The sequence below is a fragment of the Alosa pseudoharengus genome, unplaced genomic scaffold (genome assembly GCF_046254945.1).
Source record: "Alosa pseudoharengus isolate Yale_2024_CS ecotype anadromous, Long Island Sound unplaced genomic scaffold, YU_APseudo_1.1 YU_APseudo_1.1_scf_3, whole genome shotgun sequence".
Lineage (NCBI taxonomy): Eukaryota > Metazoa > Chordata > Actinopteri > Clupeiformes > Clupeidae > Alosa > Alosa pseudoharengus.
The window spans coordinates 2,112,253-2,162,771 of NW_027468718.1; the positions used below are offsets into that span (position 1 = coordinate 2,112,253).

Sequence of the window (50,519 nt, forward strand, 5' to 3'; positions counted from 1 at the left end):
TGCTAACCATATGACTTAGCTAACTTAGCTAATCATTTTTAGCAGTTTTGTAAAAAATGCTAACTAGCATGCTAACATGTTAGCATGCTAACTATGCTAACCATGTGACTTAGCTAACTTAGCTAATCATTTTTAGCAGTTTTGTAAAAAATGCTAACTAGCATGCTAACATGTTAGCATGCTAACATGCTAGCATGCTAACTATGCTAACCATGCTAACTAGCTACAGTGGGTAGGAGTCATAGTTGATGACAAGTAACAGTTACAATGGCTGAACAGTTAAAAAGTTCAGTAGTTTAAAGGGTTAAATTGTTTAACAGTGAAATATTGTAGTGAGGACTTTTATTTTGAAACGGTTTTTGGCAGAGGAAGCAGTTGGACAGGATGTGTAGTCTTAATAGGGCCAGTTTGTATGCTTAAAGCCTGAGACTGGCAGTTGAAACAGGTGGCCCGAACACCTGCCGTAGGATTCTAATTGCTTAACGGCCGTATTGTGATGTCATAATCATAATGTTAAGTCAATGGGGAAATTTTGATTCGTTTTTAATTAATAGTTTAAAAAGTATAAAAGTTACAAAGTTGAAAAATACAAAGCTCACATGTCCTAAGTAAGACCTACGTAACATAGTTTGAATGAAGTTTCTACGTTAAACGGTTGAAGCTGCATTAAGTGCGTTAGAAGAAGAATAATAATAACTAGAAAAGCATTTCCTGAAGGAAATACAGTGCATGAAAATGCAAAAAATATATACTATATAAACTATATTGGTTGCTAGGTAGATGAGGTTTAATATAGTTGGAATGACTGAACAGTTAAATAGGTGGATAGTTTATACAGTTAAATGATTTGCTTGGTAGATAAGGTTTAATATAGTTGGAATGATTGAACGGTTAAATAGGTGGATAATACTTAACTTAGTTAACTTAGCTAATGTTTTCATTTTTAGTAGTTATGCTAACTAGCATGTTAGCAATGCTAACATGCTAACTATGTTAACCATGTTACTTAGCTAACTTAGCTAATCATTTTTAGCAGTTTTGTAAAAAATGCTAACTAGCATGCTAACATGCTAGCATGCTAACTATGCTAACCATGTGACTTAGCTAACTGAGCTAATCATTTTTAGCAGTTTTGTAAAAAATGCTAACTAGCATGCTAACATGCTAGCATGCTAACTATGCTAACCATATTACTTAGCTAACATAGCTAATCATTTTTAGCAGTTTTGCTAAAAATGCTAACTAGCATGCTAACATGCTAGCATGCTAACTATGCTAACCATGTGACTTAGCTAACTTAGCTAATCGTTTTTAGCAGTTTTGTTAAAAATGCTAACTAGCATGCTAACATGCTAGCATGCTAACTATGCTAACCAAGTTACTTAGCTAACTTAGCTAACTAGCTACAGTGGGTAGGAGTCATAGTTGATGACAAGTAACAGTTACAATGGCTGAACAGTTAAAAAGTTCAGTAGTTTAAAGATGAACTGAACTGAAAGAATCAACATTGATAATGTGTTGATTATGACAATTAAAAATAAATGACACTAAAAAAATAATTTAAAAAAATCAATACGTAGCCTTTTTTAAGCAACACCAAAATTGCGTTTGTTAGTATTAGAACGCTGCCAGGTTCAATGACGTCACTGGCATGGTAGGACCTGAGAAGTTCTATAGGCAACAGCTGCAGCATATTATGTATACACGAAAATTTGTAATTTTAATGGCATGGGTTACAAATTTGAGCCTGTGAGGGACAGGCCTGTAGTGTCTTGACTACCACTAGATGGGTTTCAGGCTCCAGCTCAACCTTCAGTAGGATCATTTGGGTGAAAATGACTGTGGGCGCTGCCGGAGCATGGACACTGGAATCTATCTGTTGCAAAGCAGTGGCGAAACGTAGGGAAAATGTTCAAGGAAGCCAAAGTGACGGGAAAAATGTGTTTATTTATGTATGTGTTTATTTCGGGGGGTATACATTTTGTGCAATGTACAACATAGATACATTTTGTGCGGCACAACATAGGCTACTGTAGACCTAGCCTAGGTCATGTAGAAAACTGGACGAGGGGCGCTTGAGACAGCAACACGCACGCTGTCTCTCTGTCTCCCTCCATCCCTCACACACATACATTGCCTACTGTACATCCTCCACACAACTGCATACTCACTCACCACCACTACATTAGGCCTATGCGAAGGCTACGTGCATATACAAATAAGCTATATAACACGCATTGTCACGTCAATGTAGGCTAACGCAGTATGGACTACTGGCACTAGTAACAGCAACTCACACGGGCTCTCTCTCTCCCTCCCTTGAAACTGTTAAAAACTTCGTTACCCCAAGTTGACCCCAGATACACGGAGGATACACGAGTTTGCCGTTTATTTTAGGCTAACGTTAGTGGAGAGTTTGCAGATTTTTACCTTGTGGATGTTGATATTGCACGAGTCTCTTGGATAGCAGTACTGCGAGTTAAACTCCCTCGCATCAACAATCTGTCCTGAGACGGTGAACAACTGGCTTCAGGGTGAGTAGAAAGGGACATTGGATTCTGTTTACAGACCCGCTGTGGTTTAGTTACCAGCTAGTAAAAGCATTATTATCGATCTGTGATATCGTCGGAGTCATGGTTTACTCTCTATGGTCGGAGTGCTAGCTTGTGGAGTTTGACATAAGAGTGTTTCCAAGGTGTTAGCTGCTAGCCCTTTCCTAGGTTGGATCGTATGGTAGCCTATCTAACACTGGACCTCACCTGAGGCTACTTTGAGATATTATTCCAAAGGAGACAGATAGGCTACTGCACTTAAAACTTTAAACGATTGAACGAACCTTCCCAGACTTTGTAATTGCGACCAGTGACTGCATTGAATGAACGAAGCCGAAGTTGAAACTTAGGCTCCATGGCACATAGACTGTGGGCTCGCCTTTCTATGAATTGAAAAAGACTACAAGCTGTTCCACCGAGTTTGCGATAAAGTAAGCAAGAAAAGGGTTTTTTAAGTCAGGATATGGCAAGTCAATGGCATTTATTCGTCCAAAGTTACAGACCAGTTTCCATAGTGCACATCTTATCAATAGTTTGAATGTCGTGTGTGTTTCTGCTCATTGACAAAATAGCGTTCAGTATGATTCATGCCAAATTAATTTCCCCTGTTAAAGTGTTCGCCTTTGTTTCACTAGTTTGGTTTCATTTTGTATGAGATTTTGTGATGTAGGCTAGCCTATGATAAATGGCTTATGGCCAATATGTAACTCAGCTAGGCCTAATGTTAGTTTCCTCAGCCATGTCAGCTAGCCTCAGACTCATTATCTGCTATGGCTGCTAGTGCTAGTGCAGAGTAGCTTACCATGCCAGTGACGTAGCCGATTGTTGAAATCCAACATGGCGGCGCCCGTGTAACAACAACACCACTTTCAACGTACAATTTTATCCCTTTTAATAAATTCAGCCATTTTAATCATTGTACCAATGAGAAGAAATAAAATACATCTGTTATATCACCTTTACTTCAAATTCCAGTTCAGTTCATCTTTAAAGGGTTAAATTGTTTAACAGTGAAATATTGTAGTGAGGACTTTTATTTTGAAACAGTTTCTGGCAGAGGAAGCAGTTGAACAGGATGTGTAGTCTTAATAGGGCCAGTTTGTATGCTTAAAGCCTGAGAATGGCAGTTGGGCCAGCTGGCCTGAACACCTGCCATAAGATTCTAATTGCTGTGATGTCATAAAGGGCAATGTTAAGTCAATGGGAAAATGTTGATAGTTTTTAATTAATAGTTTAAAAAGTATAAAAGTTACAAAGTTGAAAAATACAAAGCCCACATGTCCTAATTAAGACCTACGCGTCAATGTTTGAATGAAGTTTCTACGTTAAACGGTTGAAGCTGCATTAAGTGCGTTAGAAGAAGAATAATAATAAAATGCCTTGGAATAACAGTACAGTGCATTTTCATGCACTGTAACTAGAAAAGCATTTCCTGAAGGAAATACAGTGCATGAAAATGCAAAAATAGCATGCTAATAATGTTAAAATGCTAACAATGTTAACCATGAGACTTAGCTTACCTAGCTAATCATTTTTAGTAGTTTTGCAAAAAATGCTAACTAGCATGCTAACATGCTAGCATGCTAACTATGTGACTTAGCTAACTTAGCTAATCATTTTTAGGAGTTTTGCAAAAAATGCTAACTAGCATGCTAACATGCTAGCATGCTAACTATGCTAACCATGTGACTTAGCTAACTTAGCTAATCATTTTTAGTAGTTTTGCAAAAAATGCTAACTAGCATGTTAACATGCTAGCATGCTAACTATGCTAACCATGTGACTTAGCTAACTTAGCTAATCATTTTTAACAGTTTTGCAAAAAATGCTAACTAGCATGCTAACATGCTAGCATGTTAACTATGCTAACCATGTGACTTAGCTAACTTATCTAATCATTTTTAGCAGTTTTGCAAAAAATGCTAACTAGCATGCTAACATGCTAGCATGCTAACTATGCTAACCATGTGACTTAGCTAACTTAGCTAATCATTTTTAGCAGTTTTGTAAAAAATGCTAACTAGCATGCTAACATGCTAGCATGCTAACTATGCTAACCATGTGACTTAGCTAACTTAGCTAATCATTTTTAGCAATTTTGTAAAAAATGCTAACTAGCATGCTAACATGCTAGCATGCTAACTATGCTAACCATGTGACTTAGCTAACTTAGCTAATCATTTTTAGCAATTTTGTAAAAAATGCTAACTAGCATGCTAACATGCTAGCATGCTAACTATGCTAACCATGTGACTTAGCTAACTTAGCTAATCATTTTTAGCAGTTTTGCAAAAAATGCTAACTAGCATGTTAACATGCTAACATGCTAACTATGCTAACCATGCTAACTAGCTACAGTGGGTAGGAGTCATAGTTGATGACAAGTAACAGTTACAATGGCTGAACAGTTAAAAAGTTCAGTAGTTTAAAGGGTTAAATTGTTTAACAGTGAAATATTGTAGTGAGGACTTTTATTTTGAAACAGTTTTTGGCAGAGGAAGCAGTTGAACAGGATGTGTAGTCTTAATAGGGCCAGTTTGTATGCTTAAAGCCTGAGACTGGCAGTTGAAACAGGTGGCCCGAACACCTGCCATAGGATTCTAATTGCTTAACGGCCGTATTGTGATGTCATAATCATAATGTTAAGTCAATGGGGAAATTTTGATTAGTTTTTAATTAATAGTTTAAAAAGTATAAAAGTTACAAAGTTGAAAAATACAAAGCTCACATGTCCTAAGTAAGACCTACGTAACATAGTTTGAATGAAGTTTCTACGTTAAACGGTTGAAGCTGCATTAAGTGCGTTAGAAGAAGAATAATAATAACTAGAAAAGCATTTCCTGAAGGAAATACAGTGCATGAAAATGCAAAAATATGATGAGTTCATATGGTTAAATTATTTGCTTGGTAGATAAGGTTTACTATAGTTGGAATGACTGAACAGTTAAATAGGTTGATAATTGAAATGGTTAAATTATTTAGGCAGATAGTTGACGATAACTAACAGTTGGAATGGCTCCAATTTTTGCTAGTAGTTATGCTATCTATGTTAACAAAGATAATAATGTTAACCAAGTTACTATGCTAACTAACATGCTAACAATGTTAAAATGTTAACTATGCTAACCATATGACTTAGCTAACTTCGCTAATCATTTTTAGTAGTTATGCTAACATGTTAGCATGCTAACTATGCTAACCATGTGACTTAGCTAACTTAGCTGATCATTTTTAGCAGTTTTGTAAAAAATGCTAACTAGCATGCTAACATGTTAGCATGCTAACTATGCTAACCACATGACTTAGCTAACTTAGCTAATCATTTTTAGCAGTTTTACTAAAAATGCTAACTAGCATGCTAACATGCTAGCATGCTAACTATGCTAACCATGTGACTTAGCTAACTTAGCTAATCATTTTTAGCAGTTTTGTAAAAAATGCTAACTAGCATGCTAACATGCTAACTATGCTAACCATGTGACTTAGCTAACTTAGCTAATCATTTTTAGCAGTTTTGTAAAAAATGCTAACTAGCATGCTAACATGCTAGCATGCTAACTATGCTAACCATGTGACTTAGCTAACTTAGCTAATCATTTTTAGCAGTTTTACAAAAAATGCTAACTAGCATGCTAACATGCTAGCATGCTAACTATGCTAACCATGTGACTTAGCTAACTTAGCTAATCATTTTTTAGCAGTTTTATAAAAAATGCTAATTAGCATGCTAACATGCTAACTATGCTAACCATGTGACTTAGCTAACTTAGCTAATCATTTTTAGCAGTTTTGTAAAAAATGCTAACTAGCATGCTAACATGCTAGCATGCTAACATGCTAGCATGCTAACTATGCTAACCATGCTAACTAGCTACAGTGGGTAGGAGTCATAGTTGATGACAAGTAACAGTTACAATGGCTGAACAGTTAAAAAGTTCAGTAGTTTAAAGGGTTAAATTGTTTAACAGTGAAATATTGTAGTGAGGACTTTTATTTTGAAACAGTTTTTGGCAGAGGAAGCAGTTGGACAGGATGTGTAGTCTTAATAGGGCCAGTTTGTATGCTTAAAGCCTGAGACTGGCAGTTGAAACAGGTGGCCCGAACACCTGCCATAGGATTCTAATTGCTTAACGGCTCTATTGTGATGTCATAATCATAATGTTAAGTCAATGGGGAAATTTTGATAGTTTTTAATTAATAGTTTAAAAAGTATAAAAGTTACAAAGTTGAAAAATACATAGCCCAATTGTCCTAACTAAGACCTACGTAACAAAGTTTGAATGAAGTTTCTACGTTTAACGGTTGAAGCTGCATTAAACGCGTTAGAAGAAGAAAAATAAGAACTAGAAAAGCATTTCCTGAAGGAAATACAGTGCATGAAAATGCAAAAAATATATACTATATAAACTATATTGGTTGCTAGGTAGATGAGGTTTAATATAGTTGGAATGACTGAACAGTTAAATAGGTGGATAGTTTATACAGTTAAATGATTTGCTTGGTAGATAAGGTTTAATATAGTTTGAATGATTGAACGGTTAAATAGGTGGATAATACTTAACTTAGTTAACTTAGCTAATGTTTTCATTTTTAGTAGTTATGCTAACTAGCATGTTAGCAATGCTAACATGCTAACTATGTTAACCATGTTACTTAGCTAACTTAGCTAATCATTTTTAGCAGTTTTGCTAAAAACGCTAACTAGCATGCTAACATGCTAGCATGCTAACTATGCTAACCATGTGACTTAGCTAACTTAGCTAATCATTTTTAGCAGTTTTGTAAAAAATGCTAACTAGCATGCTAACATGCTAGCATGCTAACTATGCTAACCATGTGACTTAGCTAACTGAGCTAATCATTTTTAGCAGTTTTGTAAAAAATGCTAACTAGCATGTTAGCATGCTAACTATGCTAACCATATTACTTAGCTAACATAGCTAATCATTTTTAGCAGTTTTGCTAAAAATGCTAACTAGCATGCTAACATGTTAGCATGCTAACTATGCTAACCATGTGACTTAGCTAACTTAGCTAATCATTTTTAGCAGTTTTGCTAAAAATGCTAACTAGCATGCTAACATGCTAGCATGCTAATTATGCTAACCATGTGACTTAGCTAACTTAGCTAATCATTTTTAGCAGTTTTGCTAAAAATGCTAACTAGCATGCTAACATGCTAGCATGCTAACTATGCTAACCAAGTTACTTAGCTAACTTAGCTAACTAGCTACAGTGGGTAGGAGTCATAGTTGATGACAAGTAACAGTTACAATGGCTGAACAGTTAAAAAGTTCAGGAGTTTAAAGGGTTATATTGTTTAACAGTGAAATATTGTAGTGAGGACTTTTATTTTGAAACAGTTTTTGGCAGAGGAAGCAGTTGAACAGGATGTGTAGTCTTAATAGGGCCAGTTTGTATGCTTAAAGCCTGAGAATGGCAGTTGGGCCAGCTGGCCTGAACACCTGCCATAAGATTCTAATTGCTGTGATGTCATAAAGGGCAATGTTAAGTCAATGGGAAAATTTTGATAGTTTTTAATTAATAGTTTAAAAAGTATAAAAGTTACAAAGTTGAAAAATACAAAGCCCACATGTCCTAATTAAGACCTACGCGTCAATGTTTGAATGAAGTGTCTACGTTGAACGGTTGAAGCTGCATTAACTGCGTTAGAAGAAGAGGAATAATAAGAACTTACTATGCTAACTAGCATGTTAACAATGTTCAAATGTTAACTATGCTAACCATATGACTTAGCTAACTTCACTAATCATTTTTAGTAGTTATGCTAACATGCTAGCATGCTAACTATGCTAACCATGTGACTTAGCTAACTCAGCTAATCATTTTTAGCAGTTTTGCAAAAATGCTAACTAGCATGCTAACATGCTAGCATGCTAACTATGCTAACCATGTGACTTAGCTAACTTAGCTAATCATTTTTAGCAGTTTTGCAAAAAATGCTAACTAGCATGCTAACATGCTAGCATGCTAACTATGCTAACCATGTGACTTAGCTAACTTAGCTAATCATTTTTTGCAGTTTTACAAAAAATGCTAACTAGCATGCTAACATGCTAGCATGCTAACTATGCTAACCATTTGACTTAGCTAACTTAGCTAATCATTTTTAGCAGTTTTGCAAAAAATGCTAACTAGCATGCTAACATGTTAGCATGCTAACTATACTAACCATGTGACTTAGCTAACTTAGCCAATCATTTTTAGCAGTTTTGTAAAAAATGCTAACTAGCATGCTAACATGCTAGCATGCTAACTATGCTAACCATGTGACTTAGCTAACTTAGCTAATCATTTTTAGCAGTTTTGTAAAAAATGCTAACTAGCATGCTAACATGCTAGCATGCTAACTATGCTAACCATGTGACTTAGCTAACTTAGCTAATCATTTTTAGCAGTTTTACAAAAAATGCTAACTAGCATGCTAACATGTTAGCATGCTAACATGCTAACTATGCTAACCATGCTAACTAGCTACAGTGGGTAGGAGTCATAGTTGATGACAAGTAACAGTTACAATGGCTGAACAGTTAAAAAGTTCAGTAGTTTAAAGGGTTAAATTGTTTAACAGTGAAATATTGTAGTGAGGACTTTTATTTTGAAACAGTTTTTGGCAGAGGAAGCAGTTGAACAGGATGTGTAGTCTTAATAGGGCCAGTTTGTATGCTTAAAGCCTGAGACTGGCAGTTGAAACAGGTGGCCCGAACACCTGCCATAGGATTCTAATTGCTTAACGGCCGTATTGTGATGTCATAATCATAATGTTAAGTCAATGGGGAAATTTTGATTAGTTTTTAATTAATAGTTTAAAAAGTATAAAAGTTACAAAGTTGAAAAATACAAAGCTCACATGTCCTAAGTAAGACCTACGTAACATAGTTTGAATGAAGTTTCTACGTTAAACGGTTGAAGCTGCATTAAGTGCGTTAGAAGAAGAATAATAATAACTAGAAAAGCATTTCCTGAAGGAAATACAGTGCATGAAAATGCAAAAATAGCATGCTAATAATGTTAAAATGCTAACAATGTTAACCATGAGACTTAGCTTACCTAGCTAATCATTTTTAGTAGTTTTGCAAAAAATGCTAACTAGCATGTTAACATGCTAGCATGCTAACTATGTGACTTAGCTAACTTAGCTAATCATTTTTAGGAGTTTTACAAAAAATGCTAACTAGCATGCTAACATGCTAACTATGCTAACCATGTGACTTAGCTAACTTAGCTAATCATTTTTAGTAGTTTTGCAAAAAATGCTAACTAGCATGCTAACATGCTAGCATGCTAACTATGCTAACTATGTGACTTAGCTAACTTAGCTAATCATTTTTAACAGTTTTGCAAAAAATGCTAACTAGCATGCTAACATGCTAGCATGTTAACTATGCTAACCATGTGACTTAGCTAACTTATCTAATCATTTTTAGCAGTTTTGCAAAAAATGCTAACTAGCATGCTAACATGCTAGCATGCTAACTATGCTAACCATGTGACTTAGCTAACTTAGCTAATCATTTTTAGCAGTTTTGTAAAAAATGCTAACTAGCATGCTAACATGCTAGCATGCTAACTATGCTAACCATGTGACTTAGCTAACTTAGCTAATCATTTTTAGCAATTTTGTAAAAAATGCTAACTAGCATGCTAACATGCTAGCATGCTAACTATGCTAACCATGTGACTTAGCTAACTTAGCTAATCATTTTTAGCAGTTTTGAAAAAAATGCTAACTAGCATGCTAACATGCTAGCATGCTAACATGCTAACTATGTTAACCATGCTAACTAGCTACAGTGGGTAGGAGTCATAGTTGATGACAAGTAACAGTTACAATGGCTGAACAGTTAAAAAGTTCAGTAGTTTAAAGGGTTAAATTGTTTAACAGTGAAATATTGTAGTGAGGACTTTTATTTTGAAACAGTTTTTGGCAGAGGAAGCAGTTGAACAGGATGTGTAGTCTTAATAGGGCCAGTTTGTATGCTTAAAGCCTGAGACTGGCAGTTGAAACAGGTGGCCCGAACACCTGCCATAGGATTCTAATTGCTTAACGGCCGTATTGTGATGTCATAATCATAATGTTAAGTCAATGGGGAAATTTTGATTAGTTTTTAATTAATAGTTTAAAAAGTATAAAAGTTACAAAGTTGAAAAATACAAAGCTCACATGTCCTAAGTAAGACCTACGTAACATAGTTTGAATGAAGTTTCTACGTTAAACGGTTGAAGCTGCATTAAGTGCGTTAGAAGAAGAATAATAATAATAACTAGAAAAGCATTTCCTGAAGGAAATACAGTGCATGAAAATGCAAAAAATATGATGTAAAATATCATACAGAGTAAAAACAAACTATATTGGTTGCTAGGTAGATGAGGTTTAATATAGTTGGAGTGACTGAACAGTTAAATAGGTGGATAGTTTATATGGTTAAATGATTTGCTTGGTAAATAAGGTTTAATATAGTTGGAATGATTGAACAGTTAAATAGGTGGATAATACTTAACTTAGTTAACTTAGCTAATGTTTTCATTTTTAGTAGTTATGCTAACTAGCATGTTAGCAATGCTAACATGCTAACTATGTTAACCATGTGACTTAGCTAACCTAGCTAATCATTTTTAGCAGTTTTACTTACTATGCTAACTAGCATGCTAACATGTTAGCATGCTAACTATGCTAACCATGTGACTTAGCTAACTTAGCTAATCATTTTTAGCAGTTTTGCAAAAAATTTTAATTAGCATGCTAACATGCTAGCATGTTAACTATGCTAACCATGTGACCGCTAACTTAGCTAATCATTTTTAGCAGTTTTGTAAAAAATGCTAACTAGCATGCTAACATATTAGCATGCTAACTATGCTAACCATGTGACTTAGCTAATCATTTTTAGCAGTTTTGTAAAAAATGCTAACTAGCATGCTAACATGCTAGCATGCTAACTATGCTAACCATGTGACTTAGCTAACTTAGCTAATCATTTTTAGCAGTTTTGTAAAAAATGCTAACTAGCATGCTAACATGCTAGCATGCTAACTATGCTAACCATGTGACTTAGCTAACTTAGCTAATCATTTTTAGCAGTTTTGTAAAAAATGCTAACTAGCATGCTAACATGTTAGCATGCTAACTATGCTAACCATGTGACTTAGCTAACTTAGCTAATCATTTTTAGCAGTTTTGTAAAAAATGCTAACTAGCATGCTAACATGCTAGCATGCTAACTATGCTAACTATGCTAACCATGTGACTTAGCTAACTTAGCTAATCATTTTTAGCAGTTTTGCAAAAAATGCTAACTAGCATGCTAACATGCTAGCATGCTAACTATGCTAACCATGTGACTTAGCTAACTTAGCTAATCATTTTTAGCAGTTTTGTAAAAAATGCTAACTAGCATGCTAACATGCTAGCATGCTAACTATGCTAACCATGCTAACTAGCTACAGTGGGTAGGAGTCATAGTTGATGACAAGTAACAGTTACAATGGCTGAACAGTTAAAAAGTTCAGTAGTTTAAAGGGTTAAATTGTTTAACAGTGAAATATTGTAGTGAGGACTTTTATTTTGAAACAGTTTTTGGCAGAGGAAGCAGTTGAACAGGATGTGTAGTCTTAATAGGGCCAGTTTGTATGCTTAAAGCCTGAGACTGGCAGTTGAAACAGGTGGCCCGAACACCTGCCATAGGATTCTAATTGCTTAACGGCCGTATTGTGATGTCATAATCATAATGTTAAGTCAATGGGGAAATTTTGATTAGTTTTTAATTAATAGTTTAAAAAGTATAAAAGTTACAAAGTTGAAAAATACAAAGCTCACATGTCCTAAGTAAGACCTACGTAACATAGTTTGAATGAAGTTTCTACGTTAAACGGTTGAAGCTGCATTAAGTGCGTTAGAAGAAGAATAATAATAATAATAATAAAATGCCTTGGAATAACAGTACAGTGCATTTTCATGCACTGTAATAATAAAATGCCTTGGAATAACAGTACAGTGCATTTTCATGCACTGTAATAATAATAAAATGCCTTGGAATAACAGTACAGTGCATTTTCATGCACTGTAATAATAATAAAATGCCTTGGAATAACAGTACAGTGCATTTTCATGCACTGTAATAAGAAGCCTAGGAAGAACAGTACAGTGCATTTTCATGCACTGTAATAAGAAATTTTGGAAGAACAGTATAGTGCATTTTCATGCACTATAATAAAATGCCTTGGAATAACAGTACAGTGCATTTTCATGCACTGTAATAATAATAAAATGCCTTGGAATAACAGTACAGTGCATTTTCATGCACTGTAATAATAATAAAATGCCTTGGAATAACAGTACAGTGCATTTTCATGCACTGTAATAAAATGCCTTGGAATAACAGTACAGTGCATTTTCATGCACTGTAATAAGAAGAAGCCTAGGAAGAACAGTACAGTGCATTTTCATGCACTGTAATAATAATAAAATGCCTTGGAATAACAGTACAGTGCATTTTCATGCACTGTAATAAGAAGCCTAGGAAGAACAGTACAGTGCATTTTCATGCACTGTAATAAAATGCCTAGGAAGAACAGTACAGTGCATTTTCATGCACTGTAATAATAATAAAATGCCTTGGAATAACAGTACAGTGCATTTTCATGCACTGTAATAATAATAATAATAAAATGCCTTGGAATAACAGTACAGTGCATTTTCATGCACTGTAATAAGAAGAAGCCTAGGAAGAACAGTACAGTGCATTTTCATGCACTGTAATAAGAAGCCTAGGAAGAACAGTACAGTGCATTTTCATGCACTGTAATAAGAAGCCTAGGAAGAACAGTACAGTGCATTTTCATGCACTGTAATAAAATGCCTTGGAATAACAGTACAGTGCATTTTCATGCACTGTAATAATAAAATGCCTTGGAATAACAGTACAGTGCATTTTCATGCACTGTAATAAGAAATTTTGGAAGAACAGTATAGTGCATTTTCATGCACTATAATGATAACAGTACAGTTATTTAGTCTTGTTGTCATAGGTTACAATCTAGGGGGGAGGAGTGTAGTAGTTCATACAGTGTACGGTAATGATGGCAGTACTAGAGTAAATACGGTAATGGTATTGGCCACTATCGGGCATTTCTGTATCAGAACGGAACTACGAAGTAAACTGCACTTACCGTGGCTCCGTGTCTCCGTGTGCTATTATTCATGCACAGATACTACAGGCTACATAGCAAACAAACAACAAAAGAAGAGCATTGTCATGACCTTGTCACTGTTAACTCTGCAGAACCAAACTCTTGCAATACTGCCAAGAGGGGGAAGGGGTCTGTTGGCCTGTTAACATCCGCCCATGGACAACAGATGCAAAATAGCCATTTTGGCTAATTCTGGCGCATTTACATTTTTATGTTCATTAATGTGCACTGTCCATGTCTAAATAAACCTTAAATAAAATAAATAAAGGGGGGAGGCTAAATCATTTCCTAAAATCCAAAGCACAGCAATAGAACTGAATTATTACATGTTTTTTTGTGTGTGATTGATTACAGGATATAACGGAATGCTTTATTACATGTTATTTTGTGATTGATTACAGGATTTTTGGTTCCAGAGTTTGCCAAGGACTCAACTGAAAAGATGCTTCAAGTTGAACTACAAACCACAAGTGCCTCCATCACCAGTAAGTATGAATAAGTTGAATTGCAAATTCCAAATAAACATTGCCACCCAGCAGGTTTGATCAGTCTATCTGATTCATAAGAGAACGTCTGATTCTGCATGATGTAAAGAAGCTCGTGTTATAAAGCTGAACATTGAAAACAAAAAACGTAATGGTCCTACATAAATCAAACAGAATGTTTATAAATCAAACTGAATTCATTACAAATCAAACAGAATGTACTACAAATCAAACTGAATTCATTACAAATCAAACAGAATGTATTACAAATCAAACTGAATTCATTACAAATCAAACTGAATGTATTACAAATCAAACTGAATTCATAACAAATCAAACTGAATGTATTACAAATCAAACTAAATCCATTGCCAATCAAACTGAATTCATTACAAATCAAACTGAATGTTTATAAATCAAACTGAATGTATTACAAATCAAACTGAATTCATTACAAATCAAACAGAATGTATTACAAACCAAACGGAATGTATTACAAATCAAACTGAATGTATTACAAATCAAACTAAATTCATTACAAATCAAACAGAATGTTTATAAATCAAACTGAATGTATTACAAATCAAACTAAATTCATTACAAATCAAACTGAATTCATTACAAATCAAACTGAATGTTTATAAATCAAACAGAATGTATTACAAATCAAACTGAATTCATTACAAATTAAACTGAATGTATTACAAATCAAACTGAATTCATTACAAATCAAACTGAATGTATTACAAATCAAACTAAATTCATTACAAATCAAACTGAATGTTTATGAATCAAATGTTATTGTATTAGTACTATATTGACTACTGACAGCATTCATCCACCCAAGCCAGCAGGTTTAGATCAGGGTATTTGCTTTGTAAGAGAACATTATGCTGGATTGCCATCGGTACAGTGGCGTTGAGGAACCACTGTGAGAAGATTTGTTCTGGAGCAGGTTTAGGGAGAGCTGTAATCTTGCAGCTGTAATAATCTGGAGCAGGTTTAGGGAGAGCTGGGAGCTGTAATAATCTGGAGCAGGTTTAGGGAGAGCTGGGAGCTGTAATAATCTGGAGCAGGTTTAGGGAGAGCTGTAATAATCTGGAGCAGGTTTAGGGAGAGCTGGGAGCTGTAATAATCTGGAGCAGGTTTAGGGAGAGCTGGAAGCCTTGCAGCTGTAGGACAAATCCAGGTACTTATAGGTGTCGGTGTCAGTTACGGGGGGGGGAGAGAAGGTGGAGCTTGATGCTGTGACCTCACATCTCTGTTTCCCATCACACCTTCACTGGAAACAACAGAAGAGAAATATGCTGTATGTAAATGAACATATATGATCAACATTATAACAACATTATATTGTAAAAATAATATAGGCTGTTTCACTTTTTGTTCATCTGAACCCGTTTCTCATAGAACGGATCAGCTAGTTAATGCTACATAATTCTGAACTGGTTACTCCGGACTTATCTTGGTGGTTCACTTTATATGCAGAGTTGCCTCGGCTAGCAATGTGTTTGAGACAATTCTTCGGTTTGATTAATTTCTTCTTCATTCACAGATTGTAGTTTCTTGCCTTTTGGGTTAACCCTGTTTTTGCTCATGTTCGCTAAATCTCACTTTAGTATAATCAAAAGTGTTTTCAGGGTTTTTAGATCAAAACCGTCGGGGAGCACAAGTAGCCTATCAAGCAGCCATCTGTAGTGTGACCCGGAAGCTCCCCCCGAACCTTACATTTTTCAGTAGCCATAGGTGTGTAGATTTGAACAAAATCTGGTTTGGTTATTGGGGCTTTTACTGCCTGAAAAATCCGATTTTGTTTACCACGCTCGGAGGTTAGTGCCGGTGTTGTGCCCCTTCTGGTTTTTCCACCTACTGGTTTCCGAGCTGTTTCCGAGCCTGTCCAGATGTCATGTATACCTATCAACAGCAACTGACTGCTACCCACGTCGACAGATTCGCTACATATTCATAAACATTTTACTGGCCTTTGGATGTCGCACCTCAATAAAAACTGCACTGAACTGAACTGAATACCTGAGCACTGCATTACTATAACATTTTCCAGCGGGAAAAATGTTTTTAAAGTAACCTAATTTCGATTCTCTGTGTCGCGCTGGATTCGAACCCTCCTAAGCAAAAGTATCACCATGCGAGACTGCCTCGCTCTCCACCACACTACCAACAACTACAAAACTTTCAGGACATGACGTTGTTTTCACTTAGTAGGCCATGATTTACTGTTCATCTGAATATTTTGAAACAACTGGTTACCTTGATTTAGTAGCCTGGGTGTTCCCATGCTACCTTGCGCGCGATTTGATTCACGCTGCTAAGGCAGCCTGGAGACCATGGAGCAAATTTTCGCCTGAGATAGGGGACCGATCACAGAACAAGGGGGAAAGCAAGACGATGATGAGCTATGCACAAACGCATTTGATAGACATCCGTGGCACCCAATAAATAGCCTGGCTAGCGCCACCACTTCTCAATGAGACGTGGTCTGGGAACCAAACGTTAATTTTCTCGTATTTGAAAAAAATGCCCAGATCCGTTTATTGGGTGCCACGGATGTCTTTCAAATGCGTTTGTGCATAGCTCATCATCGTCTTGCTTTCCCCCTTGTTCTGTGGTCGGTAAATGAAAATGTAGAGTGAGATATACATAGCCAGTCCCTCCAGGATTTTGCGGGTCTTTTTTGAGATTGTTGGGCCCTAAAATGCCTGATTTTTTGTAAAACATTGTGATGGAAGTTGTGGTGTTTTTAGGCGTTTGTTGTGAAGAAATTACGGGAGGAAGTGAAAATTCCAAAGAGTTGCCATTATTATTATTTTTTTTTAAAAATTGAGGGCAACTAAGGGTAGTAAGACCAAAATCACACTAATCATCTTGATATGCTTATTTAAAAATTATAAGTAAAGGTAAATATGGTCAATTTGGCTGAGGTAATTCACAATGCTATGCTCATCTCATCAGTGGAAGTCGCCATGTTGTTTAGATTGAGGTCGCCATGTTGTTTAGATTGAACACCACACCTAAACCCGCCTCAAAACAAACGCTGATTGGACGTTCGTTTGGCGAACTGCTCCAAATGTTCTCTATCGGAGAGATGCCAGACTGGTCTGCGAGTGGAAATCTGAAGCTCGCGAGATCAGGATGGTATCACGAGGCTAGGGGACCCATAGTCACATTTTGAAAGTATTGCAACACATTTCTAGTATAAAACTAAAAACAAACTCCAGGTCCACAATGGACGAAAAGGACATACCCATTTACATATAGAAACTTGGCTTTACACTGTAGAATCTGAAAGTCTTTAGTAGTCAGATCATGCTTTAAGCCCCAAGTGGTCAGCTTATGTTTTAGGGCTGAGGGGTCTGGGACCCTGGTGTGCTTAGGGACTGTTCGTTATTTATATAAGGGGCCACCGGAAGAGTTTTGGGAGCGTTAGTCAAAAAAGAAGTGACCCTCCCTCGCCAGCAAGAAATTTTTCTATGACCCTCTAAAGTGATTGAGAAAAAATGCATGACCCTCCCCAACAATTTATTGATGCCTTCCGTACTGGGTCAATTAGGGAGCTTGCATGCTACCACTCCTCCCTTGAAATGCCTTGAAAAGGCTGTCGTTTGCACAATTTCACAAATAATCACTTCAGCGGGACCGAAACATACCTGTCAACTTTTTCCGGGTTTATCAAATAGGCTATTTGAACTTTTTTACTGCAAATTGCATTTCACTCTTCTTAGGGACTGTTTGTTATTTATTTAAGGGGCCACCGGAGGAGTTTTGGGAGCGTTAGTCAAAAAAGACGTGACCCTCCCTCGCCAGCAAGTTTTTTTCTATGACCCTCCAAAGTGATTGAGAAAAAATGCATGACCCTGAGCTTGCATGCTACCACTCCTTCCTTGAAATGCCTTGGAAAGGCTGTCGTTTTCACAATTTCACAAATAATCCCCGGGACCGAAACATACCTGTCAACTTTTTCCGGGTTTATTATTTGAACTTTTTTCCCGCTGTCTTAGGAGGAGCTGCAGGGCCGTTGCGAACATGACAGGTGCGAGGCCCTTTTCACTTGCATGAAATCATGCGATAGCCTACAACACGTAGCCTACCTGTCGGTGCATTTTATAGGCTACACCAGCTTGTCTAAGAGGGGGAATTGTATAGCCTAACATTAGCTGAGTCACATAGGCTATTTGGCCATAAGCCGTTTATCATAGGCTACATCACAAAACCAAACTAGTGTAAAAAAGCACTTTAAAAGGGGGAATTAATTGGGCATGAATCATTGTGCTGAACGCTATTTGTTAATGAGCAGAAACACACTCGACATTCAAACTATTGATAAGATGTGCACTATGGAAACTGGTCTGTAGGCTAACATTGGACAAAAAAATTACATTGACTCGCCATATCCTGACTCAGAATAAAAAACATTTTCTTGCTTATTTTGCCGCAAACTCAGCCATGAAATCATAGGCTATACCTGCAAGCTGGCCTAACGTCTTTTTGAATTCATAGAAGGGCGAGCCCACTAGTCTCTCCTGTGACATGGAGGTGCGCAAATAGTTTTTAATAGCCTGTTCAACTTCGAAAAGCTTCGTTCACCCGATGCCAGTCACTGATCGAAATTTAAAAGTTCGGGAAGGTTCAAGTTTTAAGTGCAGTAGCCTAGGCCTATCTGTCCCCTTCTGAATCATATCTCGAGCCTATTATGAGGTAGCCTACAGTGCGTTATGTCCTGGGATTCGGACGTGCTCCAAAAGACAAAAAAAACTTCGGGATAGATTTTTATAGATGGTTATGAGGAGAAATATGAGAAAGAAATTTGATGATCATTGATCGTCTGGGACGTCTGGGTCGTTTGGGACGTTAAGCCCTCCATATGTGTCAGTGAAGGAGATTGAAGAAACATGCTGTCACGTGCAGGTAACCTAAAGATATGAGGAACAATATGAGAGAAATTTGATGATCACTGATTGTTGTTTTAGGACATATAAGCCACGTTAAGCTTTTTGCTTAGGCTACAATAGGCGTCAATAAAGAATAAATGCTTAGTGTCATCTTTGGCCAGGTGCGAGGCCCATCAGACGCGAGGCCATGGGCGACGGCCCAAATATTGCTGTTTTCATGAATACAAAAGTTGGGTGACCCTCCCTCCTAGAATGAAAAAAATGGGTGACCCTCCCCTCAACAAAGAATAAAAAGACATGACCCTCCCCTATTTTCCTCCGGTGGTCCATTCCATAAATACCGAACGGTCCCTTACATTTTAATACCAAAAGGTCTGGGGACCCTAACATTGTAAGCACCGAGGGGTCTGGGGGCTGTAGAGGTGAGCTCATATTTTCAAACACAACATTTTTCAGGGGGGCTACACATTGTACTCACTATGGAAGATCTAAATTTAAACTTTGATGACATGCTCCCGTCCTTACCTGGAGGTACACAGCTGTAGGAGATTTGCAGGTATTTGTAGATGCCAACACATGGATCAGTGAAGATCAGGTGGGATGCTTGCACTGCACATGTGCTTCTTCCTTCACAACTACAGTAGGAGAAAGACAAAAGGGCTGTATAGATTTCTGACAAAACACCCCATTTACTCAAAGATGAAATACATTTTTGGTGAAGGTTAAATTTACTGTCATGTTGCATTACAGTTTTAAAATAACAATCTGACAGACATTCTTTTGCCTTGGTTTTGGCTTTTAGTTTTGTTAACCCTTAGAACCCTAAACTTTTTAAAGGGCATTTTCACTACCTTACCTTAAAATTTATCCTAGTCATGGTAAGGGCAGCCAGGGGCGGAGCCAGACATTGTAAACATTCGGGGCTTAGCCCATTTCATTTTTTTTTAAATAACCCCTTAAATAATGACTTTTAGTGAATTTTGTGTAAACTAATGGACACATTGAGACTTAAAAAATGTGAAACTAACATTCAACAGATTCAAGGTATCTGACTGGCACACTGTGTAAAATTATAGTTTTGGGTCTTTCAAGAGGCAATATCTGTTCATATCTGTTTAGCATGTACTTAGTTAATTAAGTGTTTCTTATGGTTTGTACATTATAGTATTTGTTTATTTTCATTAGGCTATTGTTTGATATGACATTATTGTTTATTATTGCTATTCTCCTTCTTCCTCTTCCCTGATCTCATCTGTGTGACAAATATATAGAATATCTTATACTATAATATACATAATATGATATAATTACAGTATGGCCAGTCATCATGATACAAGGAATGCATTATCATCTTGACATAGGCGTTTCTAAATTATATTAATTTTGTAATTTAGCAATATTATTTATAGGTTTCATCAGGTCCCTTTACACAGGTGCATAAAATCAAGCACCTAGATTATGAATGCAGACTGCATGGTGCTTGATTAACACACTTATGGAAAGGGCCCTTTCCTCTCAATATATCATTGTAATGTTTTTTTTTTTTAGTTAATAATTAGTTAGGCAGCCAAAACAACATAACATGACTTTTATATTTATGTGGACTCTTGGATTATAAGATCTGTGGTGGATAGGATATCAACAAGGTTTTAAGGTAGGCTTACAGTTAACATTCTTTTGTGCAACATATGACACTGAAAAGTTGACATGGGCAGATAACTGTTAATGGGTTTTTCTGACATTTCAAAACAGTGTAGCCTAATTTATTACAAGACAAGGATCACTTTGTTTTGGGAGCTGGAATTTCTTATTCTGCAGTAGGCTTAGCTAGCCTATGAGAGTATTGAATTTGCCTTTTCCGCCGACTAACGAGGACATTTAACGTTAACATTAAGCATTTATTTAGGGAGCTAGCCAAGTAGCCTAACGTTAGCCTGCCTAACTGAGCTCTTAACGTGAAATCACCAACCTGAAACAACACCATCCGTCAGTTCACTGGGCGATGCTGTTGCTTGAACGGAGCTGGGTGGTCTTTTGAAAAACTTTCTAATATCCATAACGTTTCAACAACATGTACACAAAGTGTTTTATCACAGACTGTAAAAGTGACAGACATGGCGTAGCGTTGTCAAGGCAGCATTTTCACTGGATCTAAACAAATCAATCTAACCATTGAAATCACCATAGCGGATAGCCCAGAGACCTGGCATAGATCGTGTAGCAAGTCAAATTATTTTTCAATATTGGGCTTTGAAAATAAGGGATATATTTCCTCAGTAATAGAGCATTTTGTGAGATTTATAGAGAAACCGAGGGGAAGTTATATTGGAAATAAGAGTTGCCGGGAATTTAAAACACTAAAAAAAAAGATTCGGGGCTTTTGAAAAAAGATTCGGGGCTTAAGCCCGCTAAGCCACCCCCTAGCTCCGCCACTGAGGGCAGCCATGACCTACTGGTTAGCGCTTCGGACTTGTAACCGGTGGGTTGCCGGTTCGAACCCCGACGAGTAGGCACAGCTGAAGTGCCCTTGAGGAAGGCACCTAACCCCTCATTGCTCCCCGAGTGCCGCTGTTGTTGCAGGCAGCTCACTACACCGGGATTATTGTGTGCAGGCAGCTCACTGCGCCGGGATTATTGTGTGCTTCACCTCACTGTGTGTGCTGAGTGTGTCTCACTAATTCACGGTTTGGGATAAATGCAGAGACCAAATTTCCCTCACGAGATCAAAACAGTATAGTAAGTGCCATACACACATGCTATACAGTGTTTTTTTCAGCAGAGTCTAGGGTACCCAAATCTGCCATTTTATGTATTAATACTTGCATTGATTTAATTTAGATTTTTAAAAATACAAAAAGTGTATTATAAAAATTCTTATATTTTGGCATGTATCTCACCACTGCCAGCTGGCAGGAAATGTAATCATTCTGCATGCAGCTCTGCACCCATCACCACACCCATTTGTCTTGGTGGAATATTTCATGAATTACTCACTCAACACATGACAAACCGTATAGTAATCCGGTTTTGAAATTGTAGCAAACTTCTAGATGGTCTCTGATGTTGACGTCAGCATTCATGCATTTCAGTTTTGAAAAACTGTGCTTAAATTGTTCAATGCATGATTTCATAACAGGCCAAGTAGAAAATAAATGTTAAACATTAAATATAGCCTAGATTTGATGAATGATGAAATGATGAAATTTTCATACGGTGGCAGGTGGACAAAATATTTAATTTCCATCTCTTCTGCAGATGCAGTGAGCACATCAGATGCCTCTGTTCATTCTTATTTACAGGAATGTTGTGCATTATCTTCCAAAGATCTGTTTATTCTTATTTACAGGAATGTTGTGCATTATCTTCCAAAGATCTGTTTATTCATATTTACAGGATTTTTGTGCATTATCTTCCAAAGATCTGTTTATTCTTATTTACAGGAATGTTGTGCATTATCTTCCAAAGATCTGTTTATTCTTATTTACAGGAATGTTGTGCATTATCTTCCAAAGATCTGTTTATTCTTATTTACAGGAATGTTGTGCATTATCTTCCAAAGATCCCAACAGTAAAGCAGCAGCAGTATCTTATATCTATCTACTGAAAAAAACAAATAGTCTGACCAGTTAGTTCCGTAATTGTATAGTGAACAATTTTAGGCTAGAAGGTAGTGATAGATGTCATAGTCACAGATAGACGTCATAGTTCATAGAAAACAAGTGTAGTCTTTCATTCCTCTCACCTAAAACAAATGAAATGAACTGAACTTTGAACTAGTTCAAAATTGAAATGGCGAACTATGAACTTGCACAAGTTTCTAGTCATCGTGTGTAGCTCAGCCTACATACATTAATCCTTACTGAAGATGGATGTTAGTTTCAGTGGACCACATAAAGCAATGTTTTTTTATCAGTAGCCTACGTTTGTGCTGTTAGTTAGCCGATAAGCCTGGTTGATTGTTGTGCCACTGGCAAACAGAACATAACGTTTTGTTGTGCAGGCTCATGCCTGTGGCTAAAGTGAAGAGTCTCTGCTTTCATTTATTGTCCTTCAGCGTAAGTCAAGATCATGAGTGGCTTGCTGTAATGTGTATGATTGCTCAATGTGTTTTTAAATGTAACGTTTGCTCGCTTGTGGTCTACCATCGGAGTGGGGTGGTGATTATTAGCCCACACTATAGGCTAAGCTATCTGTTGCTGCCTGAGGAGGTTTCTTCACCTTAAATGCATTTGAAATCTGATTCAGCCAATCAGAGGCTTGAAAATGCTTTCGTCACACTAAACAGACTGTGGGTGACTCAAACCATGTGTAGTGGCAGAGATATACGTGCTCTGGAAAGTGACACTTAGGAGGAGTAAACACCCCTCCGCTACCGCGTTGGGGCCGTATTACTACCTCAAACATGCATTCATTTCTGGGAACCGAACACTGTGTCATCCATTATCCATTACACATTTCAAAGGCAAGAACGGGAAAAGGAAAAGATGCTGTTTTACACTTTCAGCAGACATTACATCCTGCTTTCACTACTTAGCAGGGGATGGATACACAGAAAGCCCTTTACACAGCAGAACTTGTATGTTTTGCTAAGACCTATGTACTGACCTTTTCATTATTATGGGGAGTGTTGTGGGAGCATAGCAGTTGGTGTTGCTGAGCTGATGTGCAGGTCGTCCAGCAGAGCAGGTGGTTTCATCAGTCCGGCCATAATTGGCGTCATGGATGTGGATTACGTTTGAACCTGGGGTGGAAGGACATGGAAGCAAAAATGGATGATGTCTTGACAACAATGATATTTGTGCACAGTTGTATCTTCTTTGACTTTAAGGCAAAGGCTGTTACTCCACCAACCATTACATTGTTCTCAATGAGCAAAAGAACATTTAATCAAAAGGCCCTAAACACATAGATTATGACAGTGCATTTCTATATAGTGTTGGAAATAACTATAGTCCTGGCTAGTGACATTGCGATGGAGGCCAGAGTGAATCTTAAGCAGGCCAGTGGTAAGCACTCTGACTGCCAAACCCTGTAGGACACTCTGCAAGCATGTGAAGCATATAAGAAGGTGTTGTAGGAAAGCATCTGAGGAATACAAACCACAGTCCAGGTTGCCATGAAGGCTTTCACATGTTTGGCTGGTACCTGAAAGAAAGGACAGGACTCGTTAACTCCAGATGTCATTGGCAAAACTACTCGTCATCTGTGTTACACTGAACAGGATGGTGATGAGATGCTCACGTTTAATACTTGGAGGAGGTACACAGCTGTAGGAGATTTGCAGGTATTTGTAGATGCCAAAACACGGATCAGTGAAGATGTGGTGGGATGCTTGCACTGCACATGTGCTTCTTCCTTCACAACTAGGAGAAAGAGAAAAGGGCTGCATGGATTTCTGACAAAACACTCCGTTCATTCAAAGAGGGTATTGGTCAAAGGCAAGGATTGGAAAAGATGCTGTTTTACACAGCACTTATGGTATCCTGCCTTCCCTACTTAGCAGGTACTACTACTACTACTAATAATAATAATAAGAAGAAGAAAAGCTTTATTTGTATAGCACCTTTCATACACAGAATGCAGCTCAAAGTGCTTTACATTTGGAACGTGTAACACAATTGTTAAGTTAACTGACTTGCACAGGCTTAACTTGAGGTGAAAGTATAAGTGAAGCGTCTGTTTTAAATAGTTTATTCCATACATGCAGGGCTCTATTCATCCATCTCCATCAATGCATACATTAACTGGCTTACATGGTATACATGCAGGTATGAGAAACCGTAATACCACAACCATAACAACCAACACTATTACCGTAATGTATAGATAAGAGTGTTATCCAAAAATTAGATTTAAAATCAATAATAAAAAAGAATCAGTCATTCCTCTTCATTGCTGTGACCGTTTATGATCCAATCAGCAACATATCAGAAATACTTAGTAGTATATAGAGTAGAAATGGATACACAGAAAGCCCTTTACACAGCAGAACTTGTATGTTTTGCTAAGACCTATGTACTGACCTTTCCCTTATTATGGGGAGTGTTGTGGGAGCATAGCAGTTGGTGTTGCTGAGCTGATGTGCAGGTCGTCCAGCAGAGCAGGTGGTTTCATCAGTCCGGCCATAATTGGCGTCATGGATGTGGATTACGTTTGAACCTGGGGTGGAAGGACATGGAAGCAAAAATGGATGATGTCTTGACAACAATGATATTTGTGCACAGTTGTATCTTCTTTGACTTTAAGGCAAAGGCTGTTACTCCACCAACCATTACATTGTTCTCAATGAGCAAAAGAACATTTAATCAAAAGGCCCTAAACACATAGATTATGACAGTGCATTTCTATATAGTGTTGGAAATAACTATAGTCCTGGCTAGTGACATTGCGATGGAGGCCAGAGTGAATCTTAAGCAGGCCAGTGGTAAGCACTCTGACTGCCAAACCCTGTAGGACATTCAGCATCATTGGCGGAGCGAGGGGGGTGGCTTCGGGGGCTCAAGCCCCGAATCTTTTTTCAAAAGCCCCGAATTTTTTTTTTGTATGTGTTTTCACTTTCCAACGATTCTTATTTAACTTCTCCTCGGTTTCTCTATAAATGTTGCAAAATGTAGGCTACTATTACTAAGCAAATATCGCTTATTTTCAAAGCACTATATTGACAGATAATCTGATTTCCCACACGAGCCGATGTAGCGGTTTACGTCATAAACTTGGCAGGAAAGGAGGAGCGGCGCAGTCAGTTTTAACAGCAAGCCTTAAGAAAAACTGTTGTTAAGACATTAGGCAATTAGGCTACTGTACCCCGGAATACAAAAATAAACTTCAGAAAGACAGAAAGTTTGTTGTACTGTATTCATAGAGTCTCAATGACCGAATCAGTAGATTTACCTGTTGTCAATTTAGTTCGTTCAATTCATTTATTGTAGACTAGTAGCCTAGGCAAATATGAAACGGAGATGTAACGTGGCTACCGGCGGGATTTTGAACTTGCATGTTTCATGCATTTTAGGGCAAAAAATACCATGGGATTAATGTGTTCTCAATTTGAGGAACGTAATCAATTGCGGACGTGCACAGACACAGAGCGCATATAGGCCTAGGTTAGGCTACTTTCACTTTATAGAGTGCACATTCATTACGTAAAAGATGCTTCATACCAAAACAACGATATAGTAGGCCGACATAGTAGGCCTAGGTTAGGCTACTTTCACTTTCTAGAATGCGCATTCATTACGTAAAAGATGCTTCATACCAAAACAACGATCAAACATTATCAAATGTATCATGACATGTTGTCACAAAGACTTACACCAGTTAGAAAATCGAAACCAAAATCATATAAGTGTAAGTGTTCTCTCATTGACACCTGTAGTTCTATGGAAAATGCGATTTCAGTTTGTAAAATGTACCCCCCCCCAACTGAATTAGTCCCCCTATGTAAAGCACTGAAGGGGGGAATTCCCCCCATTTTGAAAAATGAATTTTAAGCCCTGGATTCAATTTAGCTTTGTGTTCCACTGAACATTATAATAAGTGGGTTCATAATGTGTGGGGCTGTGCTAAACCTGACCATAAGGCTACTTTGGCCAGAGTTCAAAGTAAAAATGTATTGAGACAAGGTAGCATCCCATCAGGGTTATCTCAACATAGTATACTAGCCTATAATATACAAACCATAACTCATAAAAAATGTTTAATTTACTAAGTGCATGCTGATCAGATAGTCTATGCCTATAGACCTTTCTTTAAAGACCCAAAGTGTCAGTAAGATATACCTTGAGGCTCACATTTTTAAAGTCTCAATGTGTCCATTAGTTTATACAGAATTCACTAGAAGTCATTATTTAAGGGGTTATTTTTCAAAAATTTCTGCCGGGGGAGCATGCCCCTGGATCCCCCTAGCCTTCCTGTGTGTGACACTGGGCTAAGCCCCCAATGTTTCAAATGTCTGGCTCCGTCCCTGCTCTGCATGTGAAGCATATAAGAAGGTGTTGTAGGAAAGCATCTGAGGAATACAAACCACAGTCCAGGTTGCCATGAAGGCTTTCACACGTTTGGCTGGTACCTGAAAAAAAGGACAGGACTCGTTAACTCCAGATGTCATTGGCAAAACTACTCGTCATCTGTGTTACACTGAACAGGATGGTGATGAGATGCTCACGTTTAATATTTGGAGGAGGTACACAGCTGTAGGAGATTTGCAGGTATTTGTAGATGCCAAAACACGGATCAGTGAAGATGTGGTGGGATGCTTGCACTGCACATGTGTTTCTTCCTTCACAACTAGGAGAAAGAGAAAAGGGCTGCATAGATTTCTGACAAAACACCCCGTTCATTCAAAGACGGTATTGGTCAAGGGCAAGGATTGAAAAAGATGCTGTTTTACACAGCACTTATGGTATCCTGCCTTCCCTACTTAGCAGGTACTACTACTACTACTAATAATAATAATAATAATAATAAGAAAAGCTTTATTTGTATAGCACCTTTCATACACAGAATGCAGCTCAAAGTGCTTTACATTTGGAACGTGTAACACAATTGTTAAGTTAACTGACTTGCACAGGCTTAACTTGACGTGAAAGTATAAGTGAAGCGTCTGTTTTAAATAGTTTATTCCATACATGCAGGGCTCTATTCATCCATCTCCATCAATGCATACATTAACTGGCTTACATGGTATACATGCAGGTATGAGAAACCGTAATACCACAACCATAACAACCAGCACTATTACCGTAATGTATAGATAAGAGTGTTATCCAAAAATTAGATTTAAAATCAATAATAAAAAAAGAATCAGTCATTCCTCTTCGTTGCTGTGACCGTTTATGATCCAATCAGCAACATATCAGAAATACTTAGTAGTATATAGAGTAGAAATGGATACACAGAAAGCCCTTTACACAGCAGAACTTGTATGTTTTGCTAAGACCTATGTACTGACCTTTTCATTATTATGGGGAGTGTTGTGGGAGCATAGCAGTTGGTGTTGCTGAGCTGATGTGCAGGTCGTCCAGCAGAGCAGGTGGTTTCATCAGTCCGGCCATAATTGGCGTCATGGATGTGGATTACGTTTGAACCTGGGGTGGAAGGACATGGAAGCAAAAATGGATGATGTCTTGACAACAATGATATTTGTGCACAGTTGTATCTTCTTTGACTTTTTAAGGCAAAGGCTGTTACTCCACCAACCATTACATTGTTCTCAATGAGCAAAATAACATTTAATCAAAAGGCCCTAAACACATAGATTATGACAGTGCATTTCTATATAGTGTTGGAAATAACTATAGTCCTGGCTAGTGACATTGCGATGGAGGCCAGAGTGAATCTTAAGCAGGCCAGTGGTAAGCACTCTGACTGCCAAACCCTGTAGGACATTCAGCATCATTGGCGGAGCGAGGGGGGTGGCTTCGGGGGCTCAAGCCCCGAATCTTTTTTCAAAAGCCCCGAATTTTTTTTTTGTATGTGTTTTCACTTTCCAACGATTCTTATTTAACTTCTCCTCGGTTTCTCTATAAATGTTGCAAAATGTAGGCTACTATTACTAAGCAAATATCGCTTATTTTCAAAGCACTATATTGACAGATAATCTGATTTCCCACACGAGCCGATGTAGCGGTTTACGTCATAAACTTGGCAGGAAAGGAGGAGCGGCGCAGTCAGTTTTAACAGAAAGCCTTAAGAAAAACTGTTGTTAAGACATTAGGCAATTAGGCTACTGTACCCCGGAATACAAAAATAAACTTCAGAAAGACAGAAAGTTTGTTGTACTGTATTCATAGAGTCTCAATGACCGAATCAGTAGATTTACCTGTTGTCAATTGAGTTCGTTCAATTCATTTATTGTAGACTAGTAGCCTAGGCAAATATGAAACGGAGATGTAACGTGGCTACCGGCGGGATTTTGAACTTGCATGTTTCATGCATTTTAGGGCAAAAAATACCATGGGATTAATGTGTTCTCAATTTGAGGAACGTAATCAATTGCGGATGTGCACAGACTAGCTCAGACACAGAGCGCATATAGGCCTAGGTTAGGCTACTTTCACTTTATAGAGTGCACATTCATTACGTAAAAGATGCTTCATACCAAAACAATGATAAAGTAGGCCGACAGAGTAGGCCTAGGTTATGCTACTTTCACTTTCTAGAGTGCGCATTCATTACGTAAACGATGCTTCTTGAATTTCCCCTGGGGATCAATAAAGTATCTATCTATCTATCTCATTATCAAATGTATCATGACATGTTGTCACAAAGACTTAGACCAGTTAGAAAATCGAATCCAAAATCATGTAAGTGTAAGTGTTCTCTCATTGACGCCTGTAGGCCTATAAGGAAAATGTGATTTCAGTTTGTAAAATATACCACCCCCCCCCCCAACTGAGTCCCAGCAAATTAGTCCCCCTACAGTGGGCAGTGCTTCGACTTGGCCAGCTTCACTCGCGATCCGCGCGTGGGATCACGCGACTTTAATTTGTATTTTTCCAGTGACGCTGCAACAACCCAAACAACCGGTAGATGTCTCAAGTGAGCAGGGTGTCTCGTAAAAAGAAATGGAGCCTGGAAAACCCTACACAGACTTTACTACAGACTTTAGCAGATAGAAATAATTTAATAGCCAGAAATATGCCTGCCCTGCCCTAATAAAGAAATATTTGGTTAACTGCGAGTGAATCCAGTTTGCTGCCGTACAAGAAACGCAGGACAAATTAAACATTGTGGTTTCTCTGAGTGCAACGATGATAGACAGACATCTCAGCCAAATGCCTTCCTGTTACGTCCTGTTATCACGGAGTTACAGGCGATAAATGATTTTTGATGGTCACAAGTTTACTTCATTAGCGGTTTATTTTTTTGATTATTAAAGAGTGTTTTTCATTTAAAGGTTTGACTTTGTGCTTATTCAGTAGAGCATTTAGTGCTCTTCCCAATCCCAGACGTTCACATTGCATTTTTGTTTGTAATGGATGCAACCACAAGATAGGCTATGTGTTTGACGGCAATGAGTTGTTAACAGACATTAACCAAGACATATAGCCCAGCAGCAATCTAGGGACTGTTCGTTATTTATTGAAATGGCCACCGGAGGAATTTTGAGTGCTTCAGTCAAAAGTTGCATGACCCTCCCTTGCCTGCTAGAAATTGTTCAATGACCCTCCGACAGAATTGTTAAAAAAGACATGACCCTCCCCTGCCAATTGTCGTTGTCTTCCGCCCGCGCTGCTTTGCGCCACAGCCACACACTGTGATAACGTTCTTAAATCAATCTTTCCTGTGAGCTTGCATGCTACCAGTCCTTCCTTTTCAAATGTGTTGCGCCTGTTTGCACAATTTCACAAATAATCATATGTGATTAACTCATTGAATGCCAAGCTGTTTTCGGGAGCTTTGTCCTAGAGTGCCAGCAATCTAGACCATTGTTGATGATTTTTGTACAGCCACAGCATATTCTGTGTTATAGCTATGAACACATACAATGGCTCGTTTGAAAGGTGAGACTTTAAGCTCTCGGTGGGTGCAAACCGTGTATTTCTACACGCCTCTGTTCCTGAGAAATCCCAAGCTAAACAGTGGCTAGTTTTCATCACAATCTCTGTTTTTTTCTAGAAATGGAGATATAACGTCTTTCATGAAATATGAAGTGTTGCCTGTTACTTACTTGTGTAAACCTTCCGGGAAGTGATCAACGAGACCTGGCAAGACTGCCACCTAGTGATAGACCCACGAAAATGGCCTGGTTTTGACCTGACGTGCATGCGTCACTGATTCGACCGAAAGCGGCAACGCGAGTTATGATAAAATGTCCAGATAAAATGTCCAGATTGTGCGTTTTCATGAGTTTCACGATCGTCATATATTTCATTTCCATTCATCACAGAGTTCCCAAAATCACATATTAGGTGTGCTAGAGTGTCTAGTTTCGTAATTTAAAAAAAAAGCTAAAAACGTAATATTACGTTTTTGGCACTCAACGCGTGGCACTCAATGAGTTAATAAGAGAAACTCCTAGCTAAAATCTTTTATTGCTATTTAGGAGTAGCCTACTCCTAGTGGTAAGATAAAAGGCTTTGTGAATATGGCCCCTGGTGTCTAACCCAATGCATAGCCCATTTACACAAAATAATGGTCGAATATTAGGCAATTTATATTCACAATACTTAGGCCTACTAAAATAAATAGTATTTTATTTGTATTGGTTGTTTAGAGTAAAAAAAAATCGGTCGGTCTTAACGCAAGTTTACAACCGGCAAGTCGGTCGGACTAAAAGGGGAAAAAAATAAATATTTGGGTCGGTTCTAAATTGACCCGTGTACTACGAATCTCGATTAGTGGGTTAGCGAGGTATGTTGCGCTCAAAGCCAGGCTATGCTGTGACAAGAAAGTGGATCTGTTTTAGTGTCGCTATATCACCATGGTATCTTATGCTGTCAACCAAACCTGGTCGGGAGGAGGTTATGTGCTAAGTTATAGCTCAAATTGTGTAATCTACCGCACACTGACCAATCAATTGTCTTAAAAACAAAGTTATCTCACGTGTAGGATTCTGTCATATATCTTACAGATGGAGCTCCGCCTCTACTAACATTTTGGATCTCGAATGCGCTTTAATAGGGCGGTGCGTGCAAATATCCCACTATGGACGTGCATACCATACAACAACTGATGACAATTGATTTATTTGATGTTATAGGTTAGACACAAAAAAAGACCGCAGTGTAGATTAAGCTATCGCTCATGAATGCGGAAGTAATTGTTTTTAAATATAGGCGGTCTTGTGCATCTCCACGTTTCACGATTGGCCAACGTCATCCCAACACCGAGAACGCGCACAGATCTGAGCTGAATGCCTAGTTCGACAAATATATCACATAACTGCTATCGTAGTATCACTTAACGTATACCCCTGAGTCAAGGCTTTGTCAAGCCTCGATATGTCTACATAGCCTAGATATGTCTAACGTGCTTCGTAGTATACCCCAAGGGTTGGTCGGGTTACGGCAAACGAAAATATTTTTAAGGATGGCCTGGCAGTGTTTTTTTGCGCGTCTGCAGAAGTCAGCCAAATATGAATGTAATTCTGCGGCATAAAGCAGATGTATTTGTTTATTGTACAGAAAAATAAAAATGACATGTCAAGCAGTCAACTGACTACATTGCAGTCAAGAAGTAGGGCAAATTAATTTACGAAACCAAAACGTGGGTCATAGTTGTCTAAGCCTCTATTGCGTAGCCTGTTAAAAACATTGCCAGATAGTATTAAATCGGCAACAACATTGTTTTCTGCAGCAGCCTACCCAAGGCTACAGATTAATTCTGAACAGTTATTTCTCTACTGGCTCAATCATCACACAAGACACTGTTTTGATTTGCGTAGTTGCGTTACCCCCAACACTGACAATAATGTAGACAGCAAATTTCGATTTCGATTTTCGTTACCACTGTGTAGTCAAGCCTTAAGCCATACCCAAGTAGCCTAAATCGAGGTAATGTTTAATTATGCATGATTTATTTTGTTATTGAGTTCGTAGGCTGGGATTACTCTCGGCAACAATTATGTTTAATGGTAGCCTTCTTTTTTTTCAGAAGGGGGGCGGCAGGCAGAGCGATGTACAGTGGCAGAGCGACGCACAGTGGCTTAAAGTGGTACTAAAGCTTCACGCAGCTTCACGCCTCGTAATGCGCGACTGAAGTGGTCATTTGAAAGCGATGCCCACTGTATGTACAGCACTGAAGAGGGGAATTCCCCCCCATTTTGAAAAATGAATTTTAAGACCTGGATTAAATTTAGCTTTGTGTTCCACTGAACATTATAATAAGTGGGTTCACAATGTGTGGGGCTGTGCTAAACCTGACCATTAGGCTACTTTTGCCAGAGTTCAAAGTAAAAATGTATTGAGACAAAGTAGCATCCCATCAGGGTTATCTCAACATAGTATACTAGCCTATAATATACAAACCATAACTCATAAAAAACGCTTAATTTACTAAGTGCATGCTGATCAGATAGGCTATGCCTATAGACCCCTCTTGAAACACCCAAAGTGCCAGTCAGATATACCTTGAGGCTCACATTTTTAAAGTCTCAATGTGTCCATTAGTTTACACAGAATTCACTAGAAGTCATTATTTAAGGGAAGCCTGGGTTTTCCCATGCTGCCTTACGCGCACGATTTTATTCACGCTGCTAGGCAGCCTGGATACCATGGACCAGATTTTCGCCTCAGTTAGGGGACCAATCACAGAACGGAGGGAGGGCAGCAAGACGATGACGACACACCAAAGCCGTTATGAGCTACGTACAGACGCATTTGATAGACATTCGTAGCGCCCAATAAACGGCTCTGGGCATTCGTAAACCACGTTCGAAATATGAGAAAATGAATGCCTAGTTCCCAGACCCCATCTCAATGAGATGAGGTCTGACGTTAGCCAGGCTAATTTAAGGGGTTATTTTTCAAAAATTTCTGCCGGGGGAGCATGCCCCCGGACCCCCCTAGCCTTCCTGTGTGTGACACTGGGCTAAGCACCCAATGTTTCAAATGTCTGGCTCCGCCCCTGCTCTGCATGTGAAGCATATAAGAAGGTGTTGTAGGAAAGCATCTGAGGAATACAAACCACAGTCCAGGTTGCCATGAAGGCTTTCACACGTTTGGCTGGTATCTGAAAGAAAGGACAGGACTCGTTAACTCCAGATGTCATTGGCAAAACTACTCGTCATCTGTGTTACACTGAACAGGATGGTGATGAGATGCTCACGTTTAATATTTGGAGGAGGTACACAGCTGTAGGAGATTTGCAGGTATTTGTAGATGCCAAAACACGGATCAGTGAAGATGTGGTGGGATGCTTGCACTGCACATGTGCTTCTTCCTTCACAACTAGGAGAAAGAGAAAAGGGCTGCATAGATTTCTGACAAAACACCCCGTTCATTCAAAGACGGTATTGGTCAAGGGCAAGGATTGAAAAAGATGCTGTTTTACACAGCACTTATGGTATCCTGCCTTCCCTACTTAGCAGGTACTACTACTACTACTAATAATAATAATAATAAGAAGAAAAGCTTTATTTGTATAGCACCTTTCATACACAGAATGCAGCTCAAAGTGCTTTACATTTGGAACGTGTAACACAATTGTTAAGTTAACTGACTTGCACAGGCTTAACTTGAGGTGAAAGTATAAGTGAAGCGTCTGTTTTAAATAGTTTATTCCATACATGCAGGGCTCTATTCATCCATCTCCATCAATGCATACATTAACTGGCTTACATGGTATACATGCAGGTATGAGAAACCGTAATACCACAACCATAACAACCAGCACTATTACCGTAATGTATAGATAAGAGTGTTATCCAAAAATTAGATTTAAAATCAATAATAAAAAAAGAATCAGTCATTCCTCTTCGTTGCTGTGACCGTTTATGATCCAATCAGCAACATATCAGAAATACTTAGTAGTATATAGAGTAGAAATGGATACACAGAAAGCCCTTTACACAGCAGAACTTGTATGTTTTGCTAAGACCTATGTACTGACCTTTTCATTATTATGGGGAGTGTTGTGGGAGCATAGCAGTTGGTGTTGCTGAGCTGATGTGCAGGTCGTCCAGCAGAGCAGGTGGTTCCATCAGTCCGGCCATAATTGGCGTCATGGATGTGGATTACGTTTGAACCTGGGGTGGAAGGACATGGAAGCAAAAATGGATGATGTCTTGACAACAATGATATTTGTGCACAGTTGTATCTTCTTTGACTTTTTAAGGCAAAGGCTGTTACTCCACCAACCATTACATTGTTCTCAATGAGCAAAATAACATTTAATCAAAAGGCCCTAAACACATAGATTATGACAGTGCATTTCTATATAGTGTTGGAAATAACTATAGTCCTGGCTAGTGACATTGCGATGGAGGCCAGAGTGAATCTTAAGCAGGCCAGTGGTAAGCACTCTGACTGCCAAACCCTGTAGGACATTCAGCATCATTGGCGGAGCGAGGGGGGTGGCTTCGGGGGCTCAAGCCCCGAATCTTTTTTCAAAAGCCCCGAATTTTTTTTTTGTATGTGTTTTCTCTTTCCAACGATTCTTATTTAACTTCTCCTCGGTTTCTCTATAAATGTTGCAAAATGTAGGCTACTATTACTAAGCAAATATCGCTTATTTTCAAAGCACTATATTGACAGATAATCTGATTTCCCACACGAGCCGATGTAGCGGTTTACGTCATAAACTTGGCAGGAAAGGAGGAGCGGCGCAGTCAGTTTTAACAGCAAGCCTTAAGAAAAACTGTTGTTAAGACATTAGGCAATTAGGCTACTGTACCCCGGAATACAAAAATAAACTTCAGAAAGACAGAAAGTTTGTTGTACTGTATTCATAGAGTCTCAATGACCGAATCAGTAGATTTACCTGTTGTCAATTTAGTTCGTTCAATTCATTTATTGTAGACTAGTAGCCTAGGCAAATATGAAACGGAGATGTAACGTGGCTACCGGCGGGATTTTGAACTTGCATGTTTCATGCATTTTAGGGCAAAAAATACCATGGGATTAATGTGTTCTCAATTTGAGGAACGTAATCAATTGTGGACGTGCACAGACACAGAGCGCATATAGGCCTAGGTTAGGCTACTTTCACTTTATAGAGTGCACATTCATTACGTAAAAGATGCTTCATACCAAAACAACGATATAGTAGGCCGACATAGTAGGCCTAGGTTAGGCTACTTTCACTTTCTAGAATGCGCATTCATTACGTAAAAGATGCTTCATACCAAAACAACGATCAAACATTATCAAATGTATCATGACATGTTGTCACAAAGACTTACACCAGTTAGAAAATCGAAACCAAAATCATATAAGTGTAAGTGTTCTCTCATTGACACCTGTAGTTCTATGGAAAATGCGATTTCAGTTTGTAAAATGTACCCCCCTCCCCCAACTGAAGTAGTCCCCCTATGTAAAGCACTGAAGGGGGGAATTCCCCCCATTTTGAAAAATGAATATTTTAAGCCCTGGATTCAATTTAGCTTTGTCTTCCACTGAACATTATAATAAGTGGGTTCATAATGTGTGGGGCTGTGCTAAACCTGACCATAAGGCTACTTTGGCCAGAGTTCAAAGTAAAAATGTATTGAGACAAGGTAGCATCCCATCAGGGTTATCTCAACATAGTATACTAGCCTATAATATACAAACCATAACTCATAAAAAATGTTTAATTTACTAAGTGCATGCTGATCAGATAGTCTATGCCTATAGACCTTTCTTTAAAGACCCAAAGTGTCAGTAAGATATACCTTGAGGCTCACATTTTTAAAGTCTCAATGTGTCCATTAGTTTATACAGAATTCACTAGAAGTCATTATTTAAGGGGTTATTTTTCAAAAATTTCTGCCGGGGGAGCATGCCCCTGGATCCCCCTAGCCTTCCTGTGTGTGACACTGGGCTAAGCCCCCAATGTTTCAAATGTCTGGCTCCGTCCCTGCTCTGCATGTGAAGCATATAAGAAGGTGTTGTAGGAAAGCATCTGAGGAATACAAACCACAGTCCAGGTTGCCATGAAGGCTTTCACACGTTTGGCTGGTACCTGAAAAAAAGGACAGGACTCGTTAACTCCAGATGTCATTGGCAAAACTACTCGTCATCTGTGTTACACTGAACAGGATGGTGATGAGATGCTCACGTTTAATATTTGGAGGAGGTACACAGCTGTAGGAGATTTGCAGGTATTTGTAGATGCCAAAACACGGATCAGTGAAGATGTGGTGGGATGCTTGCACTGCACATGTGTTTCTTCCTTCACAACTAGGAGAAAGAGAAAAGGGCTGCATAGATTTCTGACAAAACACCCCGTTCATTCAAAGACGGTATTGGTCAAGGGCAAGGATTGAAAAAGATGCTGTTTTACACAGCACTTATGGTATCCTGCCTTCCCTACTTAGCAGGTACTACTACTACTACTAATAATAATAATAATAATAATAAGAAAAGCTTTATTTGTATAGCACCTTTCATACACAGAATGCAGCTCAAAGTGCTTTACATTTGGAACGTGTAACACAATTGTTAAGTTAACTGACTTGCACAGGCTTAACTTGACGTGAAAGTATAAGTGAAGCGTCTGTTTTAAATAGTTTATTCCATACATGCAGGGCTCTATTCATCCATCTCCATCAATGCATACATTAACTGGCTTACATGGTATACATGCAGGTATGAGAAACCGTAATACCACAACCATAACAACCAGCACTATTACCGTAATGTATAGATAAGACTGTTATCCAAAAATTAGATTTAAAATCAATAATAAAAAAAGAATCAGTCATTCCTCTTCGTTGCTGTGACCGTTTATGATCCAATCAGCAACATATCAGAAATACTTAGTAGTATATAGAGTAGAAATGGATACACAGAAAGCCCTTTACACAGCAGAACTTGTATGTTTTGCTAAGACCTATGTACTGACCTTTTCATTATTATGGGGAGTGTTGTGGGAGCATAGCAGTTGGTGTTGCTGAGCTGATGTGCAGGTCGTCCAGCAGAGCAGGTGGTTTCATCAGTCCGGCCATAATTGGCGTCATGGATGTGGATTACGTTTGAACCTGGGGTGGAAGGACATGGAAGCAAAAATGGATGATGTCTTGACAACAATGATATTTGTGCACAGTTGTATCTTCTTTGACTTTTTAAGGCAAAGGCTGTTACTCCACCAACCATTACATTGTTCTCAATGAGCAAAATAACATTTAATCAAAAGGCCCTAAACACATAGATTATGACAGTGCATTTCTATATAGTGTTGGAAATAACTATAGTCCTGGCTAGTGACATTGCGATGGAGGCCAGAGTGAATCTTAAGCAGGCCAGTGGTAAGCACTCTGACTGCCAAACCCTGTAGGACATTCAGCATCATTGGCGGAGCGAGGGGGGTGGCTTCGGGGGCTCAAGCCCCGAATCTTTTTTCAAAAGCCCCGAATTTTTTTTTTGTATGTGTTTTCACTTTCCAACGATTCTTATTTAACTTCTCCTCGGTTTCTCTATAAATGTTGCAAAATGTAGGCTACTATTACTAAGCAAATATCGCTTATTTTCAAAGCACTATATTGACAGATAATCTGATTTCCCACACGAGCCGATGTAGCGGTTTACGTCATAAACTTGGCAGGAAAGGAGGAGCGGCGCAGTCAGTTTTAACAGCAAGCCTTAAGAAAAACTGTTGTTAAGACATTAGGCAATTAGGCTACTGTACCCCGGAATACAAAAATAAACTTCAGAAAGACAGAAAGTTTGTTGTACTGTATTCATAGAGTCTCAATGACCGAATCAGTAGATTTACCTGTTGTCAATTGAGTTCGTTCAATTCATTTATTGTAGACTAGTAGCCTAGGCAAATATGAAACGGAGATGTAACGTGGCTACCGGCGGGATTTTGAACTTGCATGTTTCATGCATTTTAGGGCAAAAAATACCATGGGATTAATGTGTTCTCAATTTGAGGAACGTAATCAATTGCGGATGTGCACAGACTAGCTCAGACACAGAGCGCATATAGGCCTAGGTTAGGCTACTTTCACTTTATAGAGTGCACATTCATTACGTAAAAGATGCTTCATACCAAAACAATGATAAAGTAGGCCGACAGAGTAGGCCTAGGTTATGCTACTTTCACTTTCTAGAGTGCGCATTCATTACGTAAACGATGCTTCTTGAATTTCCCCTGGGGATCAATAAAGTATCTATCTATCTATGTCATTATCAAATGTATCATGACGTGTTGTCACAAAGACTTAGACCAGTTAGAAAATCGAATCCAAAATCATGTAAGTGTAAGTGTTCTCTCATTGACGCCTGTAGGCCTATAAGGAAAATGTGATTTCAGTTTGTAAAATATACCACCCCCCCCCCAACTGAGTCCCAGCAAATTAGTCCCCCTACAGTGGGCAGTGCTTCGACTTGGCCAGCTTCACTCGCGATCCGCGCGTGGGATCACGCGACTTTAATTTGTATTTTTCCAGTGACGCTGCAACAACCCAAACAACCGGTAGATGTCTCAAGTGAGCAGGGTGTCTCATAAAAAGAAATGGAGCCTGGAAAACCCTACACAGACTTTACTACAGACTTTAGCAGATAGAAATAATTTAATAGCCAGAAATATGCCTGCCCTGCCCTAATAAAGAAATATTTGGTTAACTGCGAGTGAATCCAGTTTGCTGCCGTACAAGAAACGCAGGACAAATTAAACATTGTGGTTTCTCTGAGTGCAACGATGATAGACAGACATCTCAGCCAAATGCCTTCCTGTTACGTCCTGTTATCACGGAGTTACAGGCGATAAATTATTTTTGATGGTCACAAGTTTACTTCATTAGCGGTTTATTTTTTTGATTATTATGACCGCCGCTAGCGAAGCTAGCGAAGCGGTCATATAGGGATTGTCAAAGTTTTTTTTTTTTTTTTTTTTCCCGTCATCTACTTCCTGAATTTTTGGTCAACGATACCCGGGACACCGAACCACCGGGACACATGAAATTTGGTGGGTATGTAGCCCCACTAGACTTTTACGGAAAAATTTCGTTTCGTCCCGGGGTCCACTCCCCCCCCGTGCTGGGCCCCCCGAACCGCAAAAAAAGCAGTTTTTCCTAAATAACTACCTGAACCGTGGCACCGAGGATGAAGAAATTTTTATGGTATGTTGGTCTCAAGGGCCCACATCAATCTGGCCCATAATCACTCATTTGTGATTTGCACCCCCCCGGTAAAAAATGAAAATGCAATATTATTCTGCTTTAATCGCCCCTATCTTCAGTTAAGATGTTCAGAACTGCACCAAATTTTATTTGTATGATTGACCTGGCATTCTCTGGGGGTATGCCAAGTTTCGTAGAATTTCATCCATGGGGGGGTCTTAAAAAAAATAGATTATGTGTACATTTAGTGACTGTACACTCATTGGCCTGTAGATGGCGGTGCACACATATACACATGCACACACACACAGGCACACACATACTATCGGTATTAGAACGGCCGATACATAATTACAAATTCAGTAGGATTAAAAGAAAGCCAAAATATATATTCATCATCATGGCTGCATTTCCAGTATTGGCGATAAGTAGTCGTTTGTCCACTAGATGGCGCATCGTTGCAGTGAGACGTAATTTTGTTGGAAGTTAAACATGGGTTGGAATAACAATGGACACTTCCTACAAGGACTAGTTTACCGCAAAGAACGTCTAATAAGGATAGGATGATGTTCACATGAAATGTAATTCCCATTTCTTCTTGAAGCCGAAATAAATCTGAGGATGTTTATCGGACATGCTTGGTTTTTACTGCAGGTACGTTAATCTTATAATATCAATAAGGACCTAGGTAATGTTACCGTTAGCGTTGGTTGAGTGATGGAGGCCAATTTGATTGATTGCATTTGTAGAAAACTATAAATGCGGTTATACCAAGCAAATTGATAGCAGCACTGTAATTGTATCTTTCGACTGTCATTTGTTGCATGTGCTACAAAAATCATTCTGTGCAGTGGAAGATTTACCAACGTTACACCGGTCTGATACAGTTTTGCCTACATGCGTGAGACTGAGACGCCTGTTTATTTTGTGTATAAGTCCGTGCAGGGTGTGAGAGGGGAATCGATGTGCTTTGATTCCAGCTTGGTAGTTGTAGTCTGTGAAATTAAAAAACACGTGTGTATGAAGTATCCAAACAATGACACCTTCATTTCATTATGGCTGCTTTAGCAACACACCTTAAGCTACTGTGTAGTGGGTCCCATTTAGAAGTGGCTACTTCATTCGCGCTTTCCTTGACTCATGGAGCGTGACTCATGGAGCGTGAATTTTATTACAACTTTTCGCCACGATATGGCAGTTTAAGTCCGCTTGATACTGTAAGGCGTAAGCCATTGGTTTCCAAAGGAGATTTTATTTGTGTCGCCAGCATAGCCTATTGACAATTTATGTTGTAAATAGGCCTACCTTATAAGCCTACCTGTAGCTTAGGGAAGCTAACAGCTTTCTATTAGGATCTAGTTTGTTAGTTACAGTTTTGTCATAACTCCCTGATGCATTTTTGCATTTAGAATAGCCAGAGCGTGAACAATATCGGGTGCCTATGGACTAGGCTTGGTGAACCCAGCGTGATCTGCCCGCTATTTATTTTTTGATTTCTTAAAAGATTGAGGTTGGTCTGGTGAAAGCCAGACTAGCCATGGACCTCAGTTACACAATGCAAGGGAACATGAATCAGCCTATATTTGCGCGAACAATAACGGACAACAGCTCTTCAACTTTGGCCCGTTAAAATGTGTATGAACAGTCTAGCGACACATTTCATCAAGGCCCATTTGGACATGTCAGTTATTTCCACTAGATGTAAAACAGCATTTCGTTTCAGACTACTGTTACTTAATTTGTGCATTAACAATAACGTTTCAGACTACTGTTACTTAATTTGTGCATTGACAATAAAGTATTACATGAACTAAAGATGACTAAAATCTTATGTAGAAGAAGAAACATTCACAAAAAGTCCATCCATCCAAAAATGACCTTTGTTTTTGATAGCTGTTGAAAACGGCATGGAACTGACAGAGATGTTTTTGTTTATAAATAAATAAATACATGAATAAATAAATAAATAACATTATGCTGATACCTTTTGCTTTTCCCAAATACAATGTAGCCTACAGGTGTAAGTGACCTTTCATCAATCCAGTTGCAATGGATGAACTGTGATGAACTGCCCTACTTGTGATTGTTTAGAGATGTTTAGAGAAGGTTTTATAACAATGCTACATCTTCTTTGGCTATTCTACAATCTATTCACCTTTTCAGCACCAGTAGGCTACTCTCTGTGCAGCCGCGCACACACACACTCAGGCATGCCAAACAAGCATACACAAAAGTTTCAAGAGTGGGGGATGGAGTAAAATATGGAGACAAATTGAAGTGTGATTTATTTTCGCGGAACGGATGTACAGGACTGAGCGGCGGTCATATTTTGTACCGCTATGCGGTACATCTAGTTAAAGAGTGTTTTTCATTTAAAGGTTTGACTTTGTGCTTATTCAGTAGAGCATTTAGTGCTCTTCCCAATCCCAGACGTTCACATTGCATTTTTGTTTGTAATGGATGCAACCACAAGATAGGCTATGTGTTTGACGGCAATGAGTTGTTAACAGACATTAACCAAGACATATAGCCCAGCAGCAATCTAGGGACTGTTCGTTATTTATTGAAATGGCCACCGGAGGAATTTTGAGTGCTTCAGTCAAAAGTTGCATGACCCTCCCTTGCCTGCTAGAAATTGTTCAATGACCCTCCGACAGAATTGTTAAAAAAGACATGACCCTCCCCTGCCAATTGTCGTTGTCTTCCGCCCGCGCTGCTTTGCGCCACAGCCACACACTGTGATAACGTTCTTAAATCAATCTTTCCTGTGAGCTTGCATGCTACCAGTCCTTCCTTTTCAAATGTGTTGCGCCTGTTTGCACAATTTCACAAATAATCATATGTGATTAACTCATTGAATGCCAAGCTGTTTTCGGGAGCTTTGTCCTAGAGTGCCAGCAATCTAGACCATTGTTGATGATTTTTGTACAGCCACAGCATATTCTGTGTTATAGCTATGAACACATACAATGGCTCGTTTGAAAGGTGAGACTTTAAGCTCTCGGTGGGTGCAAACCGTGTATTTCTACACGCCTCTGTTCCTGAGAAATCCCAAGCTAAACAGTGGCTAGTTTTCATCACAATCTCTGTTTTTTTCTAGAAATGGAGATATAACGTCTTTCATGAAATATGAAGTGTTGCCTGTTACTTACTTGTGTAAACCTTCCGGGAAGTGATCAACGAGACCTGGCAAGACTGCCACCTAGTGATAGACCCACGAAAATGGCCTGGTTTTGACCTGACGTGCATGCGTCACTGATTCGACCGAAAGCGGCAACGCGAGTTATGATAAAATGTCCAGATAAAATGTCCAGATTGTGCGTTTTCATGAGTTTCACGATCGTCATATATTTCATTTCCATTTATCACAGAGTTCCCAAAATCACATATTAGGTGTGCTAGAGTGTCTAGTTTCGTAATTTAAAAAAAAAGCTAAAAACGTAATATTACGTTTTTGGCACTCAACGCGTGGCACTCAATGAGTTAATAAGAGAAACTCCTAGCTAAAATCTTTTATTGCTATTTAGGAGTAGCCTACTCCTAGTGGTAAGATAAAAGGCTTTGTGAATATGGCCCCTGGTGTCTAACCCAATGCATAGCCCATTTACACAAAATAATGGTCGAATATTAGGCAATTTATATTCACAATACTTAGGCCTACTAAAATAAATAGTATTTTATTTGTATTGGTTGTTTAGAGTAAAAAAAAATCGGTCGGTCTTAACGCAAGTTTACAACCGGCAAGTCGGTCGGACTAAAAGGGGAAAAAAATAAATATTTGGGTCGGTTCTAAATTGACCCGTGTACTACGAATCTCGATTAGTGGGTTAGCGAGGTATGTTGCGCTCAAAGCCAGGCTATGCTGTGACAAGAAAGTGGATCTGTTTTAGTGTCGCTATATCACCATGGTATCTTATGCTGTCAACCAAACCTGGTCGGGAGGAGGTTATGTGCTAAGTTATAGCTCAAATTGTGTAATCTACCGCACACTGACCAATCAATTGTCTTAAAAACAAAGTTATCTCACGTGTAGGATTCTGTCATATATCTTACAGATGGAGCTCCGCCTCTACTAACATTTTGGATCTCGAATGCGCTTTAATAGGGCGGTGCGTGCAAATATCCCACTATGGACGTGCATACCATACAACAACTGATGACAATTGATTTATTTGATGTTATAGGTTAGACACAAAAAAAGACCGCAGTGTAGATTAAGCTATCGCTCATGAATGCGGAAGTAATTGTTTTTAAATATAGGCGGTCTTGTGCATCTCCACGTTTCACGATTGGCCAACGTCATCCCAACACCGAGAACGCGCACAGATCTGAGCTGAATGCCTAGTTCGACAAATATATCACATAACTGCTATCGTAGTATCACTTAACGTATACCCCTGAGTCAAGGCTTTGTCAAGCCTCGATATGTCTACATAGCCTAGATATGTCTAACGTGCTTCGTAGTATACCCCAAGGGTTGGTCGGGTTACGGCAAACGAAAATATTTTTAAGGATGGCCTGGCAGTGTTTTTTTGCGCGTCTGCAGAAGTCAGCCAAATATGAATGTAATTCTGCGGCATAAAGCAGATGTATTTGTTTATTGTACAGAAAAATAAAAATGACATGTCAAGCAGTCAACTGACTACATTGCAGTCAAGAAGTAGGGCAAATTAATTTACGAAACCAAAACGTGGGTCATAGTTGTCTAAGCCTCTATTGCGTAGCCTGTTAAAAACATTGCCAGATAGTATTAAATCGGCAACAACATTGTTTTCTGCAGCAGCCTACCCAAGGCTACAGATTAATTCTGAACAGTTATTTCTCTACTGGCTCAATCATCACACAAGACACTGTTTTGATTTGCGTAGTTGCGTTACCCCCAACACTGACAATAATGTAGACAGCAAATTTTGATTTCGATTTTCGTTACCACTGTGTAGTCAAGCCTTAAGCCATACCCAAGTAGCCTAAATTGAGGTAATGTTTAATTATGCATGATTTATTTTGTTATTGAGTTCGTAGGCTGGGATTACTCTCGGCAACAATTATGTTTAATGGTAGCCTTCTTTTTTTTCAGAAGGGGGGCGGCAGGCAGAGCGATGTACAGTGGCAGAGCGACGCACAGTGGCTTAAAGTGGTACTAAAGCTTCACGCAGCTTCACGCCTCGTAATGCGCGACTGAAGTGGTCATTTGAAAGCGATGCCCACTGTATGTACAGCACTGAAGAGGGGAATTCCCCCCCATTTTGAAAAATGAATTTTAAGACCTGGATTAAATTTAGCTTTGTGTTCCACTGAACATTATAATAAGTGGGTTCACAATGTGTGGGGCTGTGCTAAACCTGACCATTAGGCTACTTTTGCCAGAGTTCAAAGTAAAAATGTATTGAGACAAAGTAGCATCCCATCAGGGTTATCTCAACATAGTATACTAGCCTATAATATACAAACCATAACTCATAAAAAACGCTTAATATACTAAGTGCATGCTGATCAGATAGGCTATGCCTATAGACCCCTCTTGAAACACCCAAAGTGCCAGTCAGATATACCTTGAGGCTCACATTTTTAAAGTCTCAATGTGTCCATTAGTTTACACAGAATTCACTAGAAGTCATTATTTAAGGGAAGCCTGGGTTTTCCCATGCTGCCTTACGCGCACGATTTTATTCACGCTGCTAGGCAGCCTGGATACCATGGACCAGATTTTCGCCTCAGTTAGGGGACCAATCACAGAACGGAGGGAGGGCAGCAAGACGATGACGACACACCAAAGCCGTTATGAGCTACGTACAGACGCATTTGATAGACATTCGTAGCGCCCAATAAACGGCTCTGGGCATTCGTAAACCACGTTCGAAATATGAGAAAATGAATGCCTAGTTCCCAGACCCCATCTCAATGAGATGAGGTCTGACGTTAGCCAGGCTAATTTAAGGGGTTATTTTTCAAAAATTTCTGCCGGGGGAGCATGCCCCTGGATCCCAGCTGCAGGTATTTGTAGATGCCAAAACACGGATCAGTGAAGATGTGGTGGGATGCTTGCACTGCACATGTGCTTCTTCCTTCACAACTAGGAGAAAGAGAAAAGGGCTGCATAGATTTCTGACAAAACACCCCGTTCATTCAAAGACGGTATTGGTCAAGGGCAAGGATTGAAAAAGATGCTGTTTTACACAGCACTTATGGTATCCTGCCTTCCCTACTTAGCAGGTACTACTACTACTACTAATAATAATAATAAGAAGAAGAAAAGCTTTATTTGTATAGCACCTTTCATACACAGAATGCAGCTCAAAGTGCTTTACATTTGGAACGTGTAACACAATTGTTAAGTTAACTGACTTGCACAGGCTTAACTTGAGGTGAAAGTATAAGTGAAGCGTCTGTTTTAAATAGTTTATTCCATACATGCAGGGCTCTATTCATCCATCTCCATCAATGCATACATTAACTGGCTTACATGGTATACATGCAGGTATGAGAAACCGTAATACCACAACCATAACAACCAGCACTATTACCGTAATGTATAGATAAGAGTGTTATCCAAAAATTAGATTTAAAATCAATAATAAAAAAAGAATCAGTCATTCCTCTTCGTTGCTGTGACCGTTTATGATCCAATCAGCAACATATCAGAAATACTTAGTAGTATATAGAGTAGAAATGGATACACAGAAAGCCCTTTACACAGCAGAACTTGTATGTTTTGCTAAGACCTATGTACTGACCTTTTCATTATTATGGGGAGTGTTGTGGGAGCATAGCAGTTGGTGTTGCTGAGCTGATGTGCAGGTCGTCCAGCAGAGCAGGTGGTTCCATCAGTCCGGCCATAATTGGCGTCATGGATGTGGATTACGTTTGAACCTGGGGTGGAAGGACATGGAAGCAAAAATGGATGATGTCTTGACAACAATGATATTTGTGCACAGTTGTATCTTCTTTGACTTTTTAAGGCAAAGGCTGTTACTCCACCAACCATTACATTGTTCTCAATGAGCAAAATAACATTTAATCAAAAGGCCCTAAACACATAGATTATGACAGTGCATTTCTATATAGTGTTGGAAATAACTATAGTCCTGGCTAGTGACATTGCGATGGAGGCCAGAGTGAATCTTAAGCAGGCCAGTGGTAAGCACTCTGACTGCCAAACCCTGTAGGACATTCAGCATCATTGGCGGAGCGAGGGGGGTGGCTTCGGGGGCTCAAGCCCCGAATCTTTTTTCAAAAGCCCCGAATTTTTTTTTTGTATGTGTTTTCTCTTTCCAACGATTCTTATTTAACTTCTCCTCGGTTTCTCTATAAATGTTGCAAAATGTAGGCTACTATTACTAAGCAAATATCGCTTATTTTCAAAGCACTATATTGACAGATAATCTGATTTCCCACACGAGCCGATGTAGCGGTTTACGTCATAAACTTGGCAGGAAAGGAGGAGCGGCGCAGTCAGTTTTAACAGCAAGCCTTAAGAAAAACTGTTGTTAAGACATTAGGCAATTAGGCTACTGTACCCCGGAATACAAAAATAAACTTCAGAAAGACAGAAAGTTTGTTGTACTGTATTCATAGAGTCTCAATGACCGAATCAGTAGATTTACCTGTTGTCAATTTAGTTCGTTCAATTCATTTATTGTAGACTAGTAGCCTAGGCAAATATGAAACGGAGATGTAACGTGGCTACCGGCGGGATTTTGAACTTGCATGTTTCATGCATTTTAGGGCAAAAAATACCATGGGATTAATGTGTTCTCAATTTGAGGAACGTAATCAATTGTGGACGTGCACAGACACAGAGCGCATATAGGCCTAGGTTAGGCTACTTTCACTTTATAGAGTGCACATTCATTACGTAAAAGATGCTTCATACCAAAACAACGATATAGTAGGCCGACATAGTAGGCCTAGGTTAGGCTACTTTCACTTTCTAGAATGCGCATTCATTACGTAAAAGATGCTTCATACCAAAACAACGATCAAACATTATCAAATGTATCATGACATGTTGTCACAAAGACTTACACCAGTTAGAAAATCGAAACCAAAATCATATAAGTGTAAGTGTTCTCTCATTGACACCTGTAGTTCTATGGAAAATGCGATTTCAGTTTGTAAAATGTACCCCCCCCCCCCCAACTGAAGTAGTCCCCCTATGTAAAGCACTGAAGGGGGGAATTCCCCCCATTTTGAAAAATGAATATTTTAAGCCCTGGATTCAATTTAGCTTTGTCTTCCACTGAACATTATAATAAGTGGGTTCATAATGTGTGGGGCTGTGCTAAACCTGACCATAAGGCTACTTTGGCCAGAGTTCAAAGTAAAAATGTATTGAGACAAGGTAGAATCCCATCAGGGTTATCTCAACATAGTATACTAGCCTATAATATACAAACCATAACTCATAAAAAATGTTTAATTTACTAAGTGCATGCTGATCAGATAGTCTATGCCTATAGACCTTTCTTTAAAGACCCAAAGTGTCAGTAAGATATACCTTGAGGCTCACATTTTTAAAGTCTCAATGTGTCCATTAGTTTATACAGAATTCACTAGAAGTCATTATTTAAGGGGTTATTTTTCAAAAATTTCTGCCGGGGGAGCATGCCCCTGGATCCCCCTAGCCTTCCTGTGTGTGACACTGGGCTAAGCCCCCAATGTTTCAAATGTCTGGCTCCGTCCCTGCTCTGCATGTGAAACATATAAGAAGGTGTTGTAGGAAAGCATCTGAGGAATACAAACCACAGACCAGGTTGCCATGAAGGCTTTCACACGTTTGGCTGGTACCTGAAAAAAAGGACAGGACTCGTTAACTCCAGATGTCATTGGCAAAACTACTCGTCATCTGTGTTACACTGAACAGGATGGTGATGAGATGCTCACGTTTAATATTTGGAGGAGGTACACAGCTGTAGGAGATTTGCAGGTATTTGTAGATGCCAAAACACGGATCAGTGAAGATGTGGTGGGATGCTTGCACTGCACATGTGCTTCTTCCTTCACAACTAGGAGAAAGAGAAAAGGGCTGCATAGATTTCTGACAAAACACCCCGTTCATTCAAAGACGGTATTGGTCAAGGGCAAGGATTGAAAAAGATGCTGTTTTACACAGCACTTATGGTATCCTGCCTTCCCTACTTAGCAGGTACTACTACTACTACTACTACTAATAATAAGAAGAAGAAAAGCTTTATTTGTATAGCACCTTTCATACACAGAATGCAGCTCAAAGTGCTTTACATTTGGAACGTGTAACACAATTGTTAAGTTAACTGACTTGCACAGGCTTAACTTGAGGTGAAAGTATAAGTGAAGCGTCTGTTTTAAATAGTTTATTCCATACATGCAGGGCTCTATTCATCCATCTCCATCAATGCATACATTAACTGGCTTACATGGTATACATGCAGGTATGAGAAACCGTAATACCACAACCATAACAACCAACACTATTACCGTAATGTATAGATAAGAGTGTTATCCAAAAATTAGATTTAAAATCAATAATAAAAAAAGAATCAGTCATTCCTCTTCGTTGCTGTGACCGGTTATGATCCAATCAGCAACATATCAGAAATACTTAGTAGTATATAGAGTAGAAATGGATACACAGAAAGCCCTTTACACAGCAGAACTTGTATGTTTTGCTAAGACCTATGTACTGACCTTTTCATTATTATGGGGAGTGTTGTGGGAGCATAGCAGTTGGTGTTGCTGAGCTGATGTGCAGGTCGTCCAGCAGAGCACGTGGTTCCATCAGTCCGGCCATAATTGGCGTCATGGATGTGGATTACGTTTGAACCTGGGGTGGAAGGACATGGAAGCAAATATGGTCGATGATGTCTTGACAACAATGATATTTGTGCACAGTTGTATCTTCTTTGACTTTAAGGCAAAGGCTGTTACTCCACCAACCATTACATTGTTCTCAATGAGCAAAAGAACATTTAATCAAAAGGCCCTAAACACATAGATTATGACAGTGCATTTCTATATAGTGTTGGAAATAATTATAGTCCTGGCTAGTGACATTGTGATGGAGGCCAGAGTGAATCTTAAGCAGGCCAGTGGTAAGCACTCCAACCTAAGCACTGCCAAACCCTGTAGGACACTCTGCATGTGCAGTATATAAGAACGCTGTATAGGACACTCTGCATGTGCAGTATATAAGAACGCCTCTTAGGAAACCGTCTGACGGATACAAACCACAGTCCAGGTTGCCATGGAGATGTTCACAGGTTTGGCTGGTCTCTGTGTGAAAGAAAGGACAGGACTCGTTAACTCTAGATGGCAGTTAAAACAATGCTCTGTTCATCTGATTAGGAACTGCATGTGTACCAGGGCCCCAGATTAGTGATACCATATCTGAGGAGATCTGTCCATCTGATTAGGACATACGGCATACCAGACCATGTCTGGTCTTCCAGTTCTTTGTGTGTGTGTGTATGTGTACAGTATGTGTGACTGTGTATGTGTACGTGTGCCTATGTGTGTGTGTGTGTGTGTGTGACTGTGTGTGTACGTGTGCCTGTGTGTGTATACATGTGTGTGTGTTGTGTCTGAGTCTGTGTGTGTGCATATGTGTGTGTGTTGTGTCTGTGTGCGTGCATATGTATGTGTGTGCAAGCATATGTATATGTGTGTGTGTGACTGTGTG

At 38.9% G+C, this 50,519-nt stretch overlaps 3 protein-coding genes across 3 annotated transcripts in view; all 3 read right to left on the reverse strand.

Annotated features, from left to right (window-relative positions):
- Nucleotides 1-15,250: 15,250 nt before the first annotated feature.
- Nucleotides 15,251-25,623, reverse strand: LOC143100958 (L-rhamnose-binding lectin CSL2-like). Its single transcript, XM_076264547.1, has 7 exons — nucleotides 25,602-25,623; nucleotides 25,179-25,314; nucleotides 24,397-24,518; nucleotides 24,184-24,300; nucleotides 23,761-23,896; nucleotides 19,681-19,790; nucleotides 15,251-15,420 (listed from the first exon to the last, which is right to left on the reverse strand). The coding sequence occupies exons 1-7, from the start codon at nucleotides 25,621-25,623 to the stop codon at nucleotides 15,251-15,253; spliced, it is 813 nt and encodes a 270-aa protein (XP_076120662.1).
- A 1,622-nt stretch (nucleotides 25,624-27,245) lies between these two features.
- Nucleotides 27,246-35,154, reverse strand: LOC143100959 (L-rhamnose-binding lectin CSL2-like). Its single transcript, XM_076264548.1, has 6 exons — nucleotides 35,133-35,154; nucleotides 34,708-34,843; nucleotides 33,925-34,046; nucleotides 33,784-33,828; nucleotides 28,106-28,241; nucleotides 27,246-27,441 (listed from the first exon to the last, which is right to left on the reverse strand). Exons 1-6 carry the CDS (start codon nucleotides 35,152-35,154, stop codon nucleotides 27,246-27,248), a joined length of 657 nt encoding a protein of 218 aa, XP_076120663.1.
- Nucleotides 35,155-45,790: 10,636 nt separating this feature from the next.
- LOC143100960 (L-rhamnose-binding lectin CSL3-like) overlaps nucleotides 45,791-50,519 on the reverse strand; it is a 6,871-nt gene continuing 2,142 nt past the window's right edge. The window contains exons 3-8 of the mRNA XM_076264549.1: nucleotides 50,069-50,113; nucleotides 49,529-49,664; nucleotides 48,717-48,867; nucleotides 48,612-48,627; nucleotides 46,597-46,732; nucleotides 45,791-45,935 (exon numbers count right to left, since the gene is read on the reverse strand). Coding sequence (XP_076120664.1) covers nucleotides 45,791-45,935; nucleotides 46,597-46,732; nucleotides 48,612-48,627; nucleotides 48,717-48,867; nucleotides 49,529-49,664; nucleotides 50,069-50,113 — 629 coding nt within the window. The remainder of the gene's footprint in view (nucleotides 45,936-46,596; nucleotides 46,733-48,611; nucleotides 48,628-48,716; nucleotides 48,868-49,528; nucleotides 49,665-50,068; nucleotides 50,114-50,519) is intronic.

What these genes read in the sequence shown, in the direction of transcription:
- LOC143100958 (XM_076264547.1), bottom strand. Translation starts at nt 25,623, where the DNA reads ATGATGCTGAATGTCCTACAGG. An exon ending in CTTGCAGAGTGTCCTACAGG is followed by an intron (nt 23,897 to 24,183) that starts GTTTGGCAGTCA and finishes CTTCCACCCCAG; the next exon opens with GTTCAAACGTAATCCACATC. An exon ending in CTCCCCATAATAATGAAAAG is followed by an intron (nt 19,791 to 23,760) that starts GTCAGTACATAG and finishes CTCCTACTGTAG; the next exon opens with TTGTGAAGGAAGAAGCACAT.
- LOC143100959 (XM_076264548.1), bottom strand. Translation starts at nt 35,154, where the DNA reads ATGATGCTGAATGTCCTACAGG. An exon ending in ACCTCCTCCAAATATTAAAC is followed by an intron (nt 33,829 to 33,924) that starts GTGAGCATCTCA and finishes CCTTTCTTTCAG; the next exon opens with ATACCAGCCAAACGTGTGAA. An exon ending in TCATGGCAACCTGGACTGTG is followed by an intron (nt 28,242 to 33,783) that starts GTTTGTATTCCT and finishes CTTCCACCCCAG; the next exon opens with GTTCAAACGTAATCCACATC.